Source organism: Ursus maritimus, unplaced genomic scaffold (assembly GCF_017311325.1).
Source record: "Ursus maritimus isolate PB19 unplaced genomic scaffold, ASM1731132v1 scaffold_5, whole genome shotgun sequence".
Lineage (NCBI taxonomy): Eukaryota > Metazoa > Chordata > Mammalia > Carnivora > Ursidae > Ursus > Ursus maritimus.
Window position 1 is genome coordinate 32,073,529 of NW_024426663.1, and position 71,492 is coordinate 32,145,020.

Below are 71,492 nucleotides of genomic sequence, written 5' to 3' on the forward strand. Positions count from 1 at the left end.
TGGAAGTTAATGACCTGCCATCAACTAGGTCACAGTCTGTGCACACCTGACCTGGAGATTTGAGGGAGCAAAGGCTTAGTGGATTCAAAGAGGTCAAGCAGCTGGAGTTGGAAACTGGGCAGAAAACCCTGGACTTTATATGCAACAGAGGGGAGACGCCATACAACATGTGATGCAGACTCAGTAACAAAAGCAGCCAAGGAGCAAACAGAACATGAAGAGTCATCGGAGGACACGTGACTGCACAAATACTGAGTGTCAAGTTTCCGAAGGAAAATCCACTCTTCTCTAAGAGAAGGATTTGTTAACCTTCTAAGAAAACTATGAAGATAACTGCTATCTCCCTAACAAATATTCATTGAGCATTTACCAGGTATCATGCAATGTTCTAAGTGTTGAGGATTCAGCAGAGAGTCACACTGACAAAATCCCTCCCCTCACAGAGCTTGCTTCCTCATGGGAGACATAAATAATAAATAAACATACAATATGAGGTCGTGGTAAGTGTGCTGAATCAAAAATAAGCTGGGGGAAGGGATGGAGAGAGGGAGAGAGGAGCTTGTTATCTTAGACCAGGAGCTCCCAGGACAGTCTCACTAATCAGGAGATATCTGAGCAGAGATTTCAATTAAAGGAGGGACCTGGTCATGCGGATATCTATGGAAAAATTTTCTAGGTAGGTCAGTAAGTGCAAAGGTCCTGAGGTTGGGGAATGCTTGGCATGGTTGGGGATGAACAGGCAGCCAGTGTGGCTAGAGTGGAGATAAAGCCAGAGTAACAGCACCTTGTGGTTGTAGAAAGGAGGTGGAAGCCCCTGGAGGCTGTCCACTGTGAGGTTATGTGACAGGGACAACGAGAGTTTGGGCATGCACACACACCCCCATCTCACTGTCCAGGTTCTGTGCAGACTCCTGGTTCCATCATCATCTTGAGCAGGGGTAACTGTGGAAGAGTCTTAGAGGCAGCTGACAGGTTAAACTGATTTGTATTAGAAAGGATGCGGAGTGGGGCGCCTGGGTGGCACAGCAGTTAAGCGTCTGCCTTTGGCTCAGGGCGTGATCCCGGCGTTCTGGGATCGAGCCCCACATCAGGCTCTTCCACTATGAGCCTGCTTCTTCCTCTCCCACTCCCCCTGCTTGTGTTCCCTCTCTCGCTGGCTGTCTCTATCTCTGTCGAATAAATAAATAAAAAATCTTAAAAAAAAAAAAAAAAGAAAGAAAGAAAGGACGCGGAGTGACCATGGAAAGATGCGAACTCGCGAAGGCACTAGGGGTGGGGTGCCCAGGAAAGGGGCAGCAAGGCGGCAGAGAGGGGCTACTGAGAGCATTTGTATGGGGAAGCACAATTTTAAGGGAAGCAGCTACTGTGATGAGGGAAACGCAAATTTTTAGAATGTTCTACTGTTCTCTCCAGCACGGTTCCCTCTTTGCTGCTCCTCCAAGAGATCTCTCACGTGAAGCTGCAAGGCTTTTTTTTGGAGTTGGATTTGTGTTTCTTCTAAATGCAACAAACATTCTGCTGAGACCAGCTCGGAGGGGGCCCAGCTTTGTTCAGGCTTCATTTCTACAGATAGTGTCCATGAAGTGATTGATTAACTAGCCGTTCTATAACCTTTTCCTGTCAACTCGAAATATTTTCTTTTCCCTTAAACAATTAAAAAGAAACCTCTGTTTTACTTCAGAATATTTATGCAACTGTCTTTATGGAACAGGTAACCTCCGTTGGAGTCTCAAATCTGCTATTTCCAGCCGTGTTATCTCAGGTAAGTCACCTGACATTTTTTGGCTCCAGGAGTCTGTCTTATCTGTAAGCAGAGGTGATTTTTAAAAAAATTTCTATACAGAATCTCAAGAATGAAATGATACTTGGCATGTATCCTTTGCAAATGACAGCCACCATTTCAACTGATTACTGTTTTTAAATGACCAATTTGGACACTAACATGTGCTCACTAAATATATGTGGAATAAATTTGATAACTAAAATGAACGTGTAGATTCATTTGACCAGAGGAGACAAAATGTGGGCATCAGGGTGCAATAAATTTAATCGAATTGCTGGAATCTCTTTCTTATTCTACATGAGTCAAGAAAGACATAGCAAATGTTGCTTATTTTTTTATATTTCAGAGTATGCAATCCTGAGAATAAATTTCCCTTATTAATAGTAAAAATAAATTCTCCCAAACTATAACTTATGTATCAGACCCAAACTATAACTTATGTATCAGAACTCACATAATGATTATTGAAATTGCAACTTAAAAATAAACACCAGTTGTGTGTGTGTGTATATACATATATATATGGAGAACCTATTAGGTAGAAGTTCTGGAAAATAACACAGAAAGCAGCAAGAATAATCATTGGTCCAAAACTGGCTTTGCAGTGAAAAGGAGATTTGGTTACCTTAAAAATAGTGAACTCTGATTTTTTTCATCACTTCAAGTCATTCGCATTTAATAATAGTGCAGTACAGAATTGTGTGAATTAGCATAAAGACTGATTGCTGACTAGTCCTAACTGGCTTTGCCACACAATAACAAACACAGGGTTTTGTAGACTCTAAGAGATCAATGGTCAATAGTCTAAGACTCTATTCAACGTTAAAAAAAAGTTCAACACTTTAACAGTATGTCAGTTCTTATCTGAATATTGGTGAGAACGTTCTTGAAAGCTTGATATTGTCACAGCCTGTCTTAGTGCCTGGCAGAAACAGTCATCCCCTTATCTTAATGAGTGTTGTCAGTGCTGCTGCTGATGGAAAAGGCCACCCAGAGCCAAAGAACCCCTTAGGGAGGCTCCCCGCCCCGGGGGCCTCACCACACCTCTGTCCTCCCTGGGAGGACTCATCCCCCGCCCTTGCTCCCACGTGCACGTGGGATCAAGGTCCATCCTCTCAGTCGGGCACCAGCTTCAGCTTGCCGGTGTGCGAGTCCTGTCCTTGTAACCCCCCTCCCGGCCCAGCCTCGGCATCTGCACAGCCACACTCACTGTCTTCTTGCTTCCCCAGACGGCCCCACAAACACACCAGGGACCGCAGCTGCGCGCTGTGGGGGTCCTGCTTCTCTGCTTTCTTCAGTGTAGTCCAGGCCCTCACTGTCTGTGACATCAGAGCTATCTCCCTGGTCCTGCCGACCTCTTCCCTAGCTGACTGGAACCCAGCGCCCAGAGTGCTCTAAAATACATGTGTGAGGACAAGAAAACACATCACAACACACGTTCTCCAGTTTAACCCTTCAGTGTAGCTGTGTGTGCCGTGTGGGGACTCAGCCCTCTGTGCCTGCTCTTCCTCTCCATCCACTGAGCTTCTGTCTTTAACCGCCCAGCTCAGAAATCACCTCCTTCTGGGAGCCTTCCCTGACCTCCATCGGCAGTCTCTCTCTTACATTCTATGCAATATATGTACTTACATGTCAGATCCTCTTAACCAAGGAATGAAAGCTCACCTCGTCTCCAAGGACCCGCAGTCTCACCGGACTGAAGGGCCGTTCATCTCACTCGTGGGGCTGTCTTTGTGAGATCCCGTGTCTACGACAGCCGCCGTGACACCGTATCTTGTAAGACCTTGCTGCTCGGGTGTGCCTGCAGGCCAGAGAGCTGGTTAGAATGGCACCATCTCTGTTCCTGGCCCAGACCTTCTGAATAAGAATCTATAGTTGAACAAGATCCCCAAGGAACCTGGTTGCTCACTAAAGTCTGAGAAGCACTGGCGTGAGGATTATTCATGCCAAGAGTTTCAGTAGAAAGTATAAGACACCTGCTGGGTCCTGGGGAGCAGTGTTTGAGATGGACTAGATTCCAGAGATGATCGGCTCCTCAGTACTCGTTCCGGTGGGGGGGGGGGGGGGGGGGGGGGCAAAGGGAGCAAAGGCAGCTTCACCAGGAGGGAGCGGGGAGGGCTCACGGTCTTTTCCTGCAGCCTCCCAGGCTGGTGTCTACGGGATATCTCCATCTTTTGTTGCATAGGAAATTGAGATGTCCGGCACGAGGTGGCCTTATGCTGATTCAGACTGGGACTAGAGCACACCCTACGAGTCTCTGTGTTCCCCGAAGGTGTCCTGCTGGCCTCTGGAACCAGACAGAAGGTGGGAGCTCAGTAAATGTTCATGGTTGGATTTGGGCGTGTTGTGCCTTCTCACACCTCTCCAGTCAGCACTGCATCTAATCCCACCAATTTTAACAGAAATAATTCCGTCTCCACAGAAGTCTGGGAACGGGGACCATGACCTGAGCCTAAGACGGACGCCTAACCGACTGAGCCACGCAGGTGCTCCGGTTTCAGTTTACATTTGGAGATATGAGCTCACAATGATTCTGCGTTCGCGTGTGACTGACTCCTTTATCATGTCCTTTAGTGTGGTCACGTTAGGGCATTTACGTACTTAAGGGCATATGATTTTATTACAATTGTCCATTTGTTTCTCCTTTATATTACAGTGAAGGGATTTTAGTGAGTTTTTTGAAGTTCTACTTGGTAGATTATATTGTCTGTAAATTCCAGGTCTGGAAGGCAAAGTGGACATTAAAAATGAATGCTATAAAAGGGACATTGTGTCACTGGTGTAGCTGTGGGTAGTTCCCTGAGAAGGAGATTCTTCCCCTTCCTCTCATGGAATGGGCCTGGGACTGTGGCAAGACCCTAGAGGGAGGAGGCTGTGTGGTGTGTTGAGGCAGAAAGGGTCTCAGACAACCTCACAGAGTTTCCAGCAAGGACTGGGGCAGCAAAATGATGCAGGGTAACTGAGAGGGGCCCACAAGTTCGTTGGTAACTACCTGGTGATGACCAGAAGGGGCGATGGTTGTCGTAGGGGTGCTGCTGTGGGCAGATGGTGGGGAGGACAGGTGCGCTCCATCCTTGACCTTTTGGCTCCTCAAAAGCACTTTGGAACTTAGACGGAAGCCCTGGGGAAAAGTGGAGAGGGGTGAGGGAGGGAATCACTTAAATGACTCTGAAGAGTTCTCCACCAAACAAGCAGATTAGAAGCTTATAATAAAAATGAAGTTCTGCTCTAGAAAAATAAAATTACATTTCCTACATTTTTAAGTTTGTGTCCTAAGAGTCATAATTATTACCCAAGTATAAAGCCCTTTTTCAATATAAAAATCTTTGCAGAATGTCCCCAAGCATGAGAGCGGCTGCAGTTTTAGCAGCCACGGATTGAGAAAAGACACGAAGGCCTAAAGCTACCCTGTATTCAGGAGGTGCTTGCTTCCCGCACGATTAGATTTGCTCATCAGTAGGCCCGTAGACCAGGAGGAACACAGGTTCTGAATAGCAAAGTCTGGGGTCCAGAGTTTGCTATTTACAACCTGTGGACTCTTGGACAAGTTAAATCGTGTTGTTGCTCCTGTTTCCTCATCAACAAAATGGGGATAATGATAGTATCTACCACACAGGATGACTGAGAGAATTCAACCCGCTCTGCAAGCCATGGTGTGATTATAAATGGACATTAATTATTGTTTATAGAGGCTCCCTGTATATGTATTACCTACAGACATAAAAGAGAGCATTAGTTTAATTTCTGTGGAGACTCCTTACTCCAGAGTTAAGTATCAAACCAAGCAAAATAATTTAGGGTTAGACTTTTAGGGAATTCCGAGTCTGTGTGGCATGAGAGTAATGTCACACAGAGCTGGTGAAGAGACTACCTACCAAACCACAGGCCCTGCAGGAAGATTCCAGCACATTCGGGTCAACAACCCACTACTTGCTGAGAAGCTCTCCCACGGGGGAGATGTGCTCCGGTTTTCCATTACCCAAGTCTTATCGTTTCTAGCACCAGAGAATACAGACCCATTAATCACCAAGGAGCAGAAATAAAAGACCTCACCTTTGGGTGACTTGCTGTTTGGGTGATTTAGCACTTCTTTTTTTTTATTATTTTTTGTTTTTTTATTTATTTCTCTGACAGAGAGAGAGGGAGAGCGTAAGAAGGAATACAAGCAGGGGGAGTGGGAGAGGGGGAAGCAGGTTTCCTGCTGAGCAGGGAGCCTGATGTGGGGCTTGATTCCAGGACCCTGGGGTCATGACCTGAGCCGAAGGCAGACACAACGACTGAGCCACCCAGGCGCCCCGATTTAGCACTTCTTATCTCTAAAGGAAAAGCACAGCGGGGCTGGTTAGTTCACAATGGGAATGGTCCATGCTTCCAAGGAGACCCAAGTTATTGCAAAGACGCATTCATCCTATGCCAATGATGGTTCCTGCTTGGAGGTTTGGGGGAATTTTCTTCCAGTTCGTCGCCCTGAATGTGGTCCTATTTCTTAAGGTATCCAGTGAAACTCCGATTATGCAAACTATTGTAGAAATGGGGTTTTCCAGAGAAGGTAAGGCAATCATCTGGGTTTAGCCCAAGTTGAAAATCTATTTTAAATGTTTTGTTGGACTTTCTTGCCTTAGCAAGTACAGGGCTGTGAGTGTATTTTGGATATTTCTTTGTGATACAGTTGAAAGAGTCACTCATTCATTTGTTAAACCATTCATTTGTTCTTTCCACAAATATCTATTGTATTACTACTGAGTTCTGGACTAGGGGCTGGCCACGTGGTGGTGAAAAGACGGAGACAGTCTAACCGTCTAATGGAGGCCGGCAGAACCTGCGTTCAGACCGCACCACCACCAGCTAGCAACTACGTGACCCCAGGCAAGTTCTTTATTCTCTGTTTCTCATCAGGAAAATGAGGTCCAAGAACTCTAATATTTAGCTTGCCAAGGACCTTTGAGGATTCATAAAGCATAAAACACTCTAAAAACTGCAGTTCTCTATGAATGGTCATGCTATCTGATGACTGAGAATCTTGCCTTGCTTTATGAAAATCATTCAAAATGGCCCAAACCATTATATCACTTTAAGGAATGAAGTCATTTTTATGTGGATCCTATATTGTATTAACAATAACATTTTGGGGGGAAAGAAACTATCTGGTTCAATTCCTTCCTTTTACAAATTAGAAAACCAAGGCCTCGAGAGGGGGACTGACCTGCTCAACTGACTGTTAACAGATAAACTGAGGCATATTAAAAATCTCAAGAGTTTATTTGAGCACAAGTTGATCGAAATTGGGCAGCTTCCAATCCAGCCGATAGGAAAACGCCAGCTCTAAGATGCTGAACAAAAAACGAAAAACTTTTATAGACAGAAGGGAGCAGGAACAAGGAAATTATACTAAGCACAAAGCAGGCCGGTTATTGCAAAGTTATTTTCCTTTAGAGGACAGCAGGGGTCTGTCAGGCCGAGGACCTAACTAGTGCTCGTCAGGAGGGTCCTGGCGGGCTGGTTTCAGATTCCATTACTGGGAGAGTTGAAACTCGAAGGACTGAAGTCTTGGTTTGGTGACACGGGGTTTAGCACAAGCAACTTCCTTCTGGACCCGTTGTCTTGTTTTTAACAACGCACAGAGCTGGGACTGGAGCTCAGTCAGTCCTGTTCCTCTGACCAGGTCTTATAATACTCAGATTGTGTCCCCTACCTACAAAATACAGGACAATACTAGCTGACGAGTGACAGTAGCCTGTCCGCTGAAATAGGGCTGTAACTTCTCTCCACTTGAATCTGTCTTCAAGGAAGAACATAATTATTGTCCTTTCGATCCATTTCCAAGAACTGGATTTTATCTTCCTATTTGAGCGCGCACGGCATGCAGAATTTTGGCCCTCATTATCTCTGCCCTCTGATGTCATACCCACGGCCATATTAATTGGAAAAAGGGATGTTGCCGATAAAATCAAGGTCACTACACAGATGGCCTTAAGATAGGGGGATTATCCCGTATTATCCAGGTAGGCCTAAAGTAATCACATGAGCCCTTAAAAGCAGAAAAGAAGCCAGAAGAGGAAATCAGACAGATGCAGCAAAAGGCAAAGTTGGAGATGCCAAGCATGAGAGGGGGCCCAGGTACCATCGTTGGCTTGAAGATGAAGGGGGTCAGGTGTCAAGGAAATGGGGATCACCGTGCTCCAACCTCAGGGAACTGAACTCTGTCAACAACCTGAAATGAGTTTGCAAGTGGAATCTTCCACAGAGCCTCTAGGGAAGACCCCAGGTTGGCCGAACCCAGACTTCAGACTTGGGAGGCCCTGAGCCAAGGAGCCAGTGGAGCCCCTCTTTGCTGGGACTTCTGCCCCACTGTGAGATCCTACATGGGTGTCTCTTCAAAATATTTTTCTTTTATTATTGTTATTGACTTTAAAATATTCCTAATATTAATTGAAGTAGTAAATACAGGTGGATACACAAACAGCACAGAAGGATGAGAGGAAGAGCAGCTGTCCCAAGTTCTGTAAGCCCTTCCAGTGTGCCCGCGGCGTAGAGCCAGTCCTGTGGGGCCACTGCTGTACCCTATGTCTGTCAGTATCACCCCTACAGTACTGCTTCTTTAAAAATTTGAGATATTACTTATTGATTTGTTGTTTAGGTAGATATCATTTACTTTTTTTTAAGATTTTATTTATTTGAGAGAGAGAGAGTGAGCACGCAAGCAAGGGGAGCAGCAGGCAAAGGGAGAGGGAGAAGCAGGCTCCCCGCTGAGCAGAGAGCCCAATATGGGGCTTGATCCCAGGACCCTGAGATCATGACCTGAGCTGAAGGCAGACACTTAACGGACTGAGCCACCCAGGTGCCCCAATATTGTTTACTTTTAAAAGAAAGCTCCAACAGGGACTTCTTTCCTTGTGTTTAGTATCTTTCCTCTAAAAGTTCAGTATAGGAAAAATGTTTTATTTATCATTCTAGTGAGTTGGCTTCCATACAATCGAGGTTTTATTTTGTTTGGCCTCTTGAAGGGCTGAAAACCACCATCCCATGCTCAAGGAGACTCCACGCCTGCTCACGGACAACATCCCTCCCTTCTGTGAACCGTCGTGCTATATGAAGATTTCAAACTTTAGCATAATCCGTGTATCCTGGGTTTTTAACCATAACGTCACAGTTGCTGGATACAACCAAGAGATGAAATGCTTCCCTTATTTTCCATTGCACTTTCTCCCCAAATCCTTCCAGGAGGACACTTGGAGCTCCCTCAGACACTCGGACTGTAGACACTGCAGCGAGTAAAAGATGAGAATGTCAATATTTGGAACTTCATCATTGCTGGGGAAAAAGTGCTTTATTTCATACTTAAGAAACGATGTCTGAACTAAAGTTAATAGAGAAAACGTGATTCGACATTATTTTGCTTGTGAGTTGATGTACCAAACTCTAGTGGGTATAGTGTACCAGAACGAAAGAATGATCTAGGGAGACATTTAATCAACTATGGTTAAAGGGTAAAAATTGATTTAAAAAAACACTTAATTTTAATCAGTTGATTTCAGCTTCTCATTTGTCAAACCTTTATCAGACCTGTCAACACAAAGCCATACAAACTGAGCAATTCATTTCTTCTTTTCTTGTAAAGTTTACTGCATACGTGCCAGGTGTCTGAGGCTGGCATTCCAAGGGACAGAAAAGCAGAGGCCCTAGTTAATCAGGAAAACAGAGGAGGCAGTGTAGGTCAGTGGTTAGGAACTCGACTCTGGTTGGGTAAAAACCACTTTGGGTTCTGGCTTCAACCATGAGATCTTCAGACTTCTAGTGTTGCCATGGGGATTAGACGAGATGGGTATATAGTGCTTAGCATCCAATAAGACTAAATACACGTGAGGGTTTCTAGTCATTCTTATTAGCTCCAAGACCAGCCCAGTGGACACATGTGTCCCTGTCCAGCAGCTTTGAGAACAACTTCTTCTTTTTTTTTTTTTTTTTAAGATTTTATTTATTTATTTGACAGAGACAGTCAGTGAGAGAGGGAACATAGCAGGGGGAGTGGGAGAGGAAGAAGCAGGCTCATAGTGGAGGAGCCTGATGTGGGGCTCGATCCCATAACGCTGGGATCACGCCCTGAGCCTTGCCGCTGTGCCACCCAGGCGCCCCTGAGGACAACTTCTGTTAGTATTGTATGCATTGCCCAGCCCACGCTGAGGAGACAGATGGCTCAGTGGTGCCCTCGGCTGGCCAGTCTGTAGGGCACAGAAGTCACATTGCATTGTTGTGGACTGGCCAGACCTTGCATTATTACACTTGGCATTGCTCATTTGAGGCATAACCTTTATGGCTATGTAGCTAGCTGCTCTAAAGTTTCCACAAGGAGTTTCCACACCGTGTTCACTTTTTCTTTTTCAATATGTTGGGCCTTTTAAAAAAACAAACCTTTTTACTTAAAAAAAACGCCACTCTATTGAAGTGTGGTTGACAATACAAAAAACTGTACGGATTTCATGCATACAACTTGGTCAGTCTGGGGATAAGTATAGATCGGTGGAATCATCACCACACCTAGCCCATCAACATATCCATCACTTCCAAAAGTTTCCTCCCACCTTCTTTATTTATTATTATTATTGTGATGATAACACTTAACACAAGACTCACCCTCTTGGCATAACACAATACAATGGCGTTATCTGTATAGCTACTATGCATACAGACCTCGAGGATTTATTCACCTTAAATTTTGTCACTCTTCTGTAATTAGTTCTTTATTGTAGCCAGAAGAGGGCACTGTTGCTTTACCCAAATTCTGCACTGTGGTCTGCAGGGCAATGCATCTGTGTTCTGTGCTACAGTGTCTCACTCCTGGCTTTGTTGGGGGCAGCAATTTCATTCCTTAGGAAACCAGCAGGGAAATAAAACAAAACAAAACCTTTTGTCTGTAGCAGGACATATATGAAAACTTGATACTCGACAAACTTTAAAAATTTTTGAAATCATGCAAAGTCATGCATGGGATTTTTAAAAATACACAAGTGCAACAGAGAAAATGCGTTCTTTGAAACTGATCAAGGTTTCAACTTGCTGAAACCACTGTCTGAAAAATTAGAGCTCAATTTGGCGTTCCTGCTCATTTTTGGCATCATAAGTGACCCGGAAAAGACATAGAAGAAATTGACGTGCAGTTTTGGGGAACTCTGGGATGTTTCCTCCTACTGTGGCAAAACTCATAATCTCCTGAAAAGAGAAGTCTTTGTTAAGAGCAAGGAGGGTGCAACGTTGACACTCACCCCCTGCTTCTGCCTATAAGGTTTGCTGTTTCCTTTCTTGGCGAATGCCATTAGGAGCCACTTTACCATTTTTAACAGGCCAGTTTTTAATGAGGCAATAATGGCTTTATTTATAATCCTTGGGTGAAAAATGGCAATTGAAGAAGACCATTTCACAACCCAGGCGGTCTGCATTCTCGTGGTTCTCTTCCAGACTAGCAGTCTAATAAGGGTGACCGAAATTGAGCTCTGCTTTGGCCTATGTTTATGTTCTTTCCCCCTACTCCTCTCAAGTTTCCCTATATGTGATTTCTTTCCATGGCTTCAGAGCTGGAACGAAGAGACATTCGAAATGCAAATACAAGTATACTGATGGCAAGCCAAGCCTACAACAGTGTAAAATCACAGTGTAGGGCTGAGAAAATCTAGTGGAACTGGAGAATATCCCCAGCACCAAGCATTAATATGATGCCTGTAAATCAGTATTTGCTGGGTGACTGACTGATCGGCTCAATGACACCACTAACTTCTGAAGATAATTGTGGGTGTGAAAACTGATAACTATTTGAGTGTACATGATTTTTTTTAAATGTTACCATTTCCTCCTGATATTTAAATATTTGCAGGTATCCTCAAATAAGGGAATAGCAGGTCTTTCGACTTTATTTGGGATTTTATAGTGAATGCTTTCCAAAATTATTCACGAGGCTAAAGGAAATTTGTGTACATGTGTGTATGTGAGTTTATACCCTCACCCATGCTATATTTTCAAAATCATGAGAAACAGTTGTGGGAACTTTAAGACAGCACGCTCAACAGCATTTCTCTGTTTTCATTCTTTCTTCATACTGGTCATGTTAACTTACAGCTGCTTGTTTTTTGTTGTTGTTTTTTCTTCCAGACTCCTGTCCCAGCTGAACTCGAGGCAGTGGGTAAAGTCTGTGCTCACAGAGGGCCATAAAATCCTTTTATTATTCATTTGAAGGTACAAGCTCTTGGACCACAAAGGTCCCTTCTTCTGGTCCCTTCTTCATGCCCAGGCATGCTCAGGGACTTGGCATTTTGCCCTGGAAGCAAGGCATATAGGCCAAACAAAACCCTCATTTTCACTGCTTGGAACAACGGTCAATTCTTTAATGTAATTACTTAGAACAAATTAAGAGTTTAGATCCAGGAGCCTTGGGGCACTCAAAGATTATGGAAAATAGGGGGGTGGGGAATAATTTAAGATGCCCCTGAGTTGTAAAAAGCCACACCCCACAGAGCCTAGTGTGATTCTGATATATATGAGAGAGTGTGTTTACCAAGTACACCCCACAAATTTTCAGGGCAGGAAAAAGTAGGAGCCTATATTCTATCCACGCTCTGTGTGGACCAGGCTACCTTCTAAATATAGCTAGCTGCTTCTTTTTAAAATGTGTGGCTTCTTCAATACTTGTCCCTTTGCAGCAGCTTAGCTTCTTAAGGTAGTGGAGAGTAAAGAATAATTTCTCCATCATCAACTGAAGACCGACAGCCCCAGTAGAAAACATGAAGACGGTATCAATAAGAGATGGAAGGAGGCACAAAGGCAAATCCCATGAATCTGAGCTTTCATTGCACGTGCTGTCAGGTTCCTGGGTGTGCAAGAGGAGCAGAGCCTCAAACACAGACTGCAAACAGAGTCTGTAATTTCGTTCAAGTCAGGAAGTGTCCCTTAAGCCATTGCCACTGGGCAAATGTAGAAATAGGAACTTTGATACAGATTCAAGGCACTTTCATTTAGGAGGGTTAAGAGCACAGAGCTATAGGGTCGTAGGAATACCATTCTCCTTAAACAGCTTAGGAAGGAATCAGAAAGGCAGGTCCTAGGCAGCACTCACCACAAGCTGGGCACTGTTCTGTGTGCTTTACATATGCTAGTTTATTTAATCAGCAAAACAATGCTCCGAGCCAGGTGCTCATCTGACCTCACTAGGCGATCTGGGAAATTAAGGCACCAAGATGCTACAATGCTTGCCCCTCCAACACCCAGCTAGTGCGTGTAGAAGCGGAAATTCCAGCTTGATTCTACTGCCCTTAACCATTTGACTGCTAAAAATCAGATACTATGTGGATCTAGAAAGACTGGAACTGAAATGCTAAATGTCATTACCTCCAAATGGCGGGTTTACAGTTAATTTTCTTGTACTTTTCTGTTCCCCCGCCCCCAAATTTCTACCGCGTATTGCTTTTATAATCAGAGAAAAAATAAGAAATGCTGCTTTAAAATTCTGACCCTTAAATCTATCACTGGGAAGATCACTGTGCTGAAGGGTACCGGAGTAGAAAAACCACACATAGCCCTGGTTGCTCTAGTCACTAACGACCAGACTTTACAGACTAACACCAAGGAGAAGTGACTCAGATGTATCCCTCGGCGGTCCTGGGGGCCGTCACTAAACCGTCTACCCCCTGCAATGTCACCTGGGGCCCTGCGAGGTGATGGACAGTGTCTCAAATGAAGAGTCCATTTTCCCGCTGTAACAACTCTGAATAGAGTTCAACAGGTTGGCTGGCTCAGCCCTCCAAGGACACAAATTCACGTTCACACACAACTTTCTATTAAAAGTCATAATACAGGGGAGCTGGGTGGCTCAGCCGGCTGAGTGACCTGACTCTGGGTTTTGGCTCAGGTTATTATCTCAGGGTCATGGGGTGAAGCCCCAGCTCAGCCTGGAGGCTGCTGCTAGAGCTTCTCTCCCTCTGCCCCTCTCCTCACATGGGGGCATGCGCACTCTCTCTCAAATGACTAGATCTTTAAAAAAAAATCATAATACAAAAGTCCATTGTATCTGTATAGATCAGCCATGAACAATGGGAATTTGAAATTAAAAATACTACGGTCCAATGTAATTCACAAAATACAGGTAACACGTATAATGGATGTAGGAGGCCAACTGAAATTTTAAATATGACCATGTCAATTTTGGATACAATTTTAGGAATATTCTCAAGGTTTATCATAACAAATATTTAACATGAATACAGTTTAAAAGACATAAATGCAGAAGGCAGCAAATCAAAATTTAGGAAACTATCAGTTCAGACTTCTTGTTTGTTCCCAGAGAAAAACAACTGACTTATACAATGTTGATAGCTTCTCGTACTGACTACCTGACTCTTTAGTTTTCCTTGTCTTTTTAATAAATAGCCAGATTTAAAAAAAAAAAAAAATCCCCTTTTTGAAAGTAAGAGGCTTGCTGGTAGGAGCTGAGGTCTCATTTCTCTAGGTTTGTATCTCTGTCAAGGGAAAGTGTTGACGTGGGTACTGCACCGAGTCCCTCAACTCCTTCCTCAAGTCCTTGAAGGACTTCTTCCCCCAGCTGCTGGGGGTGCTGGCAGCAGAAGGCACTCAGCCACCTGCCCTCTTCAGAACTGAGACCTCTGTGGAAGAGTGCTGCCTTGACCAAGCCCTGGTCCCTTCGCTGAGTGATGTACTCAGCAACCGGTTGACGCAGCCATATAGAACCCGGCCTTCTCGCTTCTACTGGGGACAACTCTGCAGGGTCATTTCCACTCCAGGGCTCACCATGGGCCACCCAAGGTCTCAGCTGAGACCGGATCCCAGCTAAACTCCCTTTGCCCATTCTGCTTCCTTCCCTCCCTTTCCTTCCACAGGTGTTGATCCCAGGACAAGCACAGCCAGGGGCTTCTGTCCATGGCTCAGTGTCCATTTTCCAGCACAAACTTGACACTGGGGGAGGAAGAGCATAAATCTCTGGTGAGCACTGGGCCCCTCTGCCACACTGATTCGACAGACCACAGCCATGAAGCCCTCTTAGAAATAACGTGAGGAAGGAAAGCAGTGCCATTTTCCTCACACAGATTCAGGAAGTGGATCAAAGAACAAAGAAGACACTTGGAAGACTGGCAGGGAACATGTCTGAAATTCGGGTGGGGCTTGGGGGAACCACAGGAGGCAGGATGGCAGCTGCTTAGCCCACTGTTTGGTCTAATCCCGAGCTGTCCTGTCCCTGGTACCAGGGTCGCACTGTGTTAATTAAATCATTCTCATTAATTCAGCCCGAGTGTAAATTAGGAAGGAATGAAGATAAATTAGGTTTGAAGGCAGCTAATACATTTAACCCCATGCTGCTTATTTTGCAGCCTAACAAAATAACGTTGTTAAGGGAGATAACAAGGCCAAAGCCTTGGGCTCAGCTTCTTAATAGCATTAAAAATGAGACCTTGGTTTGGTGTCACAAGGCAGAGGCGAAGACCAGCTCCCGGGGGCCTATGGGAATGGGCTAACATCTTGAGTCGGGCGGTGGTCACTGTACAACACAGAACCATAGCATTTCCTGACCTGTTTATGACTCAGACATCGACTATGTGTATGGTTGTCCGGTTGGATCACAGGCCTGTCTAGAGAGTTCTTCCTCTACACATCCACGCTTGCTCACCTTCTCATCCTGGGAGCAGAGTGATAAGGATTACCTTTAGGGTTGGCTGAGAGGTGCTGCGGTAATAACAGTTTGAGTTGCTGTGGTCAGAAATAAGGTAACTTGCAAATCCCTTTCAGCTGTGAAATAAACATTAGAAAGGGCCCACAGGCCTGAAAGCTTGTCAGACATTGGTTCAAGCAAACCAGTGTGGTTTGTAGGAGGTCACTGAAAGCACACACATTTTCCCCCAAATGCAAGTTTAGTTCCTCTGTCTCTCAGCAGGAAAATGTTTTCCACTTTTACACCCTCCAGAAGCTAATTTCTTTCCCCTGCCTCCTGTTGCTTATCTCCCTGAGGCAGATGAAGCCAACGGTCACTGAACACAATTCAAGATCTCCCAAAGCTACGACTTTTTCCCCATCTCTTTCCTTGAAGCCCTGAGATGGCAACATTAGGGAGAAAAGACCAGGAAAATGGCATCCGTGGATGACAAGGACCCCCTGCCTGCTTAGCAGAGTCCTGGGCAAGGAGGAACAGATGCTGCTGTCCCCATGGTGAAGGACACTGCCGTTTCCAGGTGGGGAAGATGCAAGAGAAACAGACCGCCTGTTCCCAACTCAGTGGCTTCCTGTGACAAAACCGCCAGCCAACCAACGGAGCTGGGCACGTGTTTTACTTGTCGGCAGGATCATCTAGGTAAAGTGCCACGTAGATGTGCTAACGGACCGAAGTAAGAAAGACTTCTCAGTGAGAAGTGTTATTTCTTCATTTAAACAGAACATTTCCCCAGAGGAGGACATTCCCATTTGGTCTTCCAAAGCAACGGGCTTACTTTGAGCGCACAAGGACAAGGCGCTTCTAGGAGGTGTCCTTGAGGTTGCTCTGCTGGGCTTCCTCCGCACCTTGCCACAGGCTACAGAAACAGGTTTCTAAAAGACAGATGTGTGCTAGCTGCACATTTCCACCTCCCTTCCTCTCAGCACCATCTCTGGCGTCTACAGCATTGCTATACGTTCTGTTTGGGTTTTTATCCACATCTCCTTCAGGAACAGGGTCGGCTTGCCCAGCTCCTCTCTTCACCTGGCGAACCCCCAGAATCGCTACACGTGATTCTTACTGTTAATGGATCCCGCTGTCTCTGGCTTTGTTAAGCAGTCTGGGGCTGAGAGTCCACATCAAAAATTAAAACATGAAACAGATCTGTAAAGGCTCACGGTGAGGCTGACGAGTTAATGCTAACAAAGGACTTCAGAGGGCACTGTCTTTCTTTGCTTGCACGGAGCGAAATTTCTCAGCGCATACCAGGAGGGACGGGGTAAAGACAAGTGTGGTTGGAATAAAGAACCGGCAGCCTTGGTTGAGGCAGCGTCTGGACACCGCAGCGCTAGGTGGAGCCCCCTCAGCCTAAACCATAAACCAATTCTGCATCTATGTTTAGAGGAAAGCGAGGAGGTGGGGGAGTTGGGGGAGTTGGGGAAGGGAGAAAACTCTTTGGTGGATCCCTACTCGAGCTGCAGAGCCCAGCCTCTGCTAAGTGGCCGTGTGATCTCGAGCTGGACAATCCCATCTACCTGGGCCTCACTTTCCTAACCTGCAAAACGGCTGGGACGGTGATCTCTGCAGTTCAGTCACAGATTTCATTCCAAATATCTAATAAAAACCAAACAAGCGTTAAATTTCGGTCCCAGTGGAAATACAGCCCTTAGTGCAAAGATCAATAATGGCTTTTGTCAAGAGCGATCGCCGTGCGAGACTATTTTTCGAACTGCCTTCCTTTCCCCCGGCACGCGGCGCTTCAAACCTGTGGGCTGGGTCATTTCTTTGCCGAACTCCTAACTAACAAAACAGAGCGATAAAAGACAGGAAGGGCCCAGCCCGAGAGGGCGACTGAGGCTGTTATCTCAAGGGAAAGGGGGCGGCGTGGCCGCTCCTTTGACCAGCTCGCTTTGAATCAAGCGCCGGCCGCGATTGGCTGCGAAGCACGTGGTGCGCGCCCCGCGGGACAGCGCTCGGGCTGCTGCTGCTCCCCGCCGCGTGGGGCAGAGTCCGGTCGCGGGTGCCGCACCCGCTGGGGTGGGGAGGTAGGACGCAGGCGAAACGCCAGGGGCTAGAGTCTGTCTGCCCCCCGCCAGCGAGAAACCCGATGTCCCCGCAATGCCCAACCTGCAGTGTCCCCGCAGTGACCAGACTTGTGCCCCAGCCCTTGCCCCGCTCCCCGCTCCAGGTGTTCCGCCAAGGGCGCGTGCGGCGGACACCCGGCTCGCCCCCTCGCTCCCCTTTCCTGAGCATATCGCTGACTCCGGCATCGCGGAGCGCGCAGCCGGGCGCCTCCGCCGCCGAGGGTCCCTCAGCTCCGGGGCTGTCCTTTAACCGGGCTGGCTAGAGGCGCAGGCACTCCGACCCGGCCAAACTTGTTCTACTCGCCGCCCCTGAGGATTGCAGCTGCTAGTGGCTTTAGGCACGGCGTCCGCTTTGTCTCTCTCCACTCTCCGCAGCCCCCCTCCCCCGCTTCCTCTCTCGAATAACTCCCCCGACACGCTCTTCTCCAGCTCTTCCCCGTCGCCTCCTCCTCCCCTTCCTCCTCCTCCACCTCGGCGGGCGGCATTCACGCGCTTCCTCCCTCCTTCCCTTGGTGTCACTCCGCATCCGCACCCTCTCCTCCCTCCTCTCCCCTCCCCTCCCCTCCCGCCGCGCCGCTTATAGCCCGGCGCGCGGTCGCTGGGCGCAGACTGCTTGGGCAGCCAGAGAGGAGGCGGCGCGGCGGTGGCGCTGCGGAGACCGAGTCCAGACGCCAGGCGGCCGCCGGCGCGCACCAGCGCTTTCGAGTTCCCCCCCCGGAGTGCACAGCCAGCCTCCCTGCGCGGCGCCGGCAGCCGCAGGCTCGCCCTACCTTCCCGAGTCGCTCTCCGGGAGACGCTCTGCGGGTCGCGAGCGGAGTTCGCGGCGTGGGAGTCGCGAGGCGCTGTCCTCTCCCGGGCGGGCGCCCCATGCTCGCTCCTTTCGCCCAGGCAGTCGCCGCCGCTCCCCGGGGCTGAGACGTCCGCCTTGTCGCCTCCCGCCCGGTGACCTAGGCGAGAGAACCCAGCTGGTCGTGCGCTGACGCCGGTCGCGGCCGCCGTAAGTTTCCCCCGCCGCCCCGGACCTGTTGCGGCCGGCGCGGCTTGCCGGGGCCGCTTGGCCTGCGGGGGTGTGTTCGCCGGAGGCGTGCGTTCGCCCCGGAGGCCGGAACTCCGGCTTGGGCGGAGGTGGGGGAACTGTTCTTGGGGCGGAGACCTCGGTGGCAGCCGCTGCCCTCCCACAGCGTGCAGACGCTGGCCATCGCCGGAGGGATCTCCTCTGTCCGTCTCGCCGGCCCCCGGGCGAGCTGCTGGGGATCGGAGAGGCGAGGCGGGGTAGGACCAGTGTCCTTCCTCCGCCGAAAGCGGCGCTTCGCTGGGGGTGGCTGTCGCTCTGCCTCGCACTTGGCAGCCCCCAGGGCCGAGCGCCGGGGATTGTCGGCCCACGGTGCACGCTGCCCGGCACAGGGGAGCGCCGGGGCCGCGCGCACACACCCTTCACGAGGGCACGTTCCCTGCGGCGGAATGTCTGTGGCGAATGAATGAAAACTTCCTGAGAAATCCATTTCTTCTCCTGCAAGTATTTGGCCTTTGGTGTGACCTTAATGAGTTTCAAAGGATAGGAAGTGGTGGGCGTGGTGGAGACGAACCTTGAAACTTGTTCAGCGTGTAATTTCGTGTTGCCCTCACAGGTATGGTCCGCGTGTCGAAGAGCGTTGCAAGTGTTAAAGAAAGCTGTATGGTCAGTTGGTTTTCTTGTTAACAGTGTCTTTCTAATGTCGTTCCATTGTTAGCAGTAAGGTAAATGGCCAAGAAAATCCGCCTAGTTTCTCCTATGAGTGCATTGAGCCCAGGTTCAGAACCTAAGGAGGTGTGACGGGACGCAAAGTATTGGCAGCAGGGAGCTTGAGTGCGGAGCATTAAGTGAACTGAAGTTACTGTAACTAGAAGCCCTTTTGATGTTCACGGTAATAGCAGCCCTTTCGCCTTCTTTTTTGTAGGCACAGGTTAAGTATAAGTGTCCTCTTTTTTTTTTGGCTACTTACTTGACATGCACATATTACTTCTCTGGGGGCTTAAAAAAATGCCGGAAGGGTGATTCATTTTATGTTGAAGGTGTGTTTTGTGACTGTATAAATGGCTTCTGCTGATATCTTGCTGTTTGCGGAATTTTAACCCAGAAAGTAGTCATTTCCCTTGGGTCTTTAAGTTTACCTTTTGAGCAAGTATTGCTGCAAGAATGTTGGATTTTGCCTGTGACATGCTTTTCCATCTGGACGGTATCCAAGCTGACAGGCTAGCCTCTTCCTTCTGGTTTTGTGCACCAACCTGGAAAAGGCAGGAGCATCAGCACAGGAGGCGTAGTGATGCAGATCCTGTATCCTAAGGTCTTCTAAACAAACTGTTGTCTCAAGTGTAAGCCTCCTTGTGAATGCTGTTTTACCCTGTCTGGAATCTAATGCTCAGGGAAGCACGGTCTGGGCCCCGGTGTGGTTCCCACTCAGGGTGCAGGCACTTTGGTGTCATGTACCTTGTGCGGGGAGCCTCATTCTTCAGCTGGAGGTGTGTTCACTCTCAGCTTGAGAGAAGGCAGCTTTTGAGGGTGCCTTGGAAGCATTGGCTTAAAAAAGAAAGCAGAACTACTCATTTGCAATGTTTGTAAGTTTCTATATAAGGCATCAGAGTATTCATAGCATCTTTTGAGGTTTAAGCTTAAAATCTTCCTCCAAGTACTTAAGATTGAATGTACTAACTCACAACTCCAGCAGCAGAGCATCGGGGATGCTAATACATGTTCTGCGGCTTTGGAGACTTGGTGCACTCACATAGTGTGGAGTTGGGTGGTTCTCCAGAGCCCTGGGCGTTGGTTCCCATGGGCTGGACTGTAGAGGCTTTACTTGAGGTAGGAAGGGTGACGGGGGCGCTCCTCACCTTTGTCTGCGGGGCTCCTCACCATTTGTCCTATCCTAGAGTTGCTGTGGACACTCATGTTGTCTTCCTAACACCAGAGCCCTAGAACATTGTTACTTACTTTCTTTCACTAAGCCATGATGACCGCTAGTGAAAAGTTACATTCCAAAACTAAAAGAAAACAAGTTGCATCGCCTAATGGGATGTGGCCAGCGTGTCACAGGCACAGATGGCACCTGCCTTTGTTGTGTGCTGTGCTACAGCTGGTCAGGAAGTGCTGCTTGGGAGCTAGCCTGTGAATCTGTGGGAAATCACTCGTTTGTGTTTATTAGTAATTGCTGCAATATAAATTAAAAAAATAAAAATCTGACCAGTTAAGGAAACGAGGAGTCGGTAGGTTTCAGCTGCCTGTGAAAACTAGCTGTTCTGTGTTTGGAACAGATGCTGTAACTTACACAGTTGTTTACCCTCCTGGCATAAACAGCTTCCCTAGGAATCCTTTGACAGGCAGGTCCTTGAAGGCTTCATTCTTTTGAAGTAGCAGAAGGGAGAGGGTTAAAAAAAAAAGAGAGAGAGAGAGAAGCATGTGATTTAGTTTTTGAAGATAGGTGATAGATATGTCCTATGTCTTTAACCTACAGTTTACTTACTGAAGAAAGCCAAAGACAGCATTAGGTTTTGCTATAATTTCAATAATATAGAGGAAAGTACTTTAGTCAGCAAATAAATTCTAGGGTGGCCCTAAATTAACAATGGCTGGCAACACACACACACACAGACTCACATAGGTGTGAGTGCTTTTGATTTACATAAAGCTGGGTTTGCACTTTGAACTCCTTCCGTGCACATGCCGGTGTCTGCAGGTACACAGGAATGGTCCTGAGGATGCACTTTTGAATCAAAAGAGAGGGATGGATAGATCCTTTGTTCTTGGAACTGGTTTTCCAAGAATTGATAAAAAGCAGGAAGAACAGAAAAACAATAGTGATGAGTGCGCTACTCAAAATATTCTTCTTTTTATGTGTGCAAATCCTCATTTTGGAAGCTGTCCAGAGCAGGAAAGATGCATGGCGATTGTGGCCAGGATCTGTTCTGTGTTTTCACAAAAGCCTGCTGACCAATATGTGGTAAGGTTTATATCGGTGCTCTTTGAGGACCCTGGCGTGGTAGAACTGTCTGTTTAGAAATTGTTTGTAACATTTTAATAAGGATCTGATCATGGAAGAAGTTGGCCTAAGCCTATGATTTTAAGGTTACATTGCCCATTTACTGTGATACACTGGGACTGGATCTTACCAAAGGAATTCTTAATGGAATTAATTAGTAGGTATTTGTTTTACACATGGCTTTATGTTGCATGGGGCATAAAAGCTGGTGTCCGTCCCGGCGTTACGAGAGCTGGAAGCCCAGCATTTTAACTGGCCTGCAGTGAATCAGCTGGACAAGGGCAGGGAGCTGTGAGAGTGAGACCTCCCTCGTCTTGGGTTTTGCTGGCTTACATTCGCAAGGACTTCAGTATCCTGAAAGTTGGCAGTCAGGTTTTCCAAGATGAACCTGCTTGCAAGCAGTGATTTTTTTTTTTTTTTTGAACAGTGTTCAAATAGCTGAACAGTGTTCCAGTGAATGCCTTTCCTTATAGGTGGTTGTCTCTGACTTTGTACAGGCGCAGGCTATCCATTATTCCAAGCAGTAGGCGGCAAGGCTAACGGCAAAGTGTTCTGTTTTCTCTGTTCACAACGATTTGTTTTGCTTTGTTCTGCTGTTCTGAACATCAGGAGCATCACGTTCAATGGTTTGTTTTGTTTTGTTTTTGTTGTAGGAGTGGAAACAAAATGTCAGTCAGTGTGCATGAGAACCGCAAGTCCAGGGCCAGCAGTGGCTCCATTAACATCTATCTGTTTCACAAGTCTTCCTACGCCGACAGCGTCCTCACGCACTTGAATCTTTTACGCCAGCAGCGCCTCTTCACCGATGTCCTTCTCCACGCTGGGAATAGGACCTTCCCCTGTCACCGGGCAGTGCTGGCCGCGTGCAGCCGCTACTTTGAAGCCATGTTCAGTGGCGGCCTGAAAGAGAGCCAGGACAGTGAAGTCAACTTCGACAACTCCATCCACCCAGAGGTTTTGGAGCTGCTTCTTGACTATGCGTACTCCTCCCGGGTCATCATTAATGAAGAAAATGCAGAATCACTTCTGGAAGCTGGCGACATGCTGGAGTTTCAGGACATCCGGGATGCGTGTGCAGAGTTCCTAGAGAAGAATCTGCATCCCACCAACTGCCTGGGCATGCTGCTGCTCTCCGATGCCCACCAGTGCACTAAGCTGTACGAACTCTCCTGGAGAATGTGTCTCAGCAATTTCCAGACCATCAGGAAGAACGAAGATTTCCTCCAGCTGCCCCAGGACATGGTAGTGCAGCTCTTGTCCAGCGAGGAGCTGGAGACAGAAGATGAAAGGCTTGTGTACGAGTCTGCAATTAACTGGATCAGCTATGACCTGAAGAAGCGCTATTGCTACCTCCCAGAGCTGTTGCAGACAGTGAGGCTGGCTCTGCTGCCAGCCATTTATCTCATGGAGAATGTGGCCATGGAGGAACTCATTACCAAGCAGAGAAAGAGCAAGGAGATTGTGGAAGAGGCCATCAGGTGCAAACTAAAAATCCTGCAGAACGACGGCGTGGTAACCAGCCTCTGTGCCCGGCCTCGGAAGACCGGCCACGCTCTCTTCCTCTTGGGAGGGCAGACCTTCATGTGTGACAAGCTGTATCTGGTAGACCAGAAGGCCAAAGAAATAATTCCCAAGGCTGACATCCCCAGCCCAAGAAAAGAGTTCAGTGCGTGTGCAATTGGCTGCAAAGTATACATTACTGGGGGGCGGGGCTCTGAAAATGGAGTCTCAAAAGATGTCTGGGTTTACGATACCCTGCATGAAGAGTGGTCCAAAGCCGCCCCCATGTTGGTGGCCAGGTTCGGCCATGGCTCAGCTGAACTGAAGCACTGTCTGTACGTGGTCGGGGGGCACACAGCCGCCACAGGCTGCCTCCCAGCCTCCCCCTCAGTCTCTCTAAAGCAAGTAGAACACTATGACCCCACAACCAACAAATGGACCATGGTGGCCCCCCTCCGAGAAGGCGTTAGCAACGCTGCAGTAGTGAGTGCCAAACTCAAGTTGTTTGCTTTCGGAGGTACCAGCGTCAGTCATGACAAGCTCCCGAAGGTTCAGTGTTATGATCAGTGTGAAAACAGGTGGACGGTACCAGCCACCTGTCCCCAGCCCTGGCGTTACACAGCAGCAGCGGTGCTGGGTAACCAGATTTTTATTATGGGGGGAGATACGGAGTTCTCCGCCTGCTCTGCTTACAAATTCAACAGTGAGACTTATCAGTGGACCAAGGTGGGAGACGTGACAGCAAAGCGCATGAGCTGCCACGCTGTGGCCTCCGGAAACAAGCTCTACGTGGTTGGAGGGTACTTCGGCATTCAGCGCTGCAAAACTTTGGACTGTTATGACCCGACGTTAGACGTGTGGAACAGCATCACCACGGTTCCGTACTCGCTGATTCCTACTGCGTTTGTCAGCACCTGGAAGCATCTGCCTTCTTAAACAGTACACCTTCAAGAAGCTGAGCGTGAGGTGAGAAGTCAGGGTGGCTGTAAGTATGCACGCGCGTAAGCTAGCTGTGCAAGTTCCCGTGGAACCTGAGACGGGATCGATGTAGCTCGTCCTGTAGAAGCAGGGCTACAGAAACCATTAAAGAGAATTTGCACCCCAGACCTGAAAGCACTTGTGTTGACCACAGCTGCCACTCCCCACCCATAAGAGAAGCTAGCGGTTCTCAGCCTTGACTGACCTCCCATTCCCCCAAAGAGCTTTTCAGAAATGGCCCATCCCAGAGATCTGATTTCATGTGGTCCGGGTGGGTCCCAGGCAGCAGGATTTTTAGAAGGTTTTCTAGTGATGCTGATCGACAGCCGGGTTGAGAACCCCTGCCCTGGGTTTAATAATGCCAACTCATGTTTACTGAGCCCTGCCTGGAGTGGGGCCGTGTGTCTCACATGGGTCATTTCATGTGGTCCTGACATAGACCTCGTGAGATATTATTACTAGAGCATTTTAGAGACGAAAACCACGGATGCACATGGAGGTTAAGTCAGTTGCCCAAGGTCCTAGAGCTTTGTAGGTGGAAGAGTTAGTCCAGAAATCAACTCAGGCACTCTGGTTCCGGAGAGAGAGCACTTGAGCACCATGCTGAACGGCTACTTAAGAAACCTGAGCTTCATATTTGTCTCACCCCAGGAGAGATTTGTTGATACGCAAATTTAGATCCCTCAAACCCTTTCTGGAATGAAGTAGGGTGTAAAAAACAGAATCCTTAAGTTTATTCCTAGTTTGTTCCCTCCCAAATTATTTATTGCTTATTTAAAAATTTTTCCTCGGGAGAAAAAAAATAACCCCTTTTAGGGCATTTATTAACTTCAGAGGGAAGTCAAGGTCTGTCCTTGTAAAAGGCTGCACCTGTGTTGTATAAACTTGTCAGATACGTGGCACGCTGAGCCATCTCGACGGCCTTCCACTGCAGCCTTTCAGAGTTAATCAGACAGGCTGACCCTATTGTCAGAGCTAACAAAAGTTGTCTTTCTGTGTCATATATCTGAGTCCATAACGGTCGTCTTGTGTACTTAAGAGTATATAATACTCTTGGCTCAAATAATTAATAGGCCTACACAGTTCAGTGTTCGTGAAGCTAATGGCCGCTTTGCTGCCGTTAAGCATCTTTAGCATTGGCCCCAGGAACCACTTAAGCTTGTCTGAGTGTAGCACGGAGCACGTGGAATGTGTTGATTTGTTTTGGTAAATCATGGGCTTATTACTAATAATAAGAGAGTAAAATTAAAACTCGGCTTTGGAGGAAGTACAATGAAAACTAACTCATTACCTGGAGACTTTTGGCTCTGTTTTCCCTAGTTTGTTTCACACTTTTGAAGAGGACTTGCAGAGGGAAAAAAGGAAATCTGGGGGGTCTTTGTGAGCTAAGCAAAGAGGGATTTTTGACTTCTTTGTCTTTTCTTTCCACCGTTCTTACAGCTCATTTTGAAACACCGCTAAAATTGGCCTCCCTGTTACAATGAATCTTTTTTGTTTTTTCATTGGTTCAGTTGTCTCCTCCCGCCTCTAACAGTTGGTACGGCTCTTAGTAACAGAACATAACCTTGGAATGAAACTCCTTCAGAGGAGCGAGAACAGTGAGAAACCTCTGTGGGGAGCGACTGGGCTGACAGCGTCCCATACCAAACTGGTTTTTGCAGCCTTGCTGGCATCTCAGTAATCCTGAGTAAACACATGCTCTGAACGTGGTTATTTCATCTGCGATATGCATGCATGACTCACCTCTCAAGCAGGTTTAAAGAACCTTCTGGGCGAAAGCATCAATTAAGAGCACACGAAGTTCGGTGTTAGTCCAAAACTGACTCTATTTGCATAGGAGAGCCAGAAAAATTGCCAGTTTTGGTGGCGGGACCTCAAAATGGTGAGTGGTAGACGGGCTGGTGTCTTTGGGGCAAGGTAAGGAGGCAGAGGCAGGAAGAGACCACGTGTGCATTCTGGTTCCGGGTTCAAAGCTGTGGACTCTGGACCTTTCTGTACTTCAGATCCCTCCTTTGCCCAATGACTGATTTGAATTTGGCCTCTCCGAGCTCTGTCCCCAGTCAGACTTGGGCGAACTGATAAATGAAGGGGGAAAAGAGGAGAAAGATACCTTGCCCAGCGTCTGGCCGATATGAAGTGTTCAATGCTCTGAGGTTCCTTTCCTCCTTCAATTGAGACCTCAGCCAACCACGGAATTAGCTTTGTGTATGGCAGGAAAGTGAGGCTTCTTTGATTATTATCTGCTTGTATCTTTACTCTTCGTTTTTGGTGCCTTCTCTCGCAGCCCAGAGTATATTGGCAAACGCTTGAATTCGCCCTATCCCGGGTGTTTGAGCCTAATCACATACTTCCAGTCCCTGGGAACCAAGCACATAAAGTGTTAGGTCACATGGGAAACACCAACCACCTCCCCGCCCTTGGTGCCACCCCCCAGAGTGGAGCACGGAACAGCGGAATTGGACAGGGCCAGGTTCGCCTTCCGAAAGGGCCGTGAGGGCCTGATCAAAGCCACTCTTGCGGTTTCTGATAGGGAGCATGTTGGTTTAAATTTCTAAAGTTTTCTACACACGAGATAGTGCTAAAACACTTGAGTTGAATGGAATGACTTTAAAAGAGGTGCTGTGCAGGTATCAGCCCTCAGCTGCAGAAACTTCCGGGACATCTCTTTGATCTCCAAACGTAGGTGCTAACCAAATTAATACAGTGTTAACAGGAAGTTTCCCTAGGTCTAAAAGCTCATTCACCGGGGGGATTTTAACTGTCTCCTGCTGCTCTTTCAGTGGTGGGAAGGACAAAAAGGAAATTACTTTTGATTACTCTCCCATTTTCATGGCTCTGTGTGGCCCCAGCCGGACAGCACTCGGATCTCAGTGTGCTTTGTTTCTTCCCTTTTCAGAGTCTTTCTTTCCCTTTCTTCCTTTCTTTCTTTCTTTCTTTCTTTCTTTCTTTCTTTCTTTCTTTCTTTCTTTCTCTGTTTGAGTATGCACCATCATGAAATTTCATATTATTACAATTACAAAATACATTCTTTTGGCCTCGTGTTGATATAGAGGTTACCGGGAGGTGGGGGTGGGAGGATGACACCAGTCTAAGGAATGCCTTGAAAGCCTGAATCATGTTATGAAGCTGCCAAAAGAAACAGCTCATGAAATGAATCCGACTTCTGAACACACAAAAGTGAGAAGAATTCAATGCAAGTAACGAGCAGCCCCTCCTGAATTCCCTTTGTCTCCACTTAGAGTTATAGCAGCAGGGATGAGATTCCTACACTGGGCTGGAAACGTGCTCTATGAACAGTTAGGGTGAGTGTTGGAGAGACAAAAGCCGTCTGCAAGATTTCCCTGCGTCAAAGTAGACGTGCGGGCTGGGAATGGTGGGTCGTGTGGGGAAACACCAGCTCCCGTGAAATGTGCCGGCTTTGTGGTTCCGGCACCTTGAATTTATATTCACGCTTGACGTCGGTGGATTCTGCAGATAATAAGTGCATACCATAGCTGGCGTCCCCCAAGTGCGGACTGATGAACTGGGAGAATAAACTCCAGCCTTGGGCTGTGGAGGCCTGAAATGTTGTCGTGTGAAAGGAAGCGAGACTGATTTCTGCCATAATGAATAGCAGAGATGCATTTCAATAAGAGGATTAATATGTCTGCCTTCTATATGGTGAATAAATTGAATTTGGAATCCTTTATGGTAAATGGGCCAAGGAGGGTTTGCACAGGAATCTTTTTTGACCCTCTGGTGAACGCTTCACAGTGGCTCTGTTTAGCCATGGAGATGAAGTTTGAATGTTAGAAGCAGAAGGTGGCAATTTATAGCAGCGCCTAGACGTAGAAGTTTGCATTTGCACGTGTACGGGTTGAAGCTGTAGTAAAGAAACGAAGACTTTTCTTTGGACACCATCGTTTCTGTCGAGCCAGTCGTGTGTATCCGTGCACACACATGGATGCACTTAATCTTTGCACACTTGCTACTGAACATGTAATTAAGACTTTTAGAAGCAATAATGACCAGCTCTGTCCTGATATTAATTTTCTTTTTTTAGATTTCGAGGCTACTAACGAGAATCTTTTTTTCTCCCTATTTTAGCTCGCTCCATCACTTGGTGAGACAAAATGAGATTTCTGCTTTGGAGAGGCCAAATTTAATGAAGAGAGAGAAAAGAAAAAGGACAAGAAGTTGCTACAAGACTCCAATACAATGCACTGCACCTTGTAAATTCTCTAACTGGACATGAAGGAGGGGGTGGGGGAGGGGGTGGGATTTTCAGTGCAAGTAGCACATGGTTTAAATATGAATGAATGAACCTGTGATCTAGTCCTTGTCTTGTAATTGTGGATTAATGTCAGCGTTAATCAGCCCCTCAAAGGGAGAGAAAAGCCGGCCCTTTTCCCTTGCTGTACCATATTCAGCATTTGATTTCCATGGGCTCCACCATTTATGTGTAAAATTTGAAATGGTTGTCACCTCTCTGAGGAGCAAGCTTGAAGCCTCCGCACCAGCTGCTGTTGGAGATTGAAAGCCCAACTGTGGGGCCAGGAGGGAAGCTGGCTTGGCCGGCTGCAAAGTGAGGACCACTGGACTCTCCACTAATCTCTGAGGGGTTGTGCTCCCCAGGAAGGTTCTGAACAATGGGGACATTGTTGGTAGGCGTTTGGTAGATGTTCTTTTCTATTTATAAGTGACTTTAAACTTTCCCTTGGCTGTTAAGAAATTTGTTATAGATTTAGCTATTTATTGTTTGATGCCTGCATGCTGAAACAGTGCTTACGATTGTCTTCACGTGTATGGATGTGTGTGTATGGTTGTATGTTTTGCACAGTTTTGTGGCTGTTGTGAAGTGCTTTGCTGCACAAAAATGAAAACTTGGGAGTTACAATTTGGTGTATAACTAGAGGGTGGGTTGGGAAGGGGGGATTTTGTAAATGTCAAGACAGGGAAGGAGTACAAGACAGAAACAAATAACATCGTAGAGGTAGAGAAAGCATGGAGATCACTTCTTAGATTCACTAACTTTTAATGGGGTTCCATGGGCTCTGGTCACGCTGATGGCTCGTGGGGTGAGGGAAGGCTTCACTACCCTGTTGCTTCCCATCTGAGTCACCTACTTCAATCTCAGCTACTGAAATTTGGAAAGGACCAAGTCACTTTGCAGTTTTTTTCTTTGTGTAATATCCTGAAATCCTGGAAAATTCTGTGGAATAGTTCTGTATATAGGGCACAGGTTAAAGGCATTGTCCAAAGTTTATTTATTTATTTATTACCCTGTGAGAAGGCTTTGCCACACCCACAGTTAACAGGAAAAAGCTGAGTTGTCACAGACGTAATATAAATTAATTCACTCGCCAGATTTGCTTGACCTGGTGGATTCATTGTTCTCTCTTCTTGATGTACGATTTAGCAAGTGTTAGCAATTCTCCAAGACCATATTCACATGGGTACAGCGTATACTTTAGTGCTCACCCTTGGGTAAGTCTCTAAAAAAGAACTCTTTGGTGCACAGAAGTGACACATTGGGCCAGGAAACACCAAAGAATGATGAGCAGTGGCCCCTGTTGAGAGGTTTTCCGGGATCGTTGGGAATCTGTTGTGAATACATTCTTTGCTAGTTCCAGTGCTTGTTTACTAACCGTGTGCCGTGATAGGTATTAGTGCTAGACTCAATTAGGTGCTTGCTCAGAGGTGTCTGGGGAAGACCAGAGTTTGCAACTCGCACCACTTTCATCGACGTTTCTCACATTACTGTAGTTTAGAAAATAGGGCTTAAGACTGATAACAACCTTTTACATTGTGAGTGTGTTTGCATTGTCTAGTGACAGATAAATCCTTAACATTTCTCTTTACCTGAATACTTTAGACTAATCGTACATGTCCGTTCGTGCCATGAATAAGTGGGCTAGAGTTGGACCGAAATAAATGAGCCATTGGAATAAAAGCATCACAATACTTTTCCAGCAGTCAGTTGCTCGCTCCTAGATGTGTTCTAAGCAATGCAAATGTCTGATTGTACGCTGGCGGCATAGCGGTGGCGTTACATTGTAGCAGCTCGGCTCTCTAGTTTATGATGCAAATCTGCAGAGATGTGTGTGTCACTGCGCGACTTCTGAAAGCAGGATGAATTTTCTGCAGCTGTTTCAAAGTTGTGGTCTGTCCTTGAATCCTCTATTAATTACTGTGTGTGAGCCAGAGGGAGCCGTGGTCAGGGTGGGCCCCCAGCCTGCAGGGAACTTTCTGGACTCCCGCTCTTTGAATTGATGTAGGCATTCGGGCTCACTACTTGACCATTCTCACCCTGTGAAACGTCCCCACTTTGAAGCAAATACAATTCACAGCACAGTGCACACAAAAACCTTGGCATAAGACAGAGAAGGTTCTTCTTATTCTGTGGACTGGTTGCTGTGGAAACGGATAACAAAGGGCAGCCTTCCACTTCTGGTATAATTGTGTAGCCCCCTTTTCTCTGGGCTTGACACCTGTCTGAATAAGAGTGATTAGAGCTGAATAATATCCCTCTCTTGGCTATTGACTATGTGGTTCACGTACACAACTCTGTGTAAGTTGAAGTAAAGTGTTCATGTTCATATGTGCTTGTTTGCTACTACTACATTTTTGAGGTTTTGTAAAACTGTTATTTTTTTTTTCACAATGTGAAACTGAAGGTCAAATAAATTATTAGAGATTTTCTCTTCATTGTGTGTGTGTGTGTCTTTATTTTAATACAACATAATTTAATCTACCGAAAACTGGTGCCTTTTCTAGTTTAATGAAAGTGAGGATCATTTCAGATATTTTCTGAACGTGTTTATTTCACCATCGAGTCAGAGAGATTCAGGAAAGTGGTTTTGCGTGTTTGAATAATTAAAATTTTGGCCATGTAGGATATTTCCTTAAGCAGTGCCGAACACCCCAATTCTGGGTTATTCATAGCTTATGATATAAAAGGTCACGTACCATGCGATGGTAAGACAGCATAGGTGATACACAGAAAGAATTTCGTTTTTAGCGTCCTTCTGTGGGTTATATTTTGACAGGAAAGCTGTGAGAGAAGAGTTGAGTCCCCTTTTCACCTGACATGCCTTAGAAAACATTAAAATAAGAGGGAATATATGCATGTTATTTCCCTGTAATGGCACAGAAAACCACAAGTTTAACCCCTCTGATATATTTAACTTCCTCCAAGTTGAAAGCCACTGTCCCTGCCGGCTCAGGGTAAAGACTGAGGAAGCTCCTCATCCCCACCCCCGTGATCATTTCCTGTCACAATAAGATGCTCTTTTATCACTTGGGTTGGGCCCCTTGCTGTTTTAATGTGTAGAGCAATGTCAGGCATAATCTTTTTCTTTGGATAGAAAATAAATACTACCTAATTAGAACTCTAGGAGAGCCCACAAGCAGGCAGAATGCAATTACAGCCTTTGGACTTTGACCAAAATGCCAGAGCAGATGCCTCAGGTTTTACAGAAGGATCACGCAATTCTGTGCTGGGTGATTCTGGTCTAGTGCCAAGTCTTGGAGTCTTCAGATCCCATGGGCACAGTGCTGATGACCCGTGGAAACCCTGTTGATGACCCCTCATACAACACCGTTTGACTGGGAAGAGGGGAAAGTTAGCAACTAGGAGTTGACACATGGGGCTTGGATATTCAGAAAAAACCTTGCTGTTAATCTTTAGAAGGGTTGAGAATGATTCCTAGAGAGATGATTGGAAATCTGCCTTTCAATCCCTGGAGTTCTTTCTATCATCTCAGTTGGGACATGTCAACAGATTGGGGTAAAGAAGATACTTCAAATCCTTAATTTTCATTAATTTGGATGCTTCATTTCATTCAGACATTCCGATTGCCCTAAATGGTGGCTGTATTGCTTTGGATTGCCTCGGGTTGCGTGTAAGAGGAATCTGGCGATGATGGTGGTTTAGCCACAATGATGAGACTGTCGGGAAGCTGGCAGTCTGGAGCTGGCACGGCACCCCTATGAGGCCATGGAGGTTCGGGGCTGTGCCTACTTTGCCATCCTGGACATGGGTCTTGGGGGTCTCATGCCTGCAGGAGAGCAGCTGTAGCTCATGGCTTTCAGGCTGGCAAAAATGGGGACAGACAAGGGGGAATAAGTACGTGCCAGATGATGCTCTTCCCTTCTCTTGGGACAGCGATGGTTTTCACAAAAGACCCACCTAGGAGATCTACACTTAACCTCTCGTGGCTACTACTAGCTCACGTGAACTTCCAAAGAAATAAGGAATACTGAGGAGAGGGCTCTATTCTATATTCTATTCTCTATTCTATTCTCTAATAGAAAGATTTAATAATAAAATAAAATAAAATTTGAGAGAAAGGACTAAGCTCCGTGCCTGGCACATAGTAGGTTCTCAATAGTTTTCAGCCATTATTTTTTCAACACTACTGGGAGAGATACGTCTGCTGAATCTAAGTGTTTATTCCCTGCAAGGTCTTGTGTTAAAGGTCTGAATGCCCATCGCCTCACCCCGGTCATAGCAACCCTGATAGTAGGCACTATTATTACCCTCATTTTGTAGATGAAGAAACAGGTTCTGAGAGATTATCTAACTTGCCCAAAGGAATGGTGGAGCCTGGGTTTCAAGGCATGCTCTCGGACCTGCTCATCTCTGTCCAGGAATGTGGAGGAAAAGTGACTCACAGAGCTGAGCCTGACTGAGGCAAACCCAGGGCTCTTTGTGTCCATCACGTCGAGGAAGACTTGACTTTAGAAGAAGAACCAAGGAAGCTGCCGCTGGTGAGTCCTGCCCTCAGACATGAGAACTCAAGAAGCGCATGGAAGGACTCTGCCTTGTGACTCAAAATGTTCCTTGACAACATGTTCTGAAGATAAGATTGTGGAGAATTTAAAAATAAATGCCCCCCCCCCGTTGGTTGTTAAATTTGATAATTCATTGAGCTGTATGCACTTCTGCGATGTGTACTTTTCTATTTGTACACTTTTTATTTACTGAGAGATTGAATATACACTGGACAATAGCCAGAGCGTAACAGGAAGAGAACAACTCTGACCCACAATCTGCAGCAACCAATCCAGGAAACCAAAATCCAAGGTGGCCGGCGTGCAACTGAGAAGTCAGACTTGCGGGAAGTCAGACCACTATCTCTAGCAACTGGCTCAGCCAAACAATAACTGATGTAATAATTGGCTCAAAATGGCTAGGATTTTAGTTAATAATGGAAATCTTCCGTACTTTTTGTCCTTGCTTCCAACGGAGGACCAGCCAGAGACAGCCCAATATGCCCCCCCAACCATCACACAGGAGGCCCTACTTTTAATTAGCCCACCTGCAGCTTCCCCACGCCACCTGCCTCCATCAGGGCATATCCGAAGCCTTCCCTTGCCTCCGCTCTAAAGCTTTCCCACTCCTCAGCCTGCCTTTGAGTATCTGCCAAAACGCCACTGACAGTGGCCGACTCTTGCTGTAGTGAGCTCTGAATAAAGAGCCTTGCCTGCTCACATGTGGCTGGTCTTTGTTTACTCCCACAGACAAATATTTGTTTCATAAAATAATTAACTATTTCAATAAAAAGGTTCATAAAAATGAAGTGGGGACCAACGCTGCGGGTTCCGGGTAAACCGGGTTTTCAGAAGGGTGCTGTTTTATCCTGAATGTCGGAATAGAATGAAACGTGCACAATACATACAGTGTGAGAAAAATGGATTTTGGGTTAATGGGGTTGAGATGAGGGCATCTGGTTTGCCACAAGGAGAGCAGTTGCTTTGTTTGGGAATATTTTGAATAAAGCAAGAACACTTAAGTCACTTTTACAGCCATAGTCGTGGTGCCCATGAATGTATGAATAAATGCAAAAACTTAGCAGTTAATTCCTGGTCGTGCCTGTCACAAATCTTAAGTGCTTCGCCTGTCTGACACATACTCAGACAGCCATCTGTCCTGCATTTGAGTTTAATCATAGACAATGAATTTTAAAGCTCTGTTATTTGTCAGACATTGGACCACTAAGTTTAAGACCTAACTTATAGAGGAAAAAAATGTATGCTGAGGCATGACTATGAATTAAAAGTAATTTGACTGAGTAAATTATAAATCCACCATAATCTTGTCCAGCTCTGTTTACAGCCCAGCTTGCTTTGTGATTTCAGGGGAACCAAAAAAGACAAAGTTTCTCTCTCTCTCTCTTTCTCTCTCTCTGGTCCTGTTTCCTTGGCAACCTAATCTTTATCTGAAGAAAGATGGAGGTCTGCATTGAGAAAAGGCAGTTGGAATTTCAGCAAAGTCTCTCACTAATCTTTCTCCTGCCTTGTCAAATGATTTGTTTTGTTACAAAAAGTTATTTTACACCTACTTTTTAGGTGGTACTGGGGGGGTTGTTTATTGGATATCCTGGAAAGGCTGAGAGAATGTTTCCATGTAACACTGTAACCACAAAGAAGAGGAAATCACCCTCTTGGTGGACACAAACTAGGCACCTGCAAAGTGAGAACTACAATGTCTCTTGGGGTGCCTGCCTGGCTCAGTCTGTAGAGCATGCGACTCTTGATCTCCGGGTCGTGAGTTCAAGTCCCACGTTGGGCACAGAGATCACTTAAAAACATAATAATAAAATGTCTCTGTCTCTGAGGTTCTAACTAATATATACACAAGCTCTAAATTGCAAACACCGCTGGTCCCTCTCAGCCACCCACGTACATTCTGGCCAAGGCGTCGCTGCCAGGAGAACCATTCTGAGAGAAGGAATCTTGGAATTTTGAAATCATTTGTACACTGTGAAGGAAAGGAAGGGAGAAAGAGGAAGAAGGTGGAGGACACCCCAGGGAGATGTGTCTGGTGGGTGGTGGCCCACTTCACGTCGCTTTCTGGTATTTCCTGAGAGTGCACTTGCCGAGGAGACGGACGGGGGTCAGCCAACACCCTCTTTTGGGGGGCTGTTAGTCATTCACACATTTATATGAATCGGGCCAGTCTGAAGGATAGGCTCAGGTGGGGAGTGCTAACAAACTGCCTCAGGGAACCCGGGCAGGACCTTACCTGAGTGGGACTCAGACACGGAGGCGTCCCCAGGAGAGCCCCAGGAGTTAGGAAGCCTGTAGGTGGGAGAAGAATGAGAGAGGCAACATGTTACTCCCAAAATATTATGGTTAGGGAGGAGGGGAGGATGAATAAGTAGAGCACAGAAGATTTTTAAGGCCATGAAACTCTTCTGTATGAAGCTATGCAGGTGGATACCTGTCATTATACGTTTGTCAAAACCCAGAGAAGGTACAGCACCAAGAGTGACCCCTCATGCAAACCACGGACTCTGGGTGATAATAACGTGCCGGTGCAGGGGCCTCACAGACGTAGGTCGTAACAGAAGCACCACTGTGGTACCAGATGTTGGGAGAGGGGGAGGTTGTGTGTGTTTATGTGTGTGTGGGGGGGGGGGTGGTGACCACCCTACCCTACCCTCTGCTCTCATTTTGGCTGGGAACCTAAAACTCCTCTAAAAACTGTTTATTAAATGCCAAAAAATTAGAAACAAAAAGAGTCTTTTGGGGGTGTCAAATTATTTAATCTAATAAAGCATACAGTATGTATATATTGTTGTCCCAGGACCCAGAATCAGGCCGGCACTCTTGCAGACTCTGAAAATGGAGTCACGGTGGCTATTCATGACCCAACCACCAATTATAACATCGCCGTGAGGAGGCTACGTGTCCCACGTTCCGAACTACCAACTGACAACTCAGACTCTCAGAACCAACTCACTCATAACTTAATGACAGTCTATATTTTGGCCAATACCTGTACGTGATATCTGCACTCACAGTGTAAATGCTGATTCAGAGACTTTATTTCTGCCAAAGTCTTTCCTCCATAATACTTAGCATTCAAAATTCAGTTACTGTAATAGATTTTAATTTCCCTTTTCAGGTATTTCTCTGGTGCAGAAAACTAATTTTGTAAATGGCTGAATGGGTGTACGAATGCCCATGTGTGACTAGAAATTCACTTCTTCATTCATTGGTTTATTTGCTGGGAAAAAAACATAATTCCATTTGCTGGAAGTGTAGAAATGTTCAAAGAGATAAACCAAACCATTTGGGAAGAAAAATGGGTGTTTCAAAAAGTTTTCCTAGAGCTGATTATAGGTGGCTCAGAGGGAAGCAGAGTGTTTCTCTTGGATGTCAGTAGGTTGGCCTTGATGACCAGTGCTAGGGCAGAGCTCCTTGATCTTTCTGTGAAGAGGCACCTTTTGGCCTCAATATCCCTAAGGGTAGAAAAGTGTGGTGGGCCGTGGAGGCACAGTGGATGGGGTAGACACTGCTGGCTGTCCTCTGCTTCCAGCACACTGGAAAGAAGTTTGTGAGGAGGAATTTATGTAGGATAGTGACTGCCTTTGCAACCTCCAAATGATACTCCTGGCTTCTCCTGCCCTCCAAGAGTCATGATAAAGGCAGAGAACCATGGAGTCCTGAGGTGTCTTGGTTGGCTCTGCTTGTGCTCAGACATGCGGCATTCGGGGTGTTCCTCAAGGTGATAGCTGTCATTAGTAGATCTTGTCTAACCCCTGAGGACAAGGGATGGGCATGACTCCTTTCTCTTCATCACTGAGAGTGTAGGAGCGCTCAGAACCAGGGAGGAAAGAGCTACCTTTGAGGTGGGGAAGGGCTGCTACAATTGTACCTGGAAACCAAGGGCCAGGCATCAGCCCTCAATGGGGAGCAAAAGGGAGAGAATCTGAGACAGAGAGAGACGATCTGCCCATCTCTGCGCTCTCCAGGTTGGCTTATGCGCTCACCACTCTTGTTCAGAGGTGGGCATGGAAAGGCATGAGAGAGTCTATGCTGGACATAGTGTTAGATTCTGTAATCTGTGGGACTGAACAGAACCTGCAAGGAAGGTAAGGTAAGAGAGCTGACAGACGGAGTGGCTCATACCCAGCGGGGAAGCACCACCACCACGGGGCGACAGCAGCGTTCAGAAGAGCGTTCCGCATCCTTCCTCCCTCAAGTCACAGAGGTCCGCCTGCACTGTGGTCTGAGCCCCCTCCCTGCCTTCTCTGGCCCTCTCCTTATTCAGCACAGTCTTTCTCTCTAGACATCTCTTGCTGGTCTATTCTCATCCTGACATCTGCCCTTCGGGATCCAAATGAACTCAAGAGGCTTATAGTTCAAGACTAAGACTGAAAACACCGTCCACCCATCGTCCTGCCTGTGGCCCTGTCATTTCCTGTGGGCAGGACACACGCAGGTGGCTGCAGGAGATTTTTTGAAAGAGATGTGATCGCCCCAGTGGCCCAGCTTTTAGCATCTTCCTTACAAAGGGCCAGTTTCTTCACTTTCTTTTTTGTATTTGGGGAGATGACGAACTGTTTTTGAAAATTTCTTAGCATTTGGCAACGATCTGCCTGAGCACGGTGATATGATTGCTCTGTTCACAACTGAGCTGCAATTTTAGGCAGAATTTGCAGAGCATCTCAGCCCTGAACAACTCATGAAAACTTGGCAGTAATTTCAGGCCACATAACATCTGCTTATTTCATTTTGTTACAAGTCACCTGGGCAAAAACTTCCTCACTCTGGCCTGTAAATGAGCTAATCTCCAATTAGAACACTCTGGTTAGCAGCAGTAGCAATCATCCCCGAGCCATCTAGAACAAAGCCTTAAAGCTAATGGCACTTCTCCATGCAAGCAAAACAAAACCATTATTTTTCTATGTAGCTCAGATGGGTGATTTGCTAATGTCTTACCAACTCTAAAAGCTTATTCTCTGAGGAGGAAGTAGTGGTTTCTTAGTAGAAACTACTTTTTTTTTTTTTTTTAATCTGGAAATTTTGAACCAAAGGATTTGGGAGCCATTGAATGTGCATTTTAAAATAATGTGGTTCCGTACCAGCACGGTGGCCCATCTGATCATTTAAAAAGCACGACGAGTGCATCTGTTCAAGATTTTCCAATGGAGACCTTTGGGCGTTGTTATTAAATAGGTACCGAGCACACTGCGCTCCATAGTTCTCTCTCCTCCCATTCTTCCCTCCGCCCCCAAACTGCTATTATGTTCCTCAGGAAAAGTACGCTGATTGAATGAATCTGCAAGCGTCTCCCTGCTTTGGAAGCTACAGGAAGCCCAGGTTGGTCATCTTCTCTTTATTAGGTATCCCGACCCCACACCAAGTGTCTTTCTTCAAGATCAGCTCTCTATTTCTGGTATACAGTTTTAGGGGATGACCGAAGGACAGTGACTTGGAGAAGACAGCAACTGATGCCACTCTCTTGTCACTGTTGGCCAGGGCCAGCGAAGAGCCTATCAGTCTTCACTGCGGGCTGTGCCACCCTGCTTTCAGGTCCTTTGGCCAGACTTGACGGGGTAGGAAATGGCGGAAAGTCATCTGAGCTGGGGCCCAACCAAAAATTTGGCTAAAAAGTTCCTTTTTAGCCCTCCATGCAGGTTTTCTCTGAACCCGTTCTTTACCCCAAGACTAAGCTCTCACAATATCATGGAATCAGAGCTGATCATCAGTCTGGGGCTGGTAGTTAACCTTGAGTCTTGACTCTGGGCCTGTGCTTAATTTGCTGTGGTGACAATGAAAGCTCATTAAAAAGCTGACACATTGTTTTCAGCCTTTAGCTCATCTCTGTGATTCACTTCAATGTCTTAAGGAAGGAGAAGAAACCAAATTAGTCACAGGAAAAAAAAAGAAAAGAAACTTTTGGGGCCTCCCTTTTTATGTCATAAAGTTATTTGTAATTTGAGAGTTATTAAACGATCCCACTGAGAGCCCCTTCTGTTGAAATGTTAACAGCAGGAGACAAGTTAAACCCACTCAGAGTGCTGTCCTTCACCCACTTGAAGTGTTACCGAGGAGCTAAAATAGAAACACTGACAGCCACACGCCTTGCTGCAAATTCATCCTTAGAATTGAACTGAAGGAGAAATGACAGCTGATGAAGAAGAAGTTTTTTAAATGCAGAAAAAGTTGACTGGAGAGTTTTCACGTTTTAGCTTGATGAAAATAATTCCAAGCTTCTTCTTCTTCTTCTTTTTTTTTTTTTACCAAAATTAAAACATCCAAATAACTTGGGCTATTCCTTTTATACCTCAGTGCAGAAAACTAGATTCCTTTAAGTAGTAATAAACACTCCACTGTTATTTAACTGGATAATCCTAATTCCAGATGGGAAGATTTTCCAGGGAATTTGAAGAAGTGTTTTTTGAGGTGAGGCTTGGGTCTTTATGTGGCACGATGGGAGGGTCTGCAGAAATGTACCCAAGGCCCAGAGGAAGAGAGCATGTTAGCTTGCCACTAGGAAGTAACCACCCAGCTTTTAAAAAATCGGAATCAGGGTAGATCCTCAGTGAAGCCATTTATTATGTAACAGATTTTTGAAAGCCTTTAAGAATGACTTACTTTTAAAAGCCGATAAGCAAGAATTGTTTGAAATTTGAGACCCATCTTTCCAGAGAGGGTGGTAACCTTGATGACTGTAGTTTTTGCGCTGGCCCCTAAAATTGTGTGATCGAAATGTAGTTGACCCCTAGTAGCACACACGCGTGGTTTCTGATGAACTTGGTGTAGGGGTGGAGCGGGGAGGATCAATCATACTGTACATATTAATCGGCAACTTGCATTTTTCTCTTAATATGTTATTCAGTTCTTTTGCTGAGAATGTCCTCTGAATCTTGTTCTCTTTTCCTCTGAAAGGGGGCTGGATATTTGGACATTAGGAATAGGTAGGTGGCCTGGTCTGGCTTATGTATTACTCAATCAGCAGATATATCCAACCAGAAACACTCCTTGTTCTTTCCTGTTTCACATTCTATTGGCCTCCTCAATCCTAGCTGCCCCACAAACGCATGTACTTCACTTCTAACTGCCTCGTTTGGGTCCTTTGCCAGTTTAGATCTGGGTTCCAATCATATTTGAATGGATGCAGTCAGCAAATACATTCTCAGTGGCTTGGCTATGGACAGAACTTTTTTTTAAAAAAGATTTATTTATTGGAGAGAGAGAGAGCGCGGGCCTGAGTGAGTGCACAGTGGGAAGGGGCAGAGGGAGAGGGCGAGAAAGTCTGCAGCAGACGCCACGCTGAGCGCTGAGCCCAACGTGGGGCTTGATCTCACGACCTGAGCACAAACCAAAAGTCTGACGCTAAACCAGCTGTACCACCCAGGTGCCCCTGGACAGAACTTCTTAATACAAACTCTCATGAGCTTTATTTTACAGAAGCAGTCTGTTGGCAAAGTGCTCAGACCTCCAAACCACTCTACTTGAGACCTTTGCAACGCTTTTGACGCCACCGTTGTGGTCTGGAGCCTCGGCGCTGCTCGGCCTCTCCCACGGGTGTGGCAGGATCTCTGTGGATCCCTGGTGTCATGGATGCAAGATGTTCAGTGAAGAGCTGAAGCCCCGAGCAGCGGAGCAGCCGTGGAACAGAAGAGTATGCCGTCGTCCACGGGAGAGAACGAAACGAACGTGTAAAGCCTCTACCTAGGTTAACTGGTAGACCGTGGGCAGTCTTCCTGCTTTTAACAGCATCATGAATATTTTTATACAAGCTCTCTCTGAGGTACAAATGACTTGATGAACAAAGAGATGAGCCATTTCTTTTTTAACTCTATTTTTAGCTTTGAATTAAGTGACTGCAATAAAAATGTACCTATTTGTTTCCCGATGAAATGAAAATTAAGTGGATAAAAGTGTTTCTTTCTTAAACTGATGTCTTTCTTGGGGACTAGGGCCTTTTTTTATATTGTGGCGGAGGCTGTCAGTCACGAGAGGAAGGCAAGCATCACGGGTGCCGTAGCAGGGTCACCTGGCTTCATCGGACTTTCCTAGCGTGCAATTACACCTGCCTCTGTCACTAGCTGCCGAATGTGTTCCATTATGCAGTGTCTTTAATCTGGAATATCTCTGGACTTGAAAAACATTATTGCTTTAATTACCACCACACCCCTAGGAGGAGCCAGAGGTGGAAACTCTGACCAGCATCCCAGTATTACAGGTGAAGGAGTTAAAAGGCAAGGCTACTGCGTGACTAGACAGACGGCCTCCAAGGCCTGGAGGCAGCACGCGTGCTGGCACCAAGGCGCTGGGGTCAGACTCAGAGATCCTGGTCTGTGTTTCTGTGCTGAATGTCCGGGGACTGAGGTGGCTGGTGAGCCTGAGGCACCCTGAGGTAGTGTGTCAACAATGGATTCGAATGGAGTCAAGAACCAGGTCCATCATCCTCACGCTGGTTTTACTGAGTAAAAAAGAACATTCTCCGTGTACCAGGGAACACGAAGCATCGACAGAGGATTCTGAGTCACCGGTTTGGGGCAGCCTGGTCAGGAAGTTAGACCAAATGAGCACTCACTCATCTTGCTTTTGGATTGTCCTCCTCTGTAGTTTGTTCGGACAGCGAAAGCTTGCTCACGTGTCTTTCTCTCTCACCACATGCGCGCGCACACACACACACACACACACACACATGCACACTCCAGCTCTGCTCTGGCTGTGTGGGTCTTTTTCAGTTGACAGTTAAAGGAGGACCCCAATACCACGACATTAAGAATTAAATTAAAACCATCTTTCATCTAAAAAACATCTCAGAGGACAAAACGCCTGTGCTACTGACCCAGGTTACCCTGGGCAGCCGCCGTCTCGCAGAGCTAAAGATGCACACAGCCATTTGGCTGTGGAGGCAGCAGGAAAGTCGGAGGGCAGGCCCAGCCGGGTTGTGTCTGTGTCTCATATTTATTTATTTATTTATTTATTTATTTTAAAGATTTTATTTATGTATTTGACAGAGATAGAGACAGCCAGTGAGAGAGTGAACACAGGCAGGGGGAGTGGGAGAGGAAGAAGCAGGCTCATAGCGGAGGAGCCTGATGTGGGGCTCGATCCCAGAACGCCGGGATCACGCCCTGAGCCAAAGCAGACGCTTAACGACGGAGCCACCCAGGCGCCCCTGTGTCTCACATTTAGCAAGTACTGACCAAGGGACACATGGTATGGGGGGGGGGGGGGCAATATGGCGGAAAGTACTGAGGTGCAGTAACGCTATACGGGACCACTGTTTTACTCACACCTGCGAGGAACAGGCACGTCAGATGTCATATTGAGTCTTTGGTCCTTGCAGCTCATCTGGGGCAAGCAGTGTTTCCGCCTTGTAGGAGAGGGTCTTAAGGTGGAGAGATCCTGAAGAGATCACCTAGTCCAGACGTTCTCACACCAATCAGATACAGTGCCTCTTTTTTTTTACTGTAAATATTTAATTTTCCTCTTTACTACCCTAAATTAAAATTGCCAGATAACATGGACCCCAATGTCCAAAAACCAATGTCAGGTTCCCCAGGAAACAGAACCTGAGGCGGCATTAGGGGGCAGACGTATACTGGACACACCCTCAGGATCGACACACACAGGAGACAGAGGGAAGCAGGACTGGGCTGAGGGAGAGGTTGGGCTGTGTGTGCAATCTCACAAATGACACAGCAGATCCCACAGGGAGCTCTGGACCTGGGATGATCCTGAAGAACTGTGCCCAACCAGAGCCTTATGAACCCTCAGCGACAGTCAGTGGATGCAAGCAGCTCCTAGGGAGGAGTCGCCCCCCCTCCCCCCAGAGAGCAGAGCCGCTGGGAAAGGGGTGGGGGCACTTAGCTACGGGCTGTCAGCAGTCAACATTCTAGCAGCTGGGGCAGCCCCGAAGCAGGGCCCTGGAGGGAGCACCCAGGGTCCAGCACAAACTGTAATAGAAAGGAAAAATAATAGGAAAGTAATTCATAATCAAAGCATATGTATTTCGGGCATGGCTAAACTAAAAGATGTTGTGAAGTGGTCCAATACTTAAAATTGTTTGTAATGAATTTATTTGGGCTTAAGGGAAGACAGTACTCAACTGGATATTCTCGACACTTTCTCTTTATATTTGGCATTTTGAAATAAGGGCTAGGTAAGTATATATGTATGTATACTTGGATGGTGACACATATGCAGATTGATACACTGGCACTGGAAGTTTACTGAAAAGGTGATCAATTCTTAGTAAAGTTCCCAACAAAGCAAGTATTAATATACAGTGGTTGCATTCTTGGAAAATTTAATGTATATTAAGGCTGTGAAAAAAGTATTTTGTATTTATATGTTAAATGGAGTAGATATGAGGCTCAGATAATTTTATCAAGTTTTTCACGTACATAAACAGACATTTGAACTTAATGATGGATATGGGAAAATCCTTTGTCATGGGGACCATTCCCCATACTTTGCAGGGTGTTTACTCCGTCTAGCCCCACCCACTAAATGCTAGTGGTGCCTCCCAGTCAAAACCACAGATTTCCATACTTCCCCAAGGAGTCATATCCCCTCCTTTGAGAACTCAATTAGTTAGTCCTCTGCTTCCAGCCTGAACAGAATTGTTTTCCCTTCTCAAGGTGTTTTAAGGCAAGAGATCTGGCAAGCTCTGTTAAGTCCCTATATCCACAAAGCGGTCCAAATTAAAGAGACTGCACAGCTCCATGCGCACTTGCAATCCCACAGCCTTGAGTACTGGCCCCCTGGCTCTCCCATAAACCCTGGGATGTCACCCTCAAGTGTTTGAACCCCAACAAGAAAGTCAAAGCCACAATCTAGTTTATCTATAACTGACTCACTGAGTAACAGCTGGGAAGGGTTCTGTGAATCTTGGGCTCCCTTTACTTAGGAGGATTTTTACTGCCCACTGTGTTTCCTCAATTACTTCTTGTTTTGGCAAAGCTGAATTTCAGGAGAAGATAGCAGATTCATGGGGGGAGGTAATCTGACATACCTACTTATATACAAGCAAGGGACATGGTTGTTTTCTCACAAGCTTGATTTGACCCTTAGTGGCGCAGACTCTGGGTATTCCTTTCCTCCTACATCAAACAGTTGGCCCCAGGAAACACAGCAGAAGCAGCCTGCCTAAGGGAAAGGATGAGGAATGTCAGGACAAGGATCATGGAAATGGAATTAAAGATAAGGAGAAGGGTGTCTGGGTGGCTCAGTGAGTTAAGCATCGACTCTTGATTTCAGCTCAAGTCATGATCTCAGGGTCATGAGATCCAGCCCCATGTTGGGCTCTGTGCTGGGCATGGAGCCTGCTTAAGATTTTCTCTCCTTCTGCCCTTACCCTCCCCCTGCTCACACACCAGTACACTTTCTCTTCAAGGGAAAAAAAAAAAAAAAAGATGAGGAAGATTTCCAGGCTGTTTTGAAATACAAGACAACAGCAACACCAATGGGGAAATTGAAAAGGAAAGTCTTCAATATGAATTATTTTATGCAGAATGTTTTATGCTAATTCAGATGTTAGGATTTAATTGTAAAGTGCTTATGCAGCAAAACTGCTGACACCAATGATGGTTCAGTCTGTATAAAGAATTACAAGGCTCCGGAAATGACTGCCGGAGCCTTAAGAGTAATTTGCATCAAGAGCCGATGCTAAGGAGATGGATGTGTTTTATCTGTGCACCTGAATAACATACAGACAAGTGTTAGTCATTCGTTTATGAATATTTTCCATTACCAGTCATCTCTCAGCATATGGCAAGCATTTCTTACTGTTTTGTTCTGTCCCCTCTTCTATGGGCTCTCAGAAACAGTTGGCACATATCTTTTTATAATTTTGCCGATGACTTTTCTGATGCACTGGGTTTCTTCTTGTGATTAGAGAGAAAAAATATTGATCTAAAGACGTTAGTTCATTGCTGCTGGGAGGCCAAGAGTGTTTTTTTAAATGAATAATCAATCACACTGCTGATTCTACCTCAAAATATGAGCATCTTAGGAATTTCTGAACAAATGCGTATTGACCTAAGTGCCATTCTATACTCAAAGGACTGCTGTGTGATAATTTTCTAAATCACGGCATTACACTTTTGTAGACTTGACTCGTTCCGTTTCGTTAGAAAAAGGAGTGCTCAAAATTGTGTGCACACAGTTAATTGTAGCAAAACCTTGCTAAATCCTATATGATGTAGCCTAATTTCAGTTTTATCTTGATTTTATGCAACTTTTCTTAGTTTTTGAAAACATAATAAAAATGTTAGGACTCAAAATGGACTTTTCAAACACACATTCGAGAAGCAGGGCCATCACATTGGGTGGTACTGGGTGCATACAGCGTACCGGCTCTTGGAGATCTCTGCCAGAACCAGTGTCCACAGATGAACCTGGACTTGGTCAAAGTAGGCACCTTTAGATGCCACGTGCTTATTACAAGGGTGTTCCATTACCCAAAACCTCCCCCTATTTTGGTCTTTGATTGGCACTTAGATTCTTGGGAGTATAGACTGAAATAGACGGATGCATCGTGGCAATCTTCTAGTCCTTGAGATGACAGGAACATTACCGTTGGAACCCTCTCAAAGTAGGTTAGATCAAGATAAGTGACTAAGAATTGTAATCAATGTGGTAAAATGAAGGAGACTCAGAAACTAATTCTGAAGGCAATTACAAATGTAGAGTCTCAAAGGATATTTTCAGTGAAATCAATATGCATCCTTCCAAATAGTTATTTTTAAAAAATTACATGCTTGCTTTTTAAAAAAAAAAATTAAAAGTTCTCATTACTTAATATTTTTATTTTATGCTCAATTATCAACTTTCTTGGTTTCTAAGGACAAGGATATCATACATGGTTGATACCTACAACTTAACCAAATATTGTATTGAACTGGTGACTAAAATGATAGAGAGCAAATGAAATTTTACTCCCTCTTTTTGTCCCCACCTGCACATTGTGCGCGAGTATAAAAATATACATATACACATATGCACCACGTGTATTTAAGGTAAGGAGGCGAGCTATAAGAATATAAGAAAAGACATAAGTCTGGGGCACCTGGGTGACTCAGTTGGTTAAACGTCTGCCTTTGGTGCAGGTCATGATCCCAGAGTCCTGGGATTGCGCCCCCATATCGGGCTCCCTGCTCCGTGGCAAGTCTGCTTCTCCCTCCTTCCTATGTGATCTCTCTCCCTCGCCCTCTCTCTCAAATAAATAAATAAACCTTAAAAAAAAAAGACACAAGTCTAGTAGAAAGCTGCATCATATAGTCTGCCTCAGAGTAGCTGAGTTTATTTGAAGTAAAAAGGAGCTGCATTTTAAAAAAGATTTTATTTACTTATTTGTCAGAGAGAGGGAGAGAGCGAGCGAGTACAAGCAGGGAGAGGAGCAGGCAGAGCAGATAAAGGGAGAAGCAGACTGCCTGCCGAGCAGGGAGCCCTATGTAGGACTTGATCCAAGGACGCTGGGATCATGACCTAAGCCAAAGGCAGACGCTTAACCGACTGAGCCACCCAGGCGTCCCAAAAAGGAGCTGCATTTATATACCATCTCAAATGGAAATCACATTATGTATCATGGTACAGAATTAACAGCAAAAAAATGAAAAGGTTTTATATGTTAAAACAATTTTAAGGCAAAAACAGTGATTTTTTCCTCAAAAGCATAAAAGAGGGGGTGCCTGGGTGGCTCAGTCGTTAAGCGCCTGCCTTCAGCTCAGGGCGTGATCCCAGTGTTCTGGGATCGAGCCCCACATCAGGCTCCTCTGCTGGGAGCCTGCTTCTTCCTCTCCCACTCCCCCTGCTTGTCTCTCTCACTGGCTGTCTCTCTCACTGGCTGTCTCTTTGTCAAATAAATAAAATAAAATCTTAAAAAAAAAAAAAAAAGCATAAAAGAGGGCTAATTAAAAATGAGCAAAGAACATGAATAGACAGTATATCAAGGATAAAACTAATAAAAAAATATGGGAAAAAGATCAATCACACAGAAATGCAAATTAAGACATTTTTTCCCCCGCTAACAAATTAGTAGAAGTTAAGACACAGAAAGAGAAAGAGAGAGAACTGACAAAAGTGTGATAGGGCAAGTGCTTTTATACATTGTCAAGGGGAGTATTAATTGATATAATGTTTTAAGATATGATCTAGACTACAAATTTTAGGAATCCTTAAATATTGATAACTTTGACCCAGTTATGCCACCCCTGAGGGTCTTTACTATGGAAGTAATCCTCATTATCTTTTTTTAAAAGGTTTATTTATTCATTTTAGAAAGAGAGAGAGAGAGCAGGAGGAGGGGCAGAGGGACAGGGAGAGAGAATCTCAAGTAGACTCCATGCCAAGTGTGGAACCTGACGCAGGGCTCAATCCCACAACCCCGAGATCATGACCTGAGTGGAAACCAAGTGTTGGACACTCAGCCGACTGAGACACCTGTGCATCCTGGAAGTAATCCTCATTATTGAAAAAAGATTTGGGTTAAAACAAACACTCACCAGGGCCTGATTGTCCAGTGAAAGACTTTGGACAGTGAGCAATGGCATATCAACTTGATGGAATAGTGTACAGCCATTAAATGTAATGTTTCCAAAAGTTATGTCATAACAGAAGAAGATGTTTGTTAGAATGTTAAATAAAAATAAAATAGCTCTTATGGGGATGAAAGGCACAGCGTAGGGAATACAGTCACTGGTACTGTGATCATCTATGGTGATGGGTGGTAGCTATACTAGGGGTGAGCATAGCGTGGCACAGAGACGTGGAATCGCTACGTTGTACACCTGAGACTAATGTAACATTGTGTCAACTACGCTTCAATAAAGACATATAAATAAAAATATATAACAGTTCTCAGCGTCATATGTGGAGTATTGAATTAGTTATATTAGGAGGAAGGAAAGGGGTGCCTTGGGTGGCTCAGTCAGTTAAACGTCTGACTCTTGATTTCGGCTCTGGTCATGATCTCAGGGTCATGAGACTGAGCCCCGCATTGGGCTCTGCACTGGGCATGGAGCCTGCTTAAAATTCTCTCTCTCTCTCTGCTCCTCGTACTTTCTCTCTCTCTCTCTGAAGAATAAGAAGGAGGTTTTGCAAAAGCAAAACCTAAAAATGGTGTATAACACAAATGGCTGAAAAAAAAAAACAAATATAAACTCTGGTTTTATTTGGATGATGATATAGCCCATGTATCATGTGTTTCCTTTTTTCCTACTTTTCTAATTTTCTTTAAAAAACAAAACCTACTTCAAAAATTATAAATTTAAAAACAATTACTAGCATGTTATGATTGTACATGAAGATAAGTCAATGGTGAGGCTCCTCTTCTGGTGTAAGACGAAAAATCTTACCATTAAGGGAAATGGGTGAATTTTCCAAAAATTCTGGATGTTGACATGGTTTAAGCTGTGTCATTACTATAAAACACGAGACATAAAAGTGACAATTATCTAGTTATCATTTGTATGTATGAACTTCCAAGGACAGGAGTTTATTCTCCATTATCCTTTACGGTCGACTGTAATGGTTCTGGGAACCACCATTGATCCTGTTCTGCGTGAGGTCAGTCTGACCCTGTCCTGTCCACCAGCCCCTCCTCCTTTGGCTTGCTCATGTGTCCCCTTCTCTTTACTAGGGAAGCCAGACTCCCGGATACCTCCTCAGAATGGACGCCGGAACAAGCCACTCCCAGGCCATTCTGAGTTCTAATTTCGAGTGACTCACTATTGCCTGTCCACATAAAGGCCCAGTTTCATCAGGTCTGATATTACTCGTTCTCTTAGAATTATGCCTGCAGCTACCAGGAACGTCCGGAACTAGAACTAGAAAAATAAAAGATATCTTAGCTACAACAAGCAAAGTGCACTGATCTTCGTGGTTTGGAGGGAGAGAAGCAGTAAAAGAAAGGCATTCAGAGCTGTGTAAACTCCTTTTGCATTGCTTGCCTGGAGAAAAGCCTGGCTTTGCTCTTTCCTCCTCTTCTGAGCTAATCATACCTCCTCATCCTTAAGGTCTCAAATTAAGCATCACTTCTTCACAGATGCTTTCCTTGGTGCCTAAACTGGGATAGACACCGGACTGTCCCTGGCACATTGCCTTTCTCTTTCCTAGGACTCAGAAGTAGTCCTTATGAGCCTTAGTAATCTTTCTTTCCTGCTGGACTCTGAGTCCATGAGAGCAGAAACCTTATCTCTTTTATTTATCATCATGTCCCCAGTGCCAAGAACAGGAGCCTGGTATGCACTGGGTGCTGCGTAAATATTAGTTTAACGAATGCCTTTTCCGGTGTGGTCTACGAAGGTAAGGAAAGAATGGTTGGCACAAAACCAAAGAGTGGTGGAGTTGGAAGCATAAATACTAAAAGCCTTCTTATTTTTTCTTAAACAAACATACACGTATATATAAATAATACCATATCATTGCTCTAATATTGAATTCAAGAAGATCGGACTTGGCTTTTTGTCTTTGAAAGTGATGGACACAGTTTGCTTGGTTCCTCTACTGTGAGAAGAGCAGACATTTGGCAATCCTCCAAAATTTGGGCTATATACTCCTTAGATAACTTGACCCACTGGGGCAGTGCTTTGATGTAAATCAAGCTTAGCACAACCTAAGAAATGCATGAGAAGGCGTGTTGTGAATCCAGAGACCCCTCAGCCCCTCTTTCCTGAAGTTCACAAGGATTTGCTCCACTTAACACATCTGTTATTTGCCATCTCCACTTCCTTGACTTTTGTAAAAGGTAAATTCTTGGAATTTACCTTACAAGCACAAATCACCTGTAATTCTTTGCACTTAGTAGCTATTGAGCATGTAACTACAGAGCTTAACAATTACCATATACTGTAATCATGCAAAGATTTTAATCTTTCAAATTAGATCTCACCTCCACACTGGGAAAGAAAAGGAAATTTACAGGATAATTAGCTCATGGGCTAGTTGGCACTTCTAGCAACGTCAGGAAGTCATATGCATGAGTGGTCTTAACGTAGTATTTATTTTTTATTAAGTGCCTTTCATTAAATCTGCCCTGCATGCTTTGTATTGAAGAAACTAGAGAAAAATGCTTTTTGCAAGTGAAGGCAGCCCTTTTTCCATAAGGGAACTCAAGCAGAGGCTGGCAGATTTTATAGTAGTGTAGTCTTTCTGCAGCCCTTCGGGGTAAATAGCTGGACCTTCATGTTTAACAAGGGAACTGAGTCAAATTTTAAAAGTGAGATGCTAAAAAAAAAAAAAAAAAAAGCCAAATTTTTGCTCAATCTTTGAGCTGGTTTCACAGAAACCTGGGGAAAGAGAGTTTTGAGTTGCAGAGCCATCTATTCTTACCCCAAACCAGGGCCTGCTCCATCCTGCTCTCTGGAGCTGACAGTGTATGCTCTTTTCACCTCCACATTCAGTGATGTCACATGCATGACTTGAAATCAGCCAGGGGGTGGGGGGACTCATTACACCATGACAATTGCCAATGCTACAGGCCAGGGCTCCCTCCACCACTGGTTGGTACACATTAACCGGCCTATCCCTTTCCCAAACCTACCTCTGGGACAGAGAAGGAGGGAGGGATGAGGAAGAGAGGGAGGGTGAGAGATTTGGGAAGAGATACGCGCGCGCGCGCGCACACACACACACACACACTGTAAGGCAACCAGGAGAGGAGTCCCTTACCCAGAGCAGGTGCTCAGGCAAGTCGAATGCCCCCCTCCCTCCCTTTAGTGGCAGACACGAGTGGTAAGACCACAAGGCCAGCGCAGCTGTATGTGGAGATGTGTGTGCGGAGGTCATTATGCCAACTGGGTCTCTTGTCTCTGGGAAATGTGGCATTTTCAGGGGTTGGCCTATGAAAGGGAGCAGGCTGGGGAGGAATGTGGCCAGGACAATGTGGCTGAGTTGACAAAAGACAGTTCCTGCTCAGCCTCAGCCCCTGAGGACAGGGGGCTGGGGGAGCAGGGAGATCTCTCGGCAAATTTGTTACATACCCAGGGATTGTTGGGACTGCCTTCAGGGCTTTGGGAGGGTTTGGAGCAATTTCTTTTCCAGAAATAGAAGAAAAAAAAAAGTATTGAACTTAGCAATTTTTCAACTTTTCAATCTCATTAGAAGTCATAAGCCATCCTTTATTCACTATGATAAAGGGAATCATTAGGGTAAGATTATATTGCTAATCAAAAAGTATTAATGAGGGACACCTGCGTGGTTCAGTCGGTTAAGCCTCTGACTCTTGATTTCAGCTCAGGTCACGATCTCAGGGTCGTGGGATCAAGCCCTGCCCTGTGTTGGGGCTCCGCACTGAGCAGGGAGTCTGCTTGAGAGTTTCTCCCTCTCCCTCTGCCCCTTCCCCTTCCCCGGCTTGCGCGCTCTCTCTCTCTCTTTCCCAAATAAATAAATAAAACTTAAAAAAAAAAGTTAGTGAGAACTTACATGACCTGTCCTGGAGCTGGTACTGCAGAAGTTCGGGACAAGGATCAAGCATAAGCCTTATTTCCAAAGGTTTTATGGGCTCTTCCACAGAGCTAATCCACAGAATATGGTAAGGTAAAAAGGAATTGCTGGGCAGTTTTATGCTTGCTAAAAAAAATCCAGTAGGGTTTAGATAAGGAAGGGAGCACAGTGGGTAGAAAATTCTTCAAGACAATGACAACAGAGCTTTTCTAAGCTTCCATGCCTGCTAATTTATTTCTTTATATTATTATGAGCTCCATTACATTCACCAGTAAAATTATAGTCCTGCTAAAAGAGATCCATAATAATAAATTCTTTACTATGGTTATAGACTCGTTCAGCCTTAGAGCTACACTCCAAAGTAGGACAGTTGCCAAATATTTTTAAATCCCTGCTTTATACTCACTGGGAGAGTCAGGTTCAATACCCTGTCTCCAGCTTTTTATCATGTCAGTAGCAGAACCAGGGAAAAACAAACCCCAAGTCTCCACATGTGATCCTTGGTTGTCATGAAATAACTTGAAGAGGGGCATCAGGTCTGAAGATGGAAGCTAGCCGAGCAAAGGCCCCAAATGTCAGAGAAGAGGAGGACAACCACGAAGTGATATAGGCATTTCTTGGATGTAGAACAGACACAGGATTTTCCTCTGCAGACCTTTAGACAATAGGGAGGTATGTGGGCCATATATGGAAGAATTGGAACCATCAAGAGAAATGGAGATTAAGGTGTGCACATGAGCTTCGATCTCAGCAAGGAGCAATTCTAGGAATGTTTTAGAGATAGCGCCAGGCAGACCGGCTGAGGAAGTGGCGTGGGAACTCAGGGCAAGTTCAGGGCTCAGCTTTTAGACCCGAGGACTTTACAGAAAAGAAACAAAGGAAACAAAAAGGATATACATATTTTTTCTACGTACAGAACACATAGGCAGTAAAGACAGAAAATGTTGGCATGTCTTAAAAGTGACAGAGAAGATAAGTTGGGAAGAAATGCACGTTTAAGCAAGATCCTCATCATCGGAAATAAAATAGTATCTGGAAAAAAGGGGAGGTTAAATATCAAAGTACAAAAAGTGCAACTAAGCCTAGGATAGCTCAGTATCGAAGGGGCTACAAATGTTAGTCCCACTGTTCGGAGAATATAGGGCACAGCACATTTCTAAGACCTAGACATGTCGGTTGTTGCCTGTCACACTGTGGTGCAGACAAGCTCATGACAATACATGGTTCTCGGAATTATCAGACGGCTTCATCCAGAAGAAGAAGGAGACTCAAGTCTTGAATTCCTTCCTTCCTTCATTATTTGTCCATTCCATTTCCCCCTAATTCATTTAACTAATATTTATCGAGCGTCCACTTTGGGTCAGTCTCTGGGCAGGCTGGTCAGGATTTAAAGATAAATAAGGCCCATGCTACCCATGTCCTTGAGGAGCTCTCGGATAGGCAGTTGAAACAGATGGTTCGGAAAACACGTTATTTACATAATAATGTTATGATGTGTTATAATGGAAGAAAGTTCATAGATGATCACACTGTCTTTTGAAAAGGGGCTTCCATTTCATTTCTGAAATTATATGTTGCTTACCCTGCATTAGAGAATTACCCAAATCCTTCACACTACTCTCTGGGACTCTGAGGCAGGGGAAGGCTAGGTCAGAATCACACGTCATCGAGCAGAGACACCGCAGGTGAGAAAGGGAGATACGAAGCTGGCATCTGAAGGACACTTCTCGTTGGGGAAACTTATTTTTACAGCGTTCAACATAGCTCAGTATGGAGCAAGAGTGCTGTAAGAATACTGGCTTTCTTCCTTTTCCAGCAGAGCAGCTCTTGCCACATGGCCTTTCCATTTTCACACAGTGAGGTATGTCATTGTCGGATGCAAAATATTCTGTTGAGAAGTCAAAGATTCCGTCAATCCATAGTTTATTTTATTAAATGATATCAAACAAGAAATTCCATTAGCTTTGGAATTGAAAAGACGTCTTCTTATTCAGAGAATTAACTAAATTGGAGGTGTTTAGGAGCGTTCTATGGACAACCAAGTGAACTTTTAGGATCTCGTTCAAGAGGGGCGAAGACAATGCTTTTAAGCGTTCTGGGTTGTGTTGGAAATCCATACCGTGTGAAACAGACATAGGACATAGGATCTGATCTGCAGTATTAAGTGATGAGACATGAAGCCATTCTTTGTCATGGGGTTTGTCTCTACTTCTCATCCATGCCTCTAGCTAACTTGCTTCTTTCTATACAGTTTGTGGTGTGAAGACTATATCACGAATAAGGCCCAAATCAGGAACGGTCTAAGTGTCCTATGAACAGAAGTTGCACGAATCCATACAAAATGGTGTTAAGAACTGAAGTAAATTTCCAGATAATTCAATAGGAAAAATATCCGGTTTGCACATCTGGATATTATAAAGGAAATACATAGGTATTTTGGGAGTCTGGCATTTTCCTCACATTTGTTTCAATTGCCCGCTTCTCCTGCATGACATTAGTATGATCAGGATTGATGTGAACTACTGCTCCAGAACCTTTTTCTCAGAGGACATTGTGTTTGCTGGTTGTGCCTCAGTGGCTGGTGGGGGCCCGTTTGTACAGGGTTCTAGCTCCAGGTCATAGCGCTCAGACTGTGTGTACTCAGTGTATGTTCCGGGTGCGGAGGCTGGGGGGTTACAGAGACTGAGATTCCTGAGGGGAAGGGTTAAAGTGCTCTCAAGTTATCCCCTGGGGCTGCCTCTCTCCTCTGGTCCAGACTTGGGAGAAACTGAAGAGTGTAGCTCTCAGAGAACCCTAACCCCATTAGCGTATTAGAAGGATCTGAGGCCGGCTCCACCTCCAGTCAGCATTTCTCAAGCTTCACTCACCACAGAAACCAACCTCCCCCTACTTTGTTTGCCTTCCCAGCTCATAATGACATCTCAAAAACTGGCTTTTAAAAACGCATTTGCTTGGGCACTCCCAGAAGTTTTTTCAAAAACTACTGGACTCTTGGGGTGCCTGGGTGACTCGGTTGGTTAAACGTCTGACTCTTGATCTCGGCTCAGGTCTCAAGCTTACGGTCATGAATTCGAGTCCTGCGTTGGGGTCATGCTGGGGTGGCGCCTACTTAAAACAAAAAAGAGAAAGAAAAAGAAAAAAAAAATCCTACATACTCCCTGGTAAGTTAACATGTGAAATTTATCATCCTGTATTTAAAGAAGTACACTGTAAATAGGAGGTAGAAAACATTAAACATGTTATAATTTGAAATAAAAAGAAATATTTTATGACAGATTTGATAAAATAGATTTTAGGTGACTTCCTGAAATGCTGTCTGAATCAGAAAGAATCTGAATAGAATCTTTACTTGTGGGTTTTATCTCTAAAAAGCTGATAATTCTAGGAAAGATTCCAAGAACATTTGAATGATCAGTGTCACTAATCTATACTGTACTGATCATTCTGAATTCTGAACCTCCCTCAAAGGTCAAATTTCATTCTTAACAGAGGAAACTGAGATGACAGGATAAGACAGAAAGGCCCTAAGTTTTGATGAATGATTGGTCCACCACAGAAAGATTGGGCTTAGGAGAGGGGCAGGTCTTTCTTTTTCAAGTGTGATTTGGGTTATCAGGCAGTTTCAGAAAAGGACATAGACAGCATATAGGACATATAGAAGTTGAGGATCTAGAAATTGATTCCCTTCAAATGTTTTATTTAGCATCCGTACCCCCTGGAAAGTCTGTGGATCCCCAAGGGGACGAGTATTATTTGAAGACCTCTTGCCTTAGAGCGCACTTTTGGGTGCTGCTGCCCCAGTGTTGAGCAGGAACCCCTGAACTGGTCTCTTATCTGTCTCTTTATGCCCCCCTACCCAGATACTTCCATCCCCCAAAGACTTTTTTTTTTCCCCATAGAATGAAAAACTTCTTGACCAGGTGGGAAACCCTCCACAACGTGGTCTGTGCTGACCTCATGCTTTCTTTCCCTCCTCCCAGCCCCAGGCCCCAAGAATCCCAAGCTCCCACTCAGGGACCTCCAGGCTCTTTCCGGAATGTGCATTGCCCTTTCCTGCCTCTGTGTCCTTGTTCTCTTTGTCAGGGAGTGTTATTCTCCAGATAGCTGTTTCTCCCCACCTATTAAGAAAGAGCTTGACTCATGCCTTCAGGAGGGCTACTCATTCAGTCTCTCTCCCTTCCCCTATTCTCACGTTGTCCTTTGTTTCTATCTCTGGCATATCTTCTGTGTCTGTATGTCTTGCATTAGCATTACATGGACAAGCGTTTGTCTCCTTAAGTAGGGTCAAGTCCCTGAGCAGCCAGGACTAGACTGTATTCAACTGTATCCCTCCCAGCACCTAGCACAAGGCTGGTTAAACACTGGGCAAATGATCAGTCTAAATAGTTTAAATCCATTTCGAATACGAGAAGCACACAGAACCTTTGGGAAGGAATGTTGCTCTCTTCCCTGCACCTGGAGAGCCCCCTGACCTAAGGAACCTGACATTTTGACACAACAGCTGTAGCTTGGGAAAGCAAGCAAGGGAACAGGACACCTGGGCTCTCGCCCTGCCCTAACTGTAATGGTGGAGGATGCGGTGATGGCAAGTGGGTTTATATTTGCAGAACAGCTGTAAAATGTGCAGGGCTACTCCCAAATTATATTTATTTACAAAGGCAAATAAGTATCTCCTTTTGTTAAAAGAAAAAAAAAAGTTTGCATACCCAAAGTGTTTTAGGTAAATGAAGACCTTAGGTTTCCCTAAAGGGCCTAACAAAGAATTTCAGTCCCCATTGTCAGTAATGTCTTTGTGGCAGGTCCCTAATCTTTCTTTTTCAAATTTCCTTCAAAGGATGGTTAAGGAGTCTTTAATTAACTATTAAAACGGGTGTTCTAACACGGAGGACAAGATTTAGAAAATCCCTTTAATTACTGGAACCAGATTTCCTCCTGATTTGTAAATACCAGTTTACTCCTCAACCAAATTGGGCTTTAATTAAACTGGGGGTAGGGGGTTGGAGGTCTGAACACTGGGAAGTGCCTTAATTTGCATCAGCCCCAGTTTCAATGAGGTTGGTTTAAGGGTAGGGATGAGAGACTCTGATGGTTTATTGTTTAAACTGGAAAATCAAGCAAAATGGGATTTGCTTTCCATACAGAACTCATGGAAATTAGACACGCCCTTGCCACCTCCAGTTTATTCAAATGCCATTGCTGTGGGATTACCAGGGGGTCCCTCAGCGGTATGAGTTTATGAAGCAGCCATGCGTTTCTTTCTTTCTTTCCCCCCCCCCTCTATATACATTAATTAGGCAAAACTAGGCTTATGGTTCTAGTGACAAGGAAAGAAAAACCAGAGCTTGCTCCACACCTCCCTCAATATAATGTTTACCATTCAATATGGTGCACAGTTTGTTGGGAAAACAAGGTACGTGTTTTGTCATCCCCTTATGGATTTCAGTCAACACATGGAGGTGTTTGAAATGATCTGCTAATCCGGTTTCCTTTCCTTGAACCATCTGGTTCGAATTCTGTCTACCTGCTTAAGAGTGCACCAGTCTCGTCTGCATGTACATATAAGGACGTCACAACTCATTAACAGTTTAGGGAAAATCCCTGTGGAAATATACAACTTTACTATTGTGGTAGGTTTCCTCTTGGGAGAAAATTAGATAGGCCTTTGATGTAAACCAAAGACACTTGAGGCTTTTGGGAAGACATGAGTGGTCCTGAAAAAAATTAAACCACTTTAAAAGCTCTTATTTTAAATGGGAACAAAGTTATTAGCTCACTCACACCATATAGCTCCACTATGAGTGATCAAGTGAAGTGATGTGCCGAATATGGCCTTACTGGCTGCAGGCTGGGCCCCTTGATCTGATTTTAGGAATGAGCGTCCAGCAGTAATAAAATTAATGGACAGTTGTCTAAGCCAACAGACCTACTCAAGCTTCTTGTTGCCTCCATTTTGGAGGCTGGGAAAACTCAATACCTCTTTTCCAGCCCCCTTGAAGCTAGGCATGTCTATGTCGCATGGTTTTGGCCAATGAACTCTAAGTCAAAACTGGTTGGGAAATCTTTCTTTCCTGATAAAAGGGAAAGAAATCATTAGACCTACTTCCTTTTCTTTCTCAAACCCAAAAAGAAAGATTGAATGCAGATGTGAGGTCTACAATGGAGGCAATCATTTTATGACCATAAGAGAAAGTCTATAAAAATTGCAGACATCAGACTGATTTTGTTGAGATACAGGACCAAAACCAACAGCGGCCTCTCTCTAGATTTCTTTGTATTTAATCCACTTAATTGCTTACTTGAAACTGAGTGCAATCCTGATCAACCCATATAAATCCCATACACTCATAGGTGCCTTGAGAAAGGTCTTCCTGAGTTGAGTGGCTCAGTCAACCTTCCCTTTTCCACTGTGGCACCGGGGGTCTCCTATGGGTTGGAACATCTGTGTGAGCCTGGATGGTCACATTTGGGCCTGAGCACAGAGTGGATGATAGAGTGTGGGTTGAAGGAACAAGTCAAAGACCCAAGAAGAAAGATTAATTCCCAGCCTCCACTACACACATGAGGAAGTGATGCACAAAGAAGGTTGCCATCTAGTGATTTTGCACGAGGTAAGTGAGAGTGAAAAGCCAGAACTTCATACAGTGTTTGCAGGTGCCCCCTGCCCCCACCTCCACCCCCCTTCGCAGGCCCATTTTCTGATTCACTCCATTTTTCTCTTCCTACTTATCCAGCCCCTGGAACGTCCTAATGAAGCCGGAGCAGTGGTTGCTTTGCTTATTTATTTATGTTTATTTGTCGTGGCTGAACTTCGATACCAGTTTGCACCCCCTTCTCAATTCCTTCCACCTTCCCATTTTCTAAAAGCACTTTTCCTCAGTTCCACTGGGTCTCATCTTGCACAGAGTTAGTTCAGAGGTACATGTGAGTTTATAGAGTCTGACATTTTAGCCAAAAGAGAAAATCTACGGTGATGGGAAAAGAAAAAGAGAATCCTTAAGAACAGATGCAGATGGTGTGTTTCCGGATGTAAAATAGAATAGAATAGCTAAAAGAAAAAAAAAAATCTGTCATAAACATTTTTACTTTTCCTGAACTGGATTTTGCTTTGGCTTTTTTTTTTTTTTTTTAAAGAGTACTTCTCATGGACTTAATATATGGAATAAAACAGAAAATAAGGCTACAAAAATCTGACTGTGTTCGTTTTTCCTTTTTCCCTAGAGGTGCGCTACTCAAGGACAAAGAATCTTTTCTAAGAGGAGTTTTTTTCCTCTGTCCTGGAAAAATCCCAGAGACAGACCCCCAATTCAGCAGGTCAAAGGCCCACTTGAGCAGAGGCGCTGCTAGGGCAGGAAATGGTGGATTTCCTCTTCAATAGGAATCCCTCCAGAGCAGGGCAGGTTTGGGGGAGGGGAGGCAGCTGCTTTGGCCCCTCGGATTCAGAATTTAAATAGGGAGAGACCGCCCAGAGCTGAGATCCTGTCCCCGGGTCTGTGCAGATGGGGACACGTGCGCCTCCTTTTACAGACCCGAGTCAGCCCCGGCAGAGACGCCAGGAGGGAAGCTAGGGTGTCTGTAGGGCCAGTGGCCGAACGCCCTGGAGACAGTGTTTCCCAAAACGTGTGCTGGTGTTTCTGAAGACCGTAAGATCCTAATCAGAGCTCCGCGAAATGAAGTTTCCTGGGCCAGCTAAAGGTGGGGAAACACTGACTTAAAGCTAAACAAGTTTCTTCACTCTTGTAATTTTCTAAGAGAGGGTTTAGTGTCTGGTATTCCCCAAACGTACTTGATGGCTGTTTTTCTTTTTGGTGCAGATAATTCCTCAAACAGTAGCGAACAGTTACTACAAGGTTGGGAAATGCTTGCGGGGGGGGGNGGGCGGGAAGTTGGGGGGAGGACGGTGCTGCTAGGATTCACGATCGTCCCCCTTCTCACTGTTTATCAGCTCCCCAGGAATGACCGCTAACTGCATCTGGCCGCTTGCGCTGAACGCCTTCCTAACCCAGTTCTCCAGGGAAGAAGGAACCGAAGTAGGACAGCAGTTAATACCTGAAGACTCTTCTAAAAGAATTTGGGGACTGAGTGCATTGTTCCGCCTCTCCTTATTGGCAAAGCAGGGCTTACCTTTTTGAAGGAGGAAAAAGCTTCAGAGAATATGGTACTGTTTACACAGCCACAGGAAATTACTGGCAAAACTGCAGCTGTATTTTTCAGAGCCTCATGAATTACCCATTGCATTCAAGGAGAAAGATGATCGCTTCCCCCTTTTTGTTTGGTCTTGAAACAGACCCTTGGCTAAGTCCTTTGTTGGGAAGAGAAAAGAATTCGAAAATGATTGTTCATTTTTTAAAAAAGAAATTACTTTCTTCTTCTTTTCCTTTTCCTCTTCTTCTTCTTCTTCTTTTTTTTTTTTTGCCAGCTGGGATGATCCATGATTGAGATCTCCATTCTTTCTAATAGCCCTAAAGCACTACATATGCTGACAGCTTGCAAATTAAATTCTCAGCCCAGAACTTTCTTTTTGAACTATGAACCAGTGCACACAACCACCCATTGAACAGCCATTCCAGGATGTCCCAGAGGCACCACAGATTCATCACTGTTAGTCTTGTTCTCCTCTTCCTGTATTTCTATGCTAACAGTACTACTGTCCATCCACGAACACAGACCAAAACCTGGGATTCGTTACCCTGCCCCCACTGACTTTCTGCATCCAACTGTCATGTCTACTTCAAAACAGTTCTCAAAAAGGTCTCCTACTCTCCACAATCTTTCCCTTAGTTCAGCAAGAAAACTCTTGCTTTGCTTACCATCTCTCAAGATGGGACTGCTCTCACTTCTCCCGTGTCATCTACCACCCTGCGTTCTCCGCACACATTTCTGGACAGTTCCCCAAACTTGCTCTGGTGTTTCCATTGCTCTACACTCTACATGCTATTTTTGTTCCTTCAAAAGTGCCACCCCTTTCCTTCTTTGCCTGATGAACTTGTACCCCATGTCTGAGGTCTGAGACCTCCATCAAGTGCTTCTCTTTTCAGAGCTTTCCTTGAACTCCCTGAGCAGAAATGGCTACTCTTACCTTTGTAGCAGTACTATCCCTTCATCAGAATCCCTGATTTTTACCTGGGCACGCAGGTCATGAGAAATAATACACGCTTGCTGCTTGGGGGGCGGTTGTTACGCAGCAGAAGCAACCTGAGGTGGCCTGACGTAGAGCAGGTGCTTTGTAAGTGTTCCCTGAATAAGCCAGTCGAGAATACCTAAGGCTGTTTTATTTTCCTCCAGGAGATGAAAGAAAAGAAGCTAATATTTTGTGATTGAGTTGCCTGACTTAGAAATTGACTTATGGAGAAGGAGGTCACTGGGGGAATGCCAGGGACTTCATCGCTCTCTTCTTCGCTATCCTGGAATGGTCAGTGTGCAGATGGCGTGGGCTGGCCGCTCTGCCAAGGCTCTGCCACACAAGCATTTTTGATGCCCTGAACTCCAGTCTCACAGAACTGACCAGATGTCACCCGGCTGCCATCTCACCTCCATAGTCAGCTGAGCGTCTGAGACTTTTTCTAATGACCGAGTGTCAGATTATCCATCGCAAAGCCTGACACAGAATATGTCCTCACTCACTGGGAGTTTTGTTGTCTTGCCATTTTTTAAAAGGCAAAAATACAAAACTAATTTTTTCTTGAAAATCTGTGCATGGGCTATGGAAAGAGGGTAGTTGCCAACATGCAGGATGTTTTGTGTATATGTTCTTTCCTTTTTTTTTTTTTTTTAAGATTTTATTTATTTGACACAGAGAGAGAGAGAGGTAACAAGCAGGGGGAGCTGCAGGCAGAGGGACAGAGAGAAGCAGGCTCCCCACCGAGCAGGGAGCCCTCTGCGGTGTTCGATCCCAGGACCCTGGGATCATGACCTAAGCTGAAGGCAGACGCCCAACCGACTGAGGCACCCAGACTCTCTATTCTTTCCTCTTTCTAAGGCAAATCCCCCTCCATCCACACTGTTCCTCTTTCTCTTGCATTCCCAACCTCTCCCACTTCACGGGCTCCTGCCACTTCACCCCTGAAGAAGCTCAAGTTTCTCGTATTGTATAGAACCCTCCTTCATTCTGCTCTGTGCCTACTCAGGCAACTTTCACCAACTGACCTACAAGCAGGTCTCCCCTCGGGGCCTCTGGCTGCTATTCCTATCCTGGTCACTGCAATCTGGCTTCCATCCAAGCTGATCTTATTGCCCCTGCTAAAGTCAATTCTGGCCTCCTAATTTGTACATTCGATGGTAAGTTCAGTCCTTGTCTAATTTCCTGCATCTGTTGCCATCAAAACTCTTCCAGTTCCCTCCCTGAAGCCCTACCTCCTCCTCACTGCTGTGACATCACTCTGTCCTTGTTTTCTTCCTACACTTTGGATAGTATCTTCCCACATTTCTTCCCTTTTTTCTACCCAAATAGTGATATAAAATCTTACCTATCCTTTGAAACCCAGCTCAATTTCTACTTCTTCCAAGAAGATCCAATCCCATTTCTATACTTATTGATCATAACTTTAAAAAAAGAAGAATAGAATAATTAAGATTTTATTTATTTATCAGAGAGAGGCAGAGAGAGAGAGAGAGCACAAGCAACAGGAGGGGCAGGCAGAGGGAGAAGCAGGCTCCCAGCTGAGCAGGGAGCCCAATGAGAGGCTGGATCCCAGGACCCTGGGATCATGACCCAAGCTGAAGGCAGATGCTTAATGACTGACTGAGCCACCCAGGTGTCCCAATTCTATTATTATTCTATATTGATATTATTATTCTAGTGTTATTTCCAGAAGGAATTAGTATCTTTAGCTCATCAAATTTGAAATGGATATTTCTCTCTGGATTGAGAGATCCCAAAGTGGTTCGGGAGTTGAGGAGGGCAGGTGATTTACTCAACATTTCTTTCCAAAGCAGTCATGTTTTCTTCTTATTTATTTATTTTGAAAATATGTGTTTTTTATTTTTCAGTAATCTCTACATCCAATGTGGGGCTCGAACTTATAACCTTGAAATCAAAAGTTGCACGCTCCACCGACCGAGCCAGCCAGGTGTCCCATGGTCACATTTTCTGTATGTGATACTGCTCTCACTCATGATGTTGCATTCTGTATTATTCAGTACAATTTAGTTTGTGCATTTCAGTTCAGTTCACCAAAACCATGCTGAGCTATCCACTGAGTGTGAGGCATTGTACCGGGCCTAGAGATGCCCAAATACATGAGACTCCATCCTCACCCTCAAGGAGTTCTTAATTGGGCTAGAACTTGCATGGGTACGAACTACCAAAACTCCATACTGACTTTGAAATTTAGGCCTAATGGCTACATATAGTGGCTGGTCTGGTGACCTTTGGTTGGTTGAAGGGATAATTCAATGTGTGGCCATAGTTACACCATTTAGAACTATGGCGGCCTGGGGCGCCTGGGGGGCACAGCGGTTGAGCGTCTGCCTTCAGCTCAGGGCATGATCCCGGCGTTGTGGGATCGAGCCCCACATCAGGCTCCTCTGCTATGAGCCTGCTTCTTCCTCTCCCACTCCCCCTGCTTGTGTTCCCTCTCTCGCTGGCTGTCTCTATCTCTGTCGAATAAATAAATAAAATCTTTAAAAAAAAAAAAAAAGAACTATGACGGCCTGAATCTTTGAGGTGATTGCATTCTGCTCACTCCGGCGAGGTTGTTCTGGTGTGCTTCGTGTGCTAACATCTCCTGCTTCTTCATGGGCACAAGGCTGACTTTGTTGGCCAGACTTCCACAGCTACCAGGTTTACTCTCCTAGGACATTTGGAGAATGTGTCTCCAGACGTCTCATTCCTAAGCAACAGAAGAGAGTTTGGACTAGGTGGCCTCTACAGTCCCTTTTTCCTTGAAATTCTGTGATGGTATAAAAACAGCTCAGAGCCAGAGGTCTGAGTTTCAGCGTCGGTGTTCGTGCTGGCCTATTGGGCTTATTAGTGTTAATCAGTAAGCGGGTTGCCAAGACAATATTTGAGAGGTGGATTCTAGTGGATTAAGGTGGAGGTGGGTGGAAGAAAGTCTATTTTGAGGAGAACAGTAGTTACAGGGACACATAAAATAAATCTGGTTTAAGCCTCACTTTTTCCTGGAAGAGTTTTTATGCTCTATGAGCCTTTAGCTCTGGTAGCACACTGGCCTTTGTAAAATATTCTGCACTCAGGCTCTAACGAACCTTTGACCACCTGGTTTCTCTCTCTCCCTGCCCCACCCCCATTCCCTCTCCAATACTTTCTCCCTCTCCCTCTCTCTCTCTCAGAAAATGATATGTATTTGTTTTGTAGTCCCCTAAGAGATTTTAATGTGTTTGCGGTTAGGGACTGTGCCTTACGCATTTTTGGGAAATGCCCCATTTCTCATAGTACCCAGGGTGTGCTGGAGACAGAGTATGTGTTTCATAAGAACTTGATTGATTGCATGAGAGTGAAAGTTTCCAAGGACTGTCACTTAAGCCTTCTGCGCTGGGCCGGCCGGGGATGTTAAAGGCTCTTTCTCCTCAGCACAAGTCCCTGAGAAGATTCTTACAGAAGACTCGTTCTAGAGTTGGGTGATCACAGTGTTGCTTTTCCTAAAACTTGTGGGCCACCAAATCCGTTGCTACTGTGAGGGGAGGTCTTTCATGGCTGGGTTCCAGGAAGAATCAACCAAGTACAGAAGAGGATGGCAGACTTTCTTTGGATTACTGGTGGGGGCTAGCTTCCCATTTGTCCCAGGGTAGCAAATACTTTATGTCCCCAACACTGATTTCCCGCCTCTTGTTTGGGTCCTGCAGACCTCTGGGGCCCAAGATGGCCACAGGAGTAATGGAAGCATAGCTTCCCAAAATGTCATGCAAATTGGTGATGTACAGTTTTCCTGGAGAATGAGTCTATTGTTTTATGTTCTTCAAAATGCTAAGAAACACTACTTTATCCCCATTTCTGCTACACAGGCTTTCTTGGGGATGATCTGTACGGGAACATGCACCGATCTTACAAGAGAGGAGAGGGACGAACCATTTGGCTTAGGGCCTCAAGCTCAAGAGTGAGGTCAAATTTTGATTTTTTAAAAAAAGACTTAATTTTTTTTAGAGAAGTTTTAGGTTCACAGCAAAATTAAGAGGAAGATGCAGAGATTCTCCTGTTTCCTCACACAGGCATAATCTCTCCCATATCAAATCCCCCACCAGAGAGGTAACATTTGTTACAGATGATGAACCTGCAGTGACACATCATTATCACCCAAAGCTTGTAGCTTACGCTAGGGTTCGTCCTTAGAGTTGTGCATTCTACGGGTTTGGACAAATGTGTATGTGACCCCATTACACTATCATACAGAGTATTTTCACTACTGCCTTAAAAGTCCTTTGTGCTCTGCCTGTTCATTACCCTAACCCCCACCTTTTCATTAACTCCTGGCAACCACTGATCCTTTTACTGTCTCCATAGTTGTTTTTTTTTGCCTTTTCTAGAATGACATATGCTTGGAATCATATAGTATGCAGACTTTTTAGATTGTTTCTTTCACTTGGTAATATGCATTTAAGTTTCCTTTATATGTTTTTTTTGCGCCCTGAGAGCTAATTTCTTTTCAGCACTGAGTAATAGTTCATTTTCTGTTTATACCTCAGTTTATCTATTCACCAACTGAAGGACGTTTTAGCTGCTTCTGAGGTTTTTGTTTTTGTTTTTTTTAAGATTTTATTTGTTTATTTGAGAGAGAGAGAGAGCATGAGAGCACAAGCAGGGGGGAGGGGCAGAGGGAGAGAGAAGCAGACTTCCCGCTGAGCAGGGAGCCCAAGGCAGGACTTGATCCCAAGATCCTGAGATTACAACCTGAGCTGAGGGCAGACACCCAACTGACTGAGCCACTCAGGCACCCAGTTGCTTCCAAGTTTTGACAATCATGAACGAAGCTGCTGCAAATACTATGTCAGGTTTCTGTATGGTCATACATTTTCATTACGTTTATATAAAAACCAAGGATCATGATTGCTGCATCGTAGGGTAAAAGAATGTTTAGTTTTGTAAGAAATTGCCAGGTTGTCTTCCAAAGTGGCTGTACCAATTAGCATTCCCACCAGCAATGAATGAGAGTTCCTGAGGCTCCACGTCCTCACCGGCATTTGGTGATGTCAGTGTTCTGCATTTTGGTCATGCTAATACATGTGTAGTAGTAGTTCACTGGGATTTTAATTTACATTTCTCTGGTAACATACGATGTAGACCATCTTTTTGTGTGCTTACTTGCCATCTATATATGTTCTTTGGTGAGGTGTCTGTTAAGGTCTTTGGCCCATTTTTTAATCAGGTTGTTTGTTTTCTTATTGTTGAATTATAAGAGTTCTTTGTGTATTTTGCATAACAGTTCTTTATCCAATATATCTTTTGGAAATATTTTCTCCCCAGTCTGTGGCTTATCTTTTCATTCTCTTGATAGTGTTTTTCTCAGATTACAAGTTTTTAATTTTAATGAAGTTCAGCTTAGCTCTGTCATAGATCATGCTTTTGGTGACATATCTAAAAAGTCATCACCAAACTCAAGGTTGTCTAGATTTTCTCCTATGATATCTTCTAGGAGTTTTATAGTTTTGCATTTTATTTTACATCTATGTCTATTATCCATTTTGAATTGATTTTGTGAAGGGTGTAAGGTCTATATCTGATTCATATTTTTACATGCGGATGTCTAGTTGTTTTTTCATGTGTTGGAAAGACTATTTTTTCTCCATTTTATTGTCTTTATTTTTGATCTTTTCAGTGACAAACTTGTTCAAGCATGGAGTTGAGGTCTTGCTCATACTGCTTCTTTTTTTTTTTCTCTTCCTAAGATTTTATTTATTTATTTGAAAGAGAGAGCATGAGCCAGAGGGGGGGGGGTTGCAGACAGAGAGGGAGAAGCATGGGGCCACTGAGTGGGGAGCCCAGTGTGGGGCTCCATCCCAGGACCCTGAGATCATGACCTGAGCAAAGGCAGCCGCTTCACCGACTGAGCCCCATGCTCATATCGCTTCTAAATCAAATTCAGCTACCTGCCTCCCACCCCCATCTTAGCTAAATCTGAGGGTGGGAACACTGACTTAAGTTCAAGGGTCCTCCAAATTGGAAACCCTGAGATTTATAGGGCCTCTTTGGAGAACTTGGGAACTGTCTGGTTCCAGTGGTGAATTTGGAACAAAGACCTAGGAAAGCTTTTCTCCTTGATGTAAGCCTGGAAAGGAAAAAGCTGGGAGAGACCTTGCCTGAAAGGCAAGCAACTCATACAATATTAGGCCCAGAAAAATAAAATTGTAACATCCCAATATTGTGACCAGAAAGATCTTCAACAGAGCTCTAGAGGTCATGGCAGCCTATCTTTGCACAACGAGAGATCTGCTCTTAGCTTCCACCTTAAAACAGAAATTCTTTCTTACTAAAGAGGTATTGAACTGCCACCCCTTCCCTGTGCTGAATAACACAATAGGACAGATAGAGAGTACTTAATCGGGGAGCAGCACCTCTAACATTTTCCAGCCATTCCTGGGGTTAACAAGAAATGAAAACTAAGATCTCCATGTTGTTGGAAACTAGAGCCCCTAAGCAGGTGGGGTGCACCGGGCAGCGCTGTCAGTCAACTTGGACAACACAGAAGAGGCTCCAGGTGGGACCAGTGCTGTTTAACACTGGTTCCCACTAGGGAAACCACCCTGGTTCCCGCCAGGAAAGGTTTGCTACTGGTTTTGCACTAAAGAGAAATGAAAACCGAAATATTAAAACTGAACAGTTGCATACCATTTATGTTTATATTAAATACACACAAATGTCTAATACCCAAACTGTACATAATTCTCACAGAGAGTGGGTTCTTTTGTTCCCAACAAAATATTTTCTTGTCTTCATAAAATCATGAGTTAAAGAACTCTTAGGTAATATTACATTGGGGTGTCTGATTTGGTAGATCCTCCAGGAGGATGAAAGCCAACAACAGAATTCAGAGTGGGCAAATGCAGGGATGGGTATCCCCTTTTCAGAACTCTGCTTTAACAAGGCTGATTTCTGTCTGGGTTTACTTCTGTTACACAGAGTTTTATGATCATGGCTACCATGTTGAATATTTCCATAAGCTCAGAAATCTTATTTTTCCCTATTACTACCTTTTTGAGTTTTAGTCCCTTTGGTTAGAGAGATAGGAGGGGGATTTTTTTTTGGGGGTATAATTATTGAATAGTATATTTTTCTAATTATAACAAGAATAAGAGTAAGTAATGGTTACTGAGCATTTACTATAACTTAGGTACTGTTTTAATTTTTTTAATTTTTATTTTTTTTAGAGAAAGTGTGAGCTAGGTGGGGGTGGGGGGAGGGGTGGGGCAGAGGGAGAGGGAGAGAGACAATCTTAAGCAGACCCCATGCCCAGCCCAATATGGGGCTCCATCTTATGACCCTGAGATCATGACCTGAGCCAAAATTAAGAGTCTGACGCTTAATTGCTGAGCCACCCAGACGCCCCAGGTACTGTTTTAATTGCTTTACAAGTATTAAATCAGTGACTCCTCACAACCACATTAAAAAAACAAACAAACCCGTGATTGTTCCCAATTTACTGATGGAGAAACTGAGGTGCGGAGAGATTAAACACTTGCCTGAGGGTAATAGCTAGTAAGGAACAAAAGTAGGATTCAAACACAGGCAATCAGTTGCCCTCCTGATGCTATGTTTCTCTTCCAAGTACTGAGCCTTTCTCTAGGACTCTCAAGATGGTTGTAATGATAACTTTGGGCTTAGCTCTGTCACTGCTAGGTGAGTGGGCTACCTTTGCCGCCTGCTGAGTAAGTGAGGGGGTTGAAGAGAAACCAGGGTCTCCTTCCCAACATGTGAATGCCTCTGTTTAAATCCTAGGGCATCTGTGTTGGGCACATCATGTTGGGTGAGTAACAACAGAGAATCAGGGTCCAGTATCTGACTTATTTTCCTTTGTCCTATAATATATATTCCCAGGCAAGATGATGTTTATGGTATGAAGGCAAAATGGAGGTCAGAAAATGTGACTGTGGTCAAAAGTCTTACACGCAGAATTTGGGAGAACTGGAAATATGATGTAGTTAGTGGCCTATTGCCTCTAAATGAAAGTGTTATTTTATATTAAAAATAGATTATTTGAAATGAACCATTATTTGAAATAATTTATCGAGAGACCCCCCTCCCCGCACACACCCATGCTTACAACCCCCCCCNNNAATTCTCCTGCTACACAAACAAATGAGCACGAAACACCAAGGCACACAGATACCAAAACAAGGAGCTAGCCCAGTGGTTGACAAGGTAAGCAAACTGCCCACTAATCTACCCAACGAGCTTTGAGGCTTAAGCAAATGCCTACTCTTTGGGCGAAGCCAGCCCTCCCGTGACCTAACTAAGCATGCTCTTCAGATGCTGATAATACTCTCCAGGCCATGGGCTGCAGCAGAATGCACCAAGTCCTACGGCCCAGTGGGTGGGCTTTCCAACTGGACTCTGGTCAAAGAACAGTAGAACTGAGGACTGAATGGGTGGTGGGCTCAGGCGGACACTGATCTGTTGCTTTTCTGGACTCTGAAGAAGGTTCTGAGACTTTTTATCCTGGCTGGGGGTATTTCCACAGAGCTGGAAAACAACCCCTCCCCCACTCACTCCCCCACCCCCGTTTTTCCTCGATTTCCTTCACTTCTACTTCCCGAAACCTGTGGCATTCTCACAGAGGTCTCCTTGGGACTGAAACAATGCAAGAGTCTGGTGAAGCCTCCCACTGCTTGGCTAGGTTCTTGTTTCTGCGTTTGGCCCCACAGAATATCATAGCAAGATTAAAAGCAGATTGCATGTCGGCAAAATGACTAACCCTTTCTCATAAAAGATAATTTCAAAAAAACCAGGAGGAAGACTGCATTGCCTAAAATAGTTGTCCTATTAAGGTGTATTTTGAATTTAATATTGTCGATTGCTCAGAAAAACTGTGGTTATTAGCATGCACTTGGGATGGAAGGTGAAATACATCTACGGCTGCTGATCTCTTCCTTTTGTAGGCTCCACGCCCCACCACAAGTGCATTCACACGCGTCATCGCATGTAATCCTCGCCAGTGACCTGCGCGCTGAGTAGGACTCATCACTATTCTACAGACAGGATCTCAGAGGCAGAGACCTTGCTGGGGTCCAAAACCTGTGAATGGAGACTCCAATTCCCATCGGTGGCTGTAGCCTGCTCTTCCTAACACACAGCCCTGATGAGGTGCATTGTCATACAAATGGTTGCTTTGCTGGTTGCTTCCTAGAATCCTTTACACCCTAGAGAAGTCAAAGGCTGGTCCTATTGTAGTTTACAATGTCAGCACCGCCTTTTGTCACAGAATTTTCAGGGGGCGGTGGATGCGCAGGAGAGCCTTATTTGCCACATTGAATACCACCCCGCTGCTCCCCAGTAATCTTTGTCTGGCAAAGACTGGAGTACAGGTCATTCCCCATTCATGTAACATCCCACTCTTAAGCCAGGAATTTAAATAATGGAAATGAATTATGTGATTCAATTATACTATTCAGTTAAACGTAAGTAATGATAGTCATCTTTGCCCTTTGTAATCTTCTTAACCTTTTGGTATTTCCTGACTCTGACATACTTTGGTGTGATTATATCTATCAGCTGGGATGATGACTAATTCCCCTGAGCTCTTTTCTGTCTGCTTGCCCTTATTTGTGATGGCGAACTATCTCTTTGTAGATCTGTACCAAAAAGACCAATTATTATTACTTTTGTAGATGTAGCTTAGCACAGTACCTGGAACTAGTGCCCAGTAAATGGTGGTTCCAATCCTTACAAGTCAAGGTACGCTCAGGAACCTGCTGCGTGGGTGATTCCAGAAGCCCAGCTGTCCCACAACAGCTTGGGAAAGCTCTCAAGCTTTTCGAAAGTAGCCACATGAGAAATCCAAGGAACAGCAGCCGAAGAAATGGTGTGCCATCCCATCTTTCTGTTTGTGCCTTTCATTTCTTCAATTCTTTGGTGCAAGAGACAGATGAGGGCTTCCCAAAATTAACATCGACTTTAGAAATAACACACTTGGGAATAATAACGTGAACATACTTGCTTGACTGCGGAAGCTTTGGCAGTCTTCGACTCATCATCTGATATTGATAAAACACTTCCCGAAGGACCATTCCAAGCTGGCTCTGCCCGAGTTAGCCTGCCTCGACTTCGGCTCAAAGAACTTTCCCCAGGGGCCTGCCCCGCCCCCTTGGGCCTGAGCCATCTGGACCAAACATGGCAGAAAATTAAACATCTCATTCCGATGAGTAGGTAAGGAGTGGAGTCAGTCTTGAGTGCCTAATAAGCTGTAACTTCACAACTTCCATTGTGTGTGTCCAGTTTTTGAGTTGGACTCCATTTCCTCCATCTTGACATTACCAAGAGATTCCTGAGGCTAGGCTTCTTTCGTCAGAAGAGCCAGTATGAGCCCAGCCGGAGCCTGCACAGTTGCATTTCCAGGGCAGGGCGGTGGAATCAATTCCCCAAGGGTGCAAAAAATGAGGTGGTACATTTTCCAAGTTCTAAACAATATTAGTATAAAATTATTAAAAAATCAATAATTTGTGTCAAATGAGCATATGTTTAATACACATTATAGTTTAATACAGTAGTGTAATACACATTTTAATATTATGATCTTTTAATACATATCCCATGAAAACATGGGATTTGATTCTGAGGACTCCTAGCTATCCAGCTGGACCTCAATGCAGGTGGAAATTGATGTTTGTTTCCTACATTCATAGCAATTCAAAACCATTTGCGCTGGGCTTAGGTCACAAGTTCAAGTCGCCAACCCCTGTGATACCAGATATTGCTGCATTTAAACAGTAGCTTCAAAATAAACAGTGATGGCATCAGGATTGCAAACAGGAAGAAACAAGATCAGTTGGAGTTTTTATTTGTGTTTAAAATTTTAAACAGGGATGCAGTGTGAATGTGAGATTCATTACTGTAATAGACTGTAATAGGCCCGTGTGTACTTACAAGTTTCTTTTTCCAAAAATTTGCTAATGTAAAATAGGAAGTATTATTACATTCATTTTTGCTTTTATATACTTCCATGTATTTTTATCATGATGATTTTTGGAGGCACAATTATACACAGGTAGTTTAATAACAGAACAGTTTTACTGTCTTTGCTTCCTTTCTGGCCATCGTCATTTTGCCATCTGTTATTTCATGGCTACTACTAAAAATAATTTTTTGGTATTGAGGAGAGTGA

The 71,492-nt window shown here is 45.0% G+C and overlaps 2 protein-coding genes across 2 annotated transcripts; one reads left to right on the plus strand and one right to left on the minus strand.

Moving 5' to 3' along the window:
• Positions 1-8,580: 8,580 nt before the first annotated feature.
• LOC121100787 (uncharacterized protein DKFZp434B061-like) lies at positions 8,581-19,757 on the minus strand. The gene is made up of 3 exons (XM_040622690.1): positions 19,700-19,757; positions 18,319-18,939; positions 8,581-9,045 (listed from the first exon to the last, which is right to left on the minus strand). The coding sequence occupies exons 1-3, from the start codon at positions 19,755-19,757 to the stop codon at positions 8,882-8,884; spliced, it is 843 nt and encodes a 280-aa protein (XP_040478624.1). The 3' UTR covers positions 8,581-8,881.
• A 2,463-nt stretch (positions 19,758-22,220) lies between these two features.
• Positions 22,221-28,302, plus strand: ENC1 (ectodermal-neural cortex 1). The gene is made up of 2 exons (XM_008691300.2): positions 22,221-24,027; positions 28,126-28,302. The coding sequence occupies exon 1, from the start codon at positions 22,228-22,230 to the stop codon at positions 23,995-23,997; it is 1,770 nt and encodes a 589-aa protein (XP_008689522.1). The 5' UTR covers positions 22,221-22,227; the 3' UTR covers positions 23,998-24,027; positions 28,126-28,302.
• Positions 28,303-71,492: the final 43,190 nt, after the last annotated feature.

What these genes read in the sequence shown, in the direction of transcription:
- LOC121100787 (XM_040622690.1), bottom strand. Translation starts at nt 19,757, where the DNA reads ATGGAAAAGCATGTCACAGGCAAAATCCAACATTCTTGCAGCAATACT. An exon ending in CAGCAATACTTGCTCAAAAG is followed by an intron (nt 18,940 to 19,699) that starts GTAAACTTAAAG and finishes TGTGCCGGGCAG; the next exon opens with CGTGCACCGTGGGCCGACAA. An exon ending in CCGGAGAGCGACTCGGGAAG is followed by an intron (nt 9,046 to 18,318) that starts GTAGGGCGAGCC and finishes TACTCGCTGCAG; the next exon opens with TGTCTACAGTCCGAGTGTCT.
- ENC1 (XM_008691300.2), top strand. Translation starts at nt 22,228, where the DNA reads ATGTCAGTCAGTGTGCATGAGAACCGCAAGTCCAGGGCCAGCAGTGGC.